A 72,089-nucleotide genomic window follows, 5' to 3' on the forward strand; every position below is an offset into this window, starting at 1 on the left:
AATACTGGAAATAAGCAAACTATTTCTGTCTAATTAAAAACTACCTTGCAAATTACTAGTTTCATGAAGTTCCACCACAAAGAATCCTATGACTCTTCACAAACTCTGGATAGCAGTACCCCTGTGCCAGACAGAAACCCATCCAGGATCTAAATTTTAAAGATAATGACACAAGCATGAGTAAAATTATTTTATTTATCATATTTCATGTGCTTACATGTAAAAGAACAGTAATGCCAAACTCTTTCAGAATGTTAAAATATTCCCTTATATTCTGTTTTAAGGATTCTCGCATGCTAATGATAAACTTGGTCCATATTAGTACTTTAAGATAAGCTTTAACACAAATTAAAAATAGACATGTATATTTAGACATGTATATTTTCAAATTTTAAACACAATACCTATTATTTTAAGTGATTATAAGCACAAAGAAAATAACGTGATCTCATTACAAGCTTTAAAATTTCTCTTCCCCTATATGACTGAACTAGATCACTGGAATCACTTGATAAAAACTGGTCTGGCAAACCTACATTGCTGAGGTCCAGCTTAAATATCACAAATTTCAGCTGCTGACAATATGCAAGATTGTGTGCTTCTTTTTGCAGATCTCTAAACAAAATTTACACATACATATGTCTTCAAAAAAGCAGTTACAGGTGACGTTTAATTGCATTTGTTTCAATGTTAAACATATATTTGCATGGGTGTCATTCATGTGATACATCTTTGCTGGTATAAGAAAAACTAGAGATATAATAAGAAGGGAATTTTTTTTCTTTCTCGTATCAAAAATATGCATTTCTACTTATTTTTACTTACCACAAGCAGTGAAATTTCCTTTAACACAATGTTGGGGGATAAGTTTTCCTGTGGAATTTTCCCGCCCCATACGTTGCTGGGAGACTAAATACTGATGCTTAAAGGACGCTTGACCCACACAGAAGAAGTAGATCACTTAGTTGGGGGGGGGGAGGGAAAGGCTCAGGGGCTCCAGGAGCTGTGGGTGGCCTCTTCTGCTCTCCGTTTTCCGGAGAGGACGGTCGGGCGACTGCTGGCTGTGTGAGGAGCCTACAGTTAACGGAGGGTCCAGTCCTGGGAATTCTATCATCTGCTGGAGTGCCCAGGAATTCAGAGCTCTTCGCCTGCCCTGCTGGAGCTGGGTCAGCACTACTCACTTTGCCTGCCGGGACAACCCACCGTTTCCAGCCATCAGCCCGGAGTTTCCACCGTTTCGGCTTAGTGCTCTTGGGGTCCCAAGAGATCAGACTGCCCGGGACTTATGAGATAAAGCCCGTCAGGGTCCTTGGTTCTGTTTATTATTATTATTATTATTATTATTATTATTATTATTATTATTGCTGTTGTTGTTTGTTTGTCCTGTTATATTTTTTAGTAAAGGACTGCTATTCCTCTCCCCATAGCTCTGACTGAAAAGTTTTTTTTTTTAATCTTCCAAATTATAATAACACAGAGGGATGGGATTGGAATTCCCCATTCCTGGAGAGGCCCGGCCTCTCCCTAGCAGATACCTGTCTTTTCAAACCAAGACAGAATTTGGTGCCCAATAGTGGGGCATGAGGGCATTAAGAGAAAAAGGAATAACAGTTCTTAAGTGCCTACATTGTTGTGTACTGGATATCATGTGGTCTGGCTTACGTTGGTTCGGGTGGAATGTGGTGGTGGTCGTGTTTCTCCCATTTCCAGGCTCTCACCTAAACATGGGCCCTATAACTAAGGCTACTGCGGCTGTCATCCAATTTTCTATTTGGGTTAACAAGGTGAGGAATTCGTGGATTTTTAATTTCCTCTGGAAGGCAGGCACATGGATTCAGGGCTATCATACACTAACTGTGTGTTATGGGGGTTACTATAACAACGGTACCTACTGTGAAGAAATGACACCGGGGGAAATTTTTTCCCAACCCTTCACCCAGCTCTTTGGGCCTACCCCACCAGTCTTTGAAGGGTTCAAATCTCTGAATGCTAATGATATCATACAGTGGCTGGTGTTGCTGGTATGCCTGTTCTGTTTAGCTTTTAAAGATAAGGGGAGACTGACCTGGATAACCACCCTTATACCTACCCTAAGGAATAAGGATACTGCCCCACAGCCTGACCCTGCCCCACAGCCTGCCTCAGAAATAAACCACCCAGATTGGGTGATGCTGAGGGAGCACATTTCTCCTGTAGAAGCCTCATTAGCCCCAGCTGCTGGGAAACCCTCCCCCTGCCCCGACAAAGGAGAGTCTGATGGTGCAGCAGCGGAACCCAGAGACGTTACAACCGTCCAGGTTCCAGCTGAACCACAGGGGCAGCCACAGCCAGCAGCAGTTGCCCCTGTGGAAACAAAGAAGTACAAGGTGAAATCAGAGCACCCAGGCAACAAGGATAAGAAAGGAGGGCTCTCACAACCCGGGGGGGAGTCAGAGGTTGAGATCATCACTGAGTCCCTGACATATGAAAGTCTCCGTAATCTGCAAAAAGATCTTGCACAACGGGGATGTGAGGCTTATACAACGTGATTACTTCAGGTCTGGGACGTTATAGGTATAGGTGTGCAACTAGATAGTAGTGAGGCAAGGAATTTGGGACCCTTGACCCAGGACTCAGGTGTGAATCAGGTATTCGTAAGGGAGCCAGGGCCCCTTTCCCTTTGGGAGTGGCTTTTAATGAGTGTACAGGAGAGGTTTGTCCACAGAGACAGAATGCAGAAGCACCATCATAGAATGCGCTGGAAGACCCTTGAGGAGGGGGTCCAAAAGCTGAGAGAAGTGGCAGTATTGGAGGAACTCTTTGGGAGGGGTAGACAGCATGGACCGACAAAGTCAGGTGCACAGGGCAAATGCTATGGAATCTGGGAGCTCTAGGACCATCTCCATATGCCACATTCATTGCAACATTTAATGCCAATAACAACCGAGAGACAGTGGGTTCTGTAGCCAACAAGCTCAGACATTACAAGAGTATAATCAGTCGCCTAATGCAGGCTCAGGTCTCTGCCATGGCTAAGGAATTCAGAGAGGAGATAAGGGAGAAGATGGAGGAGATGAGGGAGGAGATGAGGAGGAACAGTTCCCATGTGGCACTGGTGTGAGTTACAGGCCCGAGTCAGAGCTCGATGTCCCCCAGCTAGAGAGAGAGGGTATACCCTACGAGCTGACCTGTGGTTCTTTCTGTGTGACCATGGGGAAGATGTGGGAAGGTGGGATGGGAAACCCACTTCTGCCCTGGCAGCACGGGTGCGTAAGCTCAAGGAGAGAAACGCTAACCAAGGGGGTTCCACTAAGATGAAAGTAGCCTCAACATCCCATGACCAAGCTGCCAAGTATTATAGAAGTGAGGATGATATGTCAGATCCCTGTGAAGGAACCTCTACCATGTATGCCCAGGAAGGGAATAATGACTGGTGCTAGAGGGGCCCTGCCTCTAGCCAGGGAGAGGCACGAGAAAACTGAGTCTATTGGACGGTGTGGATCCAATGGCCTGGCACATCATTGCCACAGAAATATGAAGCTTTAGTTGATATTGGTTCGCAGTGTACCCTGATACCATCGGAATATGTGGGGACAGAACCCATTTCCATTACCAGGGTGACAGGAGGATCACAGGAATTGACTCTGTTGGAAGCCAAGGTGAGCCTGACTGGAAAGGAGTGGCAGAAACATCCAATTGTGACTAGCCCAGGGGTCCTGCATATTTTAGGAGTAGAGTTCCTCCGGAATGGCTATTACAAAGACTTTAAGGAGCTCAGGTGGGCCTTTGGAATAGCTGCTGTGGAGGCAGAGGGCATTAAGAAATTGAATAGCTCGCCTGGACTGTCGGAGAACCCATCTGCAGTAGGACTTCAAAGGTAGAAGAGCAACGAGTTCCAGTTGCCACCTCGACAGTGCACCGCCGACAGTATCGGACAAATCGAGATGCCATGATTCCCATCCACAAGATGATCCGTGAGCTGGAGAGCCAAGGGGTGGTCAGCAAAACCCACTCACCCTTCAACAGCCCCATGTGGCCTGTGCACAAGTCTGATGGAGAATGGAGATTGACTGTGGACTACCGTGCCTTGAACGAAGTGACTCCACCATTGAGCGCTGCTGTGCCGGACATGCTGGAACTCCAGTACGAGCTGGAGTCCAAGGCAGCAAAATGGTATGCCACAACTGACATTGCAAATGCATTTTTCTCCATTCCTCTGGCTGCAGAATGCAGGCTTCACTTTGCTTTCACCTGGAGGGGCATCCACCGACTGCCCCAGGGGTGGAAACACAGCCACACCATCTGCTATGGACTAATCCAGGCTGCACTGGAAAAGGGTGAGGCTCCGGAGCACCTACAGTATATCGATGACATCATTGTGTGGGGGAACACGGCAATGGAAGTGTTTGAGAAGAGTGAAGATCATCCAAATTCTCCTGGAAGCCGGTTTTGCCATCAAGCAGAGCAAGGTCAAGGGACCTGCCCAAGAGATCCAGTTCCTGGGAGTAAAGTGGCAAGTTGGACGGTGTCAGATTCCCACTGAGGTCATCAATAAGATCACCACAATGTCCCTACTGACCAGCAAGAAGGAAACACAAGCTTTCCTAGGCGCCATAGGTTTCTGGAGGATGCATATTCCTGAGTACAGCCAGAATGAGAGCCCTCTCTGCCTGGTTACCCGCAAGAAGAATGATTTCCACTGGGGCCCTGAACAGCAAGAAGCCTTTGCCCAGATCAAACAGGAGATTGCTCATGCAGTAGCCCTTGGCCCAGTGAGGACGGGACCAGATGTGAAGAACGTGCTCTACTCTGCAGCCGGGCACAATGGCCTGTCCTGGAGCCTTAGGCAGAAGGTGCCTGGGGAGACTTGAGGCCGACCACTGGGATTCTGGAGCTGAAGCTACAGAGGGTCCGAAGCCAACTACACTCCAACAGAAAAGGAAATCTTGGCCACCTGTGAAGGAGTTCAAGCTGCCTCAGAGGTGATTGGCACAGAAGCACAACTCCTGCTGGCACCTCGACTACCGGTGCTGGAGGTTCCCTCCACCCATCACACCACCGACGCCACATGGAGCAAATGGATTGCCCTCATCCCGCAGCACGCCCGCATTTGAAACGCAAATCACCCTGGGATTTTGGAGATATTTACAAACTGGCCGAAAGGTGAGAACTTTGGTCTCACAGATGAAGAGGAGCAGGAACAAGTGACACATGGTGAAGAAGGTCCACCATACAACCAACTGCCAGCAGAAGAAACACGCTATGCTCCTTTCACTGACGGTTCCTGCCGCATCGTAAGGATGAACCGGAAGTGGAAAGCAGCTGTATGGAGCCCCACACGACAGGTTGCACAAGCCACTGAAGGAGAAGGTGGGTCAAGCCAACTTGCTGAACTCAAAGCTGTTCACCTGGCCCTGGACATTGCTGAAAGAGAGAAGTGGCCAAAGCTCTGCCTCTACACTGATTCATAGATGGTAGCCAGTGGGTTTAGCTGGACAGGTGGAAAAAGGCCAGCTGGCAGCGTAGGGGAAAGTCAATCTGGGCTGCGGATGAGTAGAAGGACATTGCCACTCATGTAGAGAAGCTACCTGTAAAAGTCTGTCATGTAGATGCCCATATCCCCAAGAGCTGGGCTAATGAGGAGCACCGAAACAACAAGCAGGTAGATCAAGCTGCGAAGATAGAGGTGTCAAAGATAGACTTAGATCGGCAACACAAGGGAGAGTTGTTCCTAGCTCGATGGACCCATGATTCCTCAGGTCATCAGGGCAGAAATGCACGAGACCGAGGGGTGGATCTAACCATGGACAGTATTTCTCAGGTTATCCATGACTGTGAAACGTGTGCTGCCAACAAGCAGGCCAAGCGGGTGAAGCCCCTATGGTATGGCGGGCGATGGTCCAAGTACAAGTACGGGGAGGCCTGGCAGATTGACTACATCACCCTTCCCCAAACCCGCCAAGGCAAGCGCTATGTGCTGACCATGGTGGAAGCCACCACTGGGTGGTTAGAGACCTACCCTGTGCCCCATGCTACTGCCCGGAACACCATCCTGGACCTTGAAAAGCAAATCCTGTGGAGACATGGTACCCCGGAGTGGATTGAGTCTGACAACGGGACGCATTTCAATAAAAGCCTTATAAACACCTGGGCTAGAGAACATGGCATTGAGTGGGTGTACCATATTCCTTATCATGCGCCAGCAGCCAGGAAACTGTTGAATGGTGCAATGGCCTGCTTAAAACCACTTTGAGGGCACTGGGTGGGGGGACTTTCAAGAACTGGGAGATTAATTTAGCAAAGGCCACCTGGTTAGTGAACACTCGAGGTTCTACCAACCGAGCAGGCCCCGCCCAATCTGAGCCCCTGAGAACAAGAGATGGAGATAAAGTTCCAGTAGTACACATGAGAGGTATGCTGGGAAAAACTGTTTGGATTAATTCTGCCTCCAGCAAAGACAATCCCGGTCCTGGGGTTGTTTTTGCTCAGGGACCTGGCTGCACCTGGTGGGTGATGCAAAAGAATGGAGAGACCCACTGCATACCTCAAGGGGACCTTGCTTTTCCGTGAACACTGTGACTGTGTCTGTATCCATATTCACATGTATATATGTATATTATTTAAAGGTTTAAATTCAATATAATGTGTTTTTATGGGGGTAAAAACAGGGTGGATAATGTTGGGGGTTAAGTTTTCCTGTGGAATTTTTCCCCCCCCATATGTTGCTAGGAGACTAAATACTGATGCTTAAAGGGCGCTTGGCTCGAACAAAAGAAGTAGATCACTTAGTTGGGGAGGGGGAAGGAAAGGCTCAGGGGCTCCAGGAGCCGTGGGTGGCCTCTTCTGCTCTCCGGAGTTTTCCGGAGAGGACGGTCGGGCGACTGTTGTCTGTGTGAGGAGTCCATTGTTAACGGAGGGTCCAGTCCTGGGAATTCTATCATCTGCTGGAGTGCCCAGGAATTCAGAGCTTTTTGCCTGCCCTGCTGGAGCTGGGTCAGCCCCTGTCCAGCCGTCACGGCTTCTTCAGCACTACTTTGCCTGCCGAGACTCCCCTTCTGCCTGCCGGGACAACCCACCGTTTCGGCTTAGTGCTCTTGGGGTCCCAAGAGATCAGATTGCCCAGGACTTGTGAGACAAAGCCCCTCGGGGTTCTTAGTTCTGTTTATTATTAATATTATTGCTGTTTTTGTTTGTTTGTCCTGTTATATTTACTAGTAAAGAACTATTATTCCTCTCCCCATAGCTCTGACTGAAAAGCCTCTTTAATCATCCAAATTATAATAACTTGGAGGGACGGGATTGGAATTCCCCATTCCTAGAGAGGCCCCACTTCTCCTGGCAAATACCTGTCTTTTAAAACCTAGACAGACAAAACCCATATTCTTAGTGCTGCAGAGCACTCTTCCTAATATGCTGTGGTATGGGAAGGATAACAATTGTCACTTCAAAGTAATAATACATATTTCCATTCTAGTCACCTCTATGTAGCTGAGACATTTCAAGTAGAGGCAGAATTTATAAAAATTAGCAAATTTAACTGACCAAAATATCTATACTTGCTGATGAGCATAATGCTTAGACATTTGAGTGCAGACAAGTAGGAAACATCAACATGATCATACTGCAGCCAAAAAACCAAGTTTGTTTATTTAAATACTTCTCTGTGAATTCATGTAGCCTCTCCTGATGAGATTTTGTCCACTCATGGGAGCATGTCCTCATTATGTCCAATTCTTCCAATTGTGTCCTCAAATCCATCAATACTCCCTTTAAGGGATGATAGACAAACACACAACATTGTGTACTAGCAGTCTAAGATTCTTCTGAGACTACTTTTGTTCATGGAAAGTGATGGGCTGTGTCAGTTAGTCCCTTCAGTCGCCAAGAAAGATATTCAAATGGTAAACAGTTTGGGCACTGTGCGAGTTTCATGCTGCTCAAGAACTGTTCCACAGTAAACTACAGCAAAGGCAAATGCTTTGTTGCCATTTTATCACCTGTTACAACAAAAACTCCTTCATCCATGAGTTAGGTCATGGAAATATTTCTTCTCTCTTGCTGGCTGCACAAATAATCTCTTTGGCTGAAGTAGTGCCCACATGCTGAACTGTTGGGGAGGATGAAGCAATTTCTACACTGACCATTTAGGGTTCTTCCATTTTAAGGCTTGAAGTTGCCAAAACTTGTTCAAACCCTGCCATTTGATGTACCTTTATCTCTGGTCAAAACTATTAGGAGAGGTATTTTGTCTAGCTGTTTTCAACACCTTTTGTGGGGTTACACCAGCCTGACGACTGGTTGCTACTGGGGTTCCTCAACATTCCACCTTAGGCCCAGCTCTCTTCAGTATCTCCGTAAAGGACTTGCATTCAGGACTTGAAGACACCACTAAGCCCACCAGGGGGAGGAGCTGTCAACTTCCTCAAAGGCAGAGAAGCCCAGCAGAGACCTTGACAAATCAGAGGACTGGGCAATCACCAACTGTGTGGTATTTAACAAGGAAAGGGGCTGGATTCTGCTTCAGGGACAGGTCAACCCTGGATGTACAAACTGGGGAACAAAATGCTAGAAAATACTGCCATGGAAAGGGACCTGGGGGTCCTTGTTGAGGGCAAGTTGAATGTAAGTCAGCAGTCCCCCGGCAGCCTGGAGGGCCACCCATATCCTGCAGGGCATCAGGCACAGCACCACCAGCCAGGCAATGGAGGGGATTGTCCCACTCTGCTCTGTTCTGCCTCATCTTGGGTGCTGGGGGGAGTTTTGGGTATCACAATATAAAAAGCATACAAAGCTATTAGAGAATGTCCACAGGAGAAGGTGATGAGTCTAGAGCAGAAGCCATACAAAGAGCAGCTGAGGTCACTTGGTCTGTTCAGCCTGGAGGAGACTGAGGGGAGACCTCATTGCAGTCTACAGCTTCCTTGTAAATGGAAGAGCAGGGACAGGCTCTCTTCTCTGTAGCAGTGACAGGACTCAAGAGAGTGGCCTGAAGCTGTCTCAGGGGAAGTTTAGGGTGGGTATTAGAAAAAGGTTCTTCCCTGAGAGGGTGGCTGGGGAACACGCTTCCCAGGGAAGTGGTTACAACACCAATCTGACGAGTTCAAAAAGTATTTGGGCAATGCTCTCAGGCATATGGTATGATTCTTGGGGCTGTCCTGTGAAGGGCAAAGAGTTGGACTTAGATGATCTTTGCTGGTCTTGTCCAACTCAGAATATTCTCTGATTCTGTGATCTCTTTTATTAGCCCAGCATAAAAAATGTATTTATAGAAATATATATGAATACTTAATAAATTCCCCTTGATATCACACACCAAATTCTTCCCCTGGGTTGCAAAACATATATGTAACTTAGCTCATTTGCTAGTTTCTTTCTGATGCAGTTGCATCTCATTTTGCTGTGAGGTAAAACAGCATTTTATCCTGCAAACAATTTCTGATTATGTGCCAATTCACAGTACAAGCTCACCATTCTCCAGTGTACTTTGTTACTACCTCGACTTTGAAAGGACCAACAACAGGTGAGCAACAGTTCTGGAGACAGAACTGTTAGCTTCTAACAATTAGTCTCTTTACTAATGATAACAAGGATTCTGCTAGTTCCTTCACTGCAGCTCTACTGCAGCACCTTGCAGTCAACTTACTACTCTTAACCAGTATCTAATGAGCACTTGCGTTTTGTGCAAGAATTGAAGGCTCCTCAAATACGACCAAATACTGCCTTTGTGAGAAATATCATCTTCCACCATCTTCACCTCACAGTATTCAAAAAATGTTTCCATTTTTGACCTGTAACTCCAGCATATCTGACAATGCAGCTGTGATATTTTACCCACACTTAATCTCTGTGATTTCAAACTGTAAAAAATATTAAAATGGAAAAACTGGCCTTCTGTACCTAGAGGTGATCACTGACACCTTGAGTATTTGTTTCCACAGACCTCAACTTACACTTAGCATTCACCAGCACTATGCACCATGGAAACAGGACATTTTATTTTCATCAGTATCATCAAATAAATAAAATTATTTTGTACCATCATATTAAAGCAAATACACATTACTTGTGTAATATCAAACATCTAGCAATGCATTTAGTGTTGGTGTCTGTCCTGAAAAATGAAAGAAAAAAAGCAGGAAGATGACTGGAAAACAAAATGCAGGAAATAGCAAAAGCTTCAAAAAACAAGAAAGCAACCTACTCAAAAGTTCTAATATTTTAAAATTCTTAAACATTTTTAAATTCTCATTCTCAAAACAGCAATCAAGGTTAAACAGCTTTTAAAGTTGAGCAGTTAATGTATTTCAAAATTTTTTATTAAAAAATTAATACGCAAATTTTAGTAAAACTATCATGCCTAGTTCTTTTATCCATAAGGAAGTCAGGAAATTGGTTCTTGTAAATGCAGATTCTTTGTATGTAGCCTGTCTTTGAAAATCTAAAGATGGATAAAAAAATAGACCTACAGTATTTCACCAATAAAATATTCTTTCAGAACTGTCATAGGAATCTTATTATCACTGAATATTCCTTACTCTCAACTACTTTAAAGGCCACTTAAATACTCCCACATTTTACACCTAAAGGTTGCATTACGAAGGTAAAAGAGTATTGTTGCCTGTTTAGATTCCATAATTAAAGTCCACTTTCACTATTAAGGCAAAACTTTATTCTGTACAAACATGATACACAGAAGGCTAGGTTTTTTTGTTGTTTTGTTGTTGTTGTTGTTTTGGGTTTTTTGTTGTTATTTGGTTGGTTTTTTTTTTTTTTTTTTTTAAAATACCATCCAGGACAAAGTTAAAACAACAACAAAAAATCATATTTCTTCTTTCATCAATTAACTCTTGAGAACAGCCATTTCTTTACCTCATTTTGTAAAAGGACAGAAAAAGTCCAAACTGCTAGAACTAATGAGAGGACTTCAACATCACCACTCAGGTTATCATGGAGTGCTGGTGTTCCATTACCTTATTTTATCCTCTCAGTCATTAGCCTAACTTGTACTTCCAGTAATGCAGAGATTTTAATTCTTGCTCATGCACTCTCTCAACACCTGCCATGACATTGGTAACCAAAAATGGGCTTGTTCCAAACAAAACCCAATTTCAATTAGATCAAGTGTGAAAAATTATTTCCACTTCCTGTTCTGAGTTACAGTCACAGAACTCCAGAATCCCAGAACACACCAAGGTGGAAGGAGCCTCAAAAGATCATCTGGTACAACTTTTTGTGAGAAGGGAAGCCTAGATGAAATTATTCAGCACCCTGTCCACCCACATCTTGAAAATCTCCCATAATCCATGACGAAGTTGTTTTCCAGTGATTGACCATTCTCATCATAAAGAAGTTATGTTAAGATGAAACCTTTTCCCTTGCAACTTGTACATATCATGTTCCATGCAACACACCTTGAGAAACCAGGTCTGCTGGGGGTTGGTGGAGTCCATCTGTCAGACAAGAAGAGCATCTTTGCTTATTAACTTGCCAAGCTGGTAAAGAGCTGTACCAAGGGTTCAGCTGCTCAGGCTGAGTATCAGCAAGAATTTCTTCATGAAAAGGGTTGCCAAACATTGGAACAGACGGCTCAGGGAGGTGGTGGAGTCACCATCCCTAGAGGCATTCAAGAAATGATTGGACATGGCTCTTAATGACATGGTCTAGTTGACTTGGTGGTGTCTGGTCAAAGGATGTACTTGATCTCAGAGGTCCAACCTTAATGATTCTATTCTGTTATACTGCCCATATAATCTATGGATGCCCCATCCCTGGCACTGTTCAAGGCCAGGATCAATGGGGGCTGGAGCAACCTGCTCTAGTGGAAAGTACCCCTGCTCATGGCAGTTGGTACTAAATGATCTTCAAGGTCCCTTTCAAACCAACCTATTTTATGATTCTATTGCCCCTTCTATTCTTCACATGGTTTATTATGAATAGAGCTTCTGCCATCTTTGTAGACACTGTGTAAGAACTGGAAAATTGTCCTTCAGTTTTTCTTTCTTTGCAGGGCATGTTCTTCAGCTCCATGTCCATCTTCATGGTCCTCCTTTGGACCTTCTCCAAGTTCCTCCTTGAATTGTGGATACCAGAACAGAAGCATAGTCTGACAAATGCTGAGTAGAGTGAGACAATCACTTATTTTTGGCCTACTTAAAATGTAAGTTAAACAGTGGATTACACATTTCCAATTCTACTTAAGCTATTCCTTTGGCTCCAATACTTATTGTGTTTTCCCAGCTCTGAATCCTCTGCTGCAAAATGCAGCTTCGTTATACAAACAGCATACTGAATTAAGTGGTAACACCTATAATAGAAGGGGAAGATAGAGAAATCTTTTCCATAAAATATGGTAGGCAAAATTGCAGTATTTTATTCTGTAAAGGTGTCTCAAAGCTGGGGGACATGTCACCTGGACTCAAGTTTGTTGATACACCAGAAATTCTATTCTGAGTCACAACAAAACTGTATCTGGCCCAGTGTCTAGCTTCCTATAGTAGTGGTTTTCAGAAAGTGTGTACTACCGAAGTATTAGAAATTGGACATGTAGAAACTGTCCTTCCCTGATAGGCACTCTTCAGCAGATTTAGTAGCTTCTGTGACTTCTACTATACATATTTTGCAATTACCCAGTACACAATAGACAGGAACCTAAAATCTGGAAAATCTATCAACAGCAAGACAGAGTAACTCCATTACCTTATTACCATGAAAACTGCCAAAGAACATGAAAACACAGGAAGAAAAGTTATCCAGACATTTCCTTTTATTAGGACACTGAAACAGTTTAATGTACAAATGCTTTCTGTTAGTTGTAAATATTTCCTCTGTTTAGGCAGCACTTACAGCTCTGTACATTTACATGTGCACTTCTCTAGTCATCTTAAGATGCAAGACACTTTTGCAGTAGCAACTTCTTAGATCAGTGAATGCCAACACTCCACAACCCTGTTTAAAAAAATAAAGTCCAGATGGAGTGACAGAAAGGAGACAGTACACCATTCTGTGCATTGACAGGGTTCATATTTCAAAAGTGAAAAAAAAAAAAAAAAAAAAATCAAAGTTATTCAGCTATACGTCTCTTTCTTTCTTAATACCCTCCTTATGCGTTTCACCTCCTATCCAAAAATAATGATTACTATAAGAAACAGAAAAGGCATCTGTAGTTTTTCCTATAAAAACCACGAAACTACACCAATAGCAATCAAATGTTTTTAAATATTCAAGGAAAATAAATCTCTTTGTTTAAAATAGGAATGTATCTATCATGTAGACATGTTTCTTCAAGATAAAATATTTTTAAAGTATAAATTCTTTCCAGTCCACCCCAGTCCTCATATATTGCAAAAAATTAGTTTCATCAATTTCAACAAATGGACAGCTTCTTACAATTAAAATGCCCTCCTTCTCAACTACCAGATATTTAAAGTAATTTTTAAAAAAAATTAATAAAATTGATCACTATTTAAAATACTGGATTTATTATCCATTTAGCTGAAACTGTTCCAAGTATGTGGCAAAGCAAAATAAATTAATTGAAACAAAATTTATTTTCAAAAGATACTCTGAAATTTGGGATAAGGTCCTTGTGTTTGATTCATCTCACAGCATCCTACTTAATAGCTTTACACTGAACTCCAGTCTCATGCCCACATCTGAAGAAATGGGATGGAAAAATACCAATTCGTCCAAATGTAACTACAACGCAGCTAACAAAGATTTGTATATTATTTATCAGCCAAGAGCACTGAGCAGTTAAGCACCTTAACAGGCTTCTGATTTTTCAAATGTCAGAAGTTTAATCAGAATCACCTGCTCTCCCTAACCCAAATGAACGTTTTTCCCTAGAGCCACCCATTTCTTCATCTGCTTGCCATGACAGACATTTATCAAAAAAGTCAATATGAAGAGGAGCCAGACATGCTTCAACTGACCAGGGATATCCCACTCCACGAGTTACATCTCATAAGTGTCTTAATTTCTCACAGAGACCATGCATATAACCTGTCAGTAAAACACGTATTACAAGAGCACTTCAGCTGCTATCAACCAATGTATTCACTTTACTGTGATCTAAATCCTTCTTCTGGTGAACAGTTAAAAAGGACAAAGCCAGTTTTACCAATGTTTTAATGATGTGTATGTGTTTCTCAAATGAATCAGATTATGGCATCTCTTAGCAACATTTTTTTAACTTTTATTTTGTCAGAACCACCTAGCTTTGAAATTTCTAGAATTTTCACTCTCCTACTTCCTACCTTAGTTGTCATCACTTCATTTAAAAGCAAAAATACTCAACAAACCAAGAACAAAAATAACACAAATCCATGTATCTAAAAATTATTGCTAGTTCTCTAAGCACAACAAAAATTCCACCCCATCTACAGACAACCTAATATAAAATAAGAGAATTAAATATAGATTCTGCAACGTAGGATTTCAATGCCAATGGTTATTTGCTTACCTTCCCAGGTTTATCCAAACTCCAAACCCATTTAATATGCTGCACTGGAATCAAAGTACCTCATTTGTTCCAAGTTCATATATCAAAGGCTTGACTTCACTTGAATTAGCAGGTTTCAATTATCCAGCTAAAAATGGCTCAAAAGACCGAAATAGAGTGGTAACATTTAATTTCCATTTCTCACAGTCTCTGAAGGTCTTCAAGAAGACTATTCTGCACTTCAGTTTCAGTCTGTAAAATGGGAGTCTGTATCATTCTGCACATTTTTTTCTCTTTTAAGTTGCTAACGTCTCACTGGCTTTTACTCACAGTTAACACAGAAAACATACATGTCAGTGTAATAGGGATACTCTTTCACATTGGGATGAAGGTTTTACTACATTGCACAGATAATTATTTGACTTATTTCAAAATGTCAAGCAACAATCACAGAAGTGCCCTAACACAACTTTAGATGTTCCGTCTGAATGTACACAGATGAAAACTTTTCAAAGCCAGCATAGAAACAGTCTCTATGAACTGGAGGCAATACAGACTTTGCTCACCTAATGCAGAGTATTTAACAATGCATGGTTGATCATGCTACAAAATCCAATTTTTTAAGTAAAAATACGAATCAAACATGATTAACTTTATATTTACCAATTATGTTTCTCAAAAATAGTCCTGTAATCCTTGTAGTAGCAACCAAAAAGGCACATAAGCACAAAACAACTAAACACATACTAGGCAGAATAGAAATTTTTTAGATGGGCGTTCTTAAAGCAAAATCGTGAAATAAAAAGCTGCACTTTTTGTTTTATAAAAAGGTACATAGCTCCTTACCAGTTTCCTGATTGAAGTAAAGTGTCTGTAAATGTAATGTCCATCTGTGTTTACTTGAAATCCTGACAGCAAACCTCCAAATATTACTTTCAAGTTACTTGGGAATTTTATGTGCACAGATTGAGTTGTGTTTCGGCAGTATTTGTACCATCTAAATGCTTAGTAGCTATCTCTGAGTCTTCCCTTCTAAGGTATAGATGTTTACAGATAAATCTAAGCACACATCTTTTTTGAGCTCAAAAGTAGTTTGACTAAGCTGCTATTTACTTACTATTTCAAAACCTTGGCTCATTTTCCATGTTGCCTATTATTCTTCTTCAAGACTGGTACAAAGTTCCCTTATCTGAACATACTACACTGGAATGACATCAGTTCCACAATTCAGAAGTCTGATTTTAAATATTTCAAAGTTAATAATATGAAAAACCTCACCCATTGTATCAAACATGCATATAATTACATATGGAATGCAAAAAGCAAATAGTATTTAATGTGAATTTACTGTCTGGCTTTCTTAGAACCTGGCTTCCAAAAATGGTTAGAGAATGATAAATAAACAAAAAGAATTGAAGGTCCCCCCTCCTATAATTCAATAATAAATGACATCATGTAGCACAAAATTCTATCTTAATGTGTTACCCTTTTGGCAGTATTAGGAACAGTGTATTTTCATTTGGAAGGTTGGGAGGCGTAATTCCTTGAAATCTATTTGAAGTGAAGTTTCCATGTTCTGAGAAAGTGGAAAAAAACCAACACATTTCACATGGTTTGGGATAAAACTGAATGTTTATACATATTTCTGAGAAAGTTTAAGGGCTTGAGAAAATAAATGCAAAATTTTTTATACTAACTTATGAGAGAGTCCTGAGTGCAATAGTGATATCCCATTTTAAAGTAATGCTAGTAAATGGCAGAGCTTGAATTGGAACAACACTGTGCTATTCACCAACTCCAAAATTCAGCATTCTTCCCCTCACTGCATTTGTAGCACTCTAGAAAAATTTTATTAGTCGGGTTTCAATGTGGAAGAATCTGGAAGTCACTGTATAGTGTAAAACACTTCTCCTGATTAAGGTGGGAAAAGAGGAATCCAAAACCAGCAGCTTAGTTCAACAAAGACTGTGCAGCTTCCTTAAGAAGTGATGCAGCTTTGTCCAGTTCTTGTTCTGTTTGTTCCACTGTTATCACTACTCGAATACTAGAAAAAGAAAACCAGAACATACACAATAAACTTTACTCCTAGCCTTCAGCATTAGAATTGTTTTGTACTGATTTCAACACATCAAGATCACTTTCTGTAGGAAAATTATTACGAATTCAAATTCAAATTCAAATAGAAACAAGACATACGACTAAACAGATGTGGTCAAACTACTTTTTGCCCCTGCTCTGCCACTCTGCCATATACACTGCAGAAATATGTTATCTTTTTTACCTATTGGGGTGCAGCTCATGGAAATGTGCCTCCTAACAGGCTACATGCTGATCCTCAAGATACAGGTAGTTTTGATACAGTTATTTAACGGTACTAGCAACCTGGAACAGCCACTGAAAATATACCCCCAAAATTGAGCCATTTCAATCCAGTCTACTGAACAAAACTCCATCATTGTATGTAAAAGAGATGGAGAGCCATAGCCAAAAAAAACCCAAAAAATTCAAGCAACACATTAACTTTCTGCTAACCTGGGTGGAGGAAGGCATTTTTCTTCTTTCTCCAGATAGCGAGCCTGTGTTAATGCAATACCACTATTCATGCACTACAAATAAAGAAAATACAGCAGTGAACCTGGGAATTTCTGATAGCATATTCTTTTGGTCACCAAATACATATAACTAACTTTTATTAATCTGGTGTCAAGATAAATGCAAGTTGTCTCCCAAATGGCAGTTGCAAAGGTTGTGCAAAATCATCTCTAATTTCAATACAGCTTTAACACATAAAACAGTTTAGGGTGCGGGTCTTTAGTTTTTACCCCCATGTAATCAGGCAAACATAATGTATTTATCAGGCAATTAAATCATGTTTAAGCATATTTTCAAGGAAATTAACTTTGGAATTTCTTTTTGTTGTGTAGTCTTGTTTACTTGCCAGCTGGTAGATAAAGCTTTCCATCGACCCTCACATTTCATGTGGGACAAAAAGAACCAATGCGTACTGAAGAAGGGAAAAATACTACATGTAGAGTATTAGATTGCTCACACATAAAAAAGGAAATTCATGGATGCAAAAAAGCAAAGGTTGACCTTAAATGGTTAAAATGCACCTCCGGAATACTCTCCTTATTAACATTATAGAAGCTGTCCAAGCAACAGTTTTATATGCAGATTTGAGCACTGAAATAGGTAACAGGAATTAACTGCTTCCTGAAGTAAATAATCTAATGTATATTTTTAAATCCAGAGGTACAGACCTAACTACAGGCAGCAAGAAATGGTTAGAAGATAAACTTTATCGGAGCTGTATAATCAGCAAAGAAACTAAGTTTCTTGCAGCATTCCTACAAGATATTTCAACAAGTTACCTGACAAGCCTCTCTACGCATCCTTCATTATTAACATTCAAAGGCAACAAAATATATTAATGACTACGGGGACACTTACATAATCCACAACTCTTTTGAGTAACTTCACATCATTTTCACGAGATCCACAGCTCTCTTCCAACTGTAAGTGCAATGCTGGAGAAAAAGATTCTCCCACTACTTTTAAACCAGAAATCCTAAAACAAATAAAAAAACCTTTGATGTACATCCTACCTGAAGACATGTTGAAAGTCTAGATAACAAGTGTTTCTCCTTTCTAGGTGGTGAGTAAGAAAAGATGGATATTTCACTTTACTGATACTAATGCAGACAAAATGTGCATTTCAGTTTGCATTACATAAAGATAACAAATTTATCAAATAAATGTCTTTTCTAAGGAGTTTCAGTAAGTTTGTATAACAACAGTTACTCATCCTTTTGCAAAAAGGATTTATAATCCAGAAATTCTTAAAGAATCCTTATGAAGATGTATGAGAAATGTCTGTGTTAGGCATGTAAATTGCTGATAAAAACCCAGCTAGCTAGATCAAGTCACCTCTTTATCACTTAAGGGGTAAGAAAGAACAAAAGTCTTGCTGGGGGGTTTGTCAAGATTTTTCAAAATTTATGATTTTAAATTATTTCCTGTAGAAAGCCTTTACAGCATCATCTATCACTTAGTCAGAAGCTCCTCTAAAATTAGTTATATGACTATAATTATTCCCTCATCCGTACATAGAAACAGTTGTTAACTGGCTTTAACTGACTAAACTTTGACTGAAAAACTGACATTTGATTGCCATTTTCCTGATACATCACACACATTTAGGACTGAGTTATTCCCAACCAAAAATCTGCATTCAATATCCAAGCAAGACGTCTGCTCCGGTCCCCAAAATTAACAGGTCACATAAATGCGTATCAACTATCAGGTTTAATTTTGATTTCTAGACTTTAATAAGCTTGCCTAATAACATTTTAAGAAGATCAGACTCATTTGACAGTAGTATCATTCCAAAGAGACTAGTATAATCAACCACGTATTAGAGATTTGTATCAGTGTTTTTAAAGGTTATTAATTTCTGTAATATGCAACACAAAATTGGGGAAGAATTGTAAAATGCAATTGTACAATTACTGCACATTACTGCTTTTGAATATCACAGCAATTCCTGTATCTTTTTAGTAACAAAACCTGACAGATAAAAAAAGTCAGCCATCTTTTAAAACAGCGTAGTGTTACAAAATTTTAAACCTTATTTTTCAGATAAATTCTAGCAATTTTCTCTGTGCCTCCAGAACAACAGGTATTATTACTATTTCAACATTCAAGTCAAATATGTAGGACCAATATTGTTTTCAAGGTGATTGAAAGATGCACTGAGTTCTCCGAAAGAGTATCTGCACAGCTTCATCCCAAATGCTTTTATTTAGACAATTTTCAAAATGCTTATCAACACTGTGTCATTGAGAGCTATCACACTCTCCTAAAGATTTTAATGTGTAAGAGATTGCAGACTTCCTCAATAGCCTTAGGATACAATCTCATTTCAAAACCTGTAAAGGATTTAAAGAACTTGGACTGTTTTTAGTAGTATAACAGAAGACAGCGGGAAAGCATAATTTTTCTCCTTCAATACATATATAATTGAGTGTACATATCCCAGTCTAAGCATCTGTAAAACCAGAAACAGATTTGGGCAAGAAGATTTTAAAGCTGGCATTATAAAGGCATAGCCAAATAAAAGCCAAAAAGCCCCAAACCCCACACTTACCCCTGCAAAGCTTTGTGAATTCGTTCACATTTAGTCCGGAGAGTCTGAAAAATGTCTACACACAAAAAACAACAGCAAAACAAAACAACACAAAAAACCCCAAAACAAAACAGAAAAAGAAAATGCTTAGACTTCCTGCTTCTACTTTACATTTGTCTAAGATGTCAAATACAGCATTTGGAATCAAACTAAGGTATGTATATCCATTGAACTTATAGTAAGTCTCTTTACTCTTCTTAATGTTCCCGATTCCTATTTCTGCCAGGAAATGACAAGCTTTTAACCCTGACAAATGCACTACTTCCCTTTATCTCATTATTCCAGCTGCATATGGAGCTGCTGCTGCTCACAACCATATGGAAGGGATGACATAAACAATTTGCAATGGGACTGAAATGGCAGGTCCAATTTATAAATATCCATAACTATCTATTGCCATGCAGACTCTGCTCGTTGATCCTTTCCCCAGTTCACTGCAGATTCTTAGTGAGAAAACTGACTCCTGGATTTGCAAGGAATTTTTTTTTTTCCTTGGTGAAAGCTAACCCTCCACTACACCTAACAGTCCTGTAATTTACTCTTAATTTTTTTTTGATCCTGTTTCACTTCAGACAACTGGATATGGGCTACCGAGTAATTTTTATTTATTTGTCACAAATTAAAGACTGCATCTTTGCAGATGCCCTCCAATCTGTTGATGCAAATGAAGGTTAAAACCAAATTTACACAATTTCACAATTTGGCCAATTTTGTCCTCATGTGCCTCTCAGCCCCTCCACTTCCTTAAAAAAAAAAAAAAAATATATATATATATATATATATATATATGTATTTCCCAGGTGTTCTACTGGCTGGGATTTGGCACTGCTGTGCTCTGGGCTCAATTGCCGGACAGCAAAAAGATTTTTCAATCTTTTTGGATGGAGCTCCTGGTCTAGGTGTCCCTGCCAATGGCAAGGTTGTTGGAACTAGATGATCTTTATAAGGGCTTTTCTAGTTGACTCCCAGAGCAGAAACTTCTGTCTGCCAACTCTATATACATGCCCTGTATCTGGCCTTGCAAATTGCAGGCAGTTTGCATCCTGATCATTCCTCCGATTCTTACCTGAATGCTTAACTAGAGAAGGAAAAAATCCCTAATTATATAGTGCAAGTGGAAAGGAGAGGGTTGCTCTGTCCTGAGGCAATATATTAACATTTGTTTCTATTTAACTTTCTCTTTCTTCATTTGTGCTGAAGGAATATGTTTTTAAGGAAGAGGCATATCACAGATCTAAACAGCAGAATAAAAATTTATTTGCTTTTAAAAAACCATTTGTGTCCCTCTTAGCCTCAAATAACTTGCTTATTTTCAGCTGGAAGACAGAAAAGGATGGAAGCACTGAAGAAGAAAAGCAGAGTGGGAATGAAAAAAAAGAAAAAAGACAGAAAACCATGCATGTGAAATTAATTAGCAAAAAAATAAGAGGACATCCGAGTAAAAAGGTGAGGAATTAAAGTAGGGAGAAGCACAAATTATTAGTTTAGGGTGAAGAAAGGCTGAAGGATAACATTTTCCTGAATTAAGTACCTGGATTATCTTCCATAATATTCAGAGCTTCAATAGCAGCAGCAGCTAACAAAGGAGGTAGGGAGGCAGAAAAGCAATAGCCTTGACCAGACAATCGCTATGGGAGAAAAGGGAAAAAAAAAGTTTCTATAGTAATGTGGACAATGTTTTAAAAGTTAATTCATGTATATATTAAAACATCTCCTCCACACCTACAGGACCATCTAAGGATTTAAAAGTAGGTCTCCAATTCATCTACAATCTTTCATAGGAACCAGACAGTTTCGATATGAATCAAAGACTGCATAATCAACTATGTCATATTTGCAAATTTACATTAATAATTAATTCTTACATATAAGTAACTGATAGTGCCAGACTATTTAAAAAGAGATCTGTCTTACCTGATGGTCAATAATAAAAGATCTTCCACAGCAAAATCCACCAATAGAAGCCAGTGAATTTTCCATGTTTGCACTAATAAGATCTATATCATCAATCTGTCAGTTAAATTAACAAATTATTAAAAGATGTTCTGGATTGTATCAAGACTGTAAGATAATCTATTCAAGATACTTCTTATTTCATATTGCCATGAATACTAGAGAAAATCCATCAAAGAGTGACATAATAAAATGAAAATACAACTGAAATAATATTTTTAATATTAATATTTTAATATTAATATTTTTAAAAGTTGAGATTTATGGATAATAAATAAATTGCATATGATCTCCCTCTTCCAGGCATTGCAATGTGAAACACAAACAGATAAAAAAATTATTTAGATGCTGATGACAATTCCACAATGCACTCAGAGTGGCAGTGTCCTTTAAGAGTATAAGTAGCCCCACTGTAGTCAGTAGGAGATAGAATGTTTTAAAATTAAGCATAAACCTAATTAAAATAGTCTGAATATTAGAGACACAATTATCTTATTTCACTTGTAAGCTGCAAATATTTTCTTTTGCTGGGCTCAGAAAGATTTTGTCTGTGAAATAATTTAACGTAAAAGTCAATTAATTGGAAAGGAATTTAACATAAATGTCAGCTAATCAGGTAGCAGTTGGCATGTATCACAGTAACAATGTTTCCTTTCCTAAACTAATTTTATCTTTTCCGTGTTTGGTATTCAGTGAAAACAACAGGACAAATGGGAAGACAGAATGAATTCTCTGAATTTGTTATTTCACTTCAAAGCTGAATTCAGACATTGTCAGAATGCAGTGAGAGATGTTCCACACTGGAATACTAGCAGACAAAAAGCACTTCTTCCTTCCCCTCAGCCCAGAGGTTTGTGGTAGTAAGCAGCTGCAAGGATACAATTTTGTATTTCCAAAGTACTTCTCAGCTGCGTAAACACCACAAAAAGTAGACCCTTGGAAAAACAGTTCGGTAAAGTACTACAATAACACCTTTGAAAGAACCATCAGAAGTTTTATCTTATTTTCCCCACTGAAGTGAAAGGTAACAGAGCAAAATAGGATGGCTATATACTGCAAAGATTTTTCTTATTTACTCCAAGACCTCAAATATTTGTGCCAAGACTGACACTTTTAAGTGTATGTAGCTGAAAAAGACAGTATTCGTTATCACATTGAGTGTCAAAAAAAGGATAGAATTATGCATTGTAAAAACTCTTTTATTATCTTTGTCACTAAAGATAAGTAAAACTATTTCAAGTAAGCACATGAAAGACTGCCAAGACCTGAAAGCTCTAGGACTGCTAAGAAAATACTATATTTCAAAATACATATATATTTTAAAACCCCCTGTATTTAAATGTCTATTGTACACTACGAAACTATCTGTTAATGACACAGGTATCAGGAAACAATTGCACAACTTGTTCCTGTACAAATCTCTCATGCACAACAAAAAAGTACATACATTTATTCCAAAGTGTTCAGTAATTCCTCTTCCGTGTTCTCCAAGGACTCCAAATGAAAGGCTCTCCTCCAAAAATATTCTAACTTTGTACTTATACTTCAATTTTATCTAAAACAAAGAAAATTGTGTAAAGTACAAATCAGAATTTGGTGATAAAATGCATGAAGGAGATACACTAAAGAAAGACAAGGACAGCATTCTGAATACTGCATAAAAGTGAGTTCTGGAGTTGTGCTCTGCCATCAACACATTTTAAAAGCCTTCAAAATTATTCCACCATATAATAATGAAACAAATTTCATAAGCATTCATATATTAAAAATCCTCTTTTTTAAAATAGGTTCTCAAGTACTTTCAAGACAATGCATTTTCACACAATCATCTACAAGAATAGAGCCTACATAAACAGCCATTTTATGCTGAATAGCAAATATTTTCCTTGGAGTCACTATTTCTGTGAAGGTTTATTTGAAAGTTTTTTTTCTTTTTTTTTAATATAACCTAGTGTCCTAGGGTGACTTTATAATGCTTGCACCTACAGTCGTCTGTTCTATTTGTGCTGTATATTGAGTTCTGTGCTTTTAAGACTGGTTCCTAAGAACAAGGAGAAGCGCAGAGTTTGCTTTGAAAAAACTGCCTGACTCCTCCACACTCTTCTCCAGACTGGGTGTTCAGCAGAGGCTTGGAGAGACTGCAGGACAGAGATCTTTTTGCTTTTAGTTAGTTTCAGCCAGCTAGGACAGAGAAGTTCCCTGGACTGTATTTTTTTTTTTACTCAGGACTGTTTAAACCTGTTCTGGACTGAAAAAACCCAGGGGAGCACTGGGGGCTTGCTCCTGCAGCCCACTGGAGCCTGGACCTCAGAATTCTCCAGCAGCACCGGAGGGACTGGGACTGATAAAAGACTGAGAGAGAGACGAGCTACATCCACGGCAAGAACTTTCTCAATTTGCCATCTCACTCCAGAACGAGAGGTTTTATTGTTTCATATTATTCGTACTTTATACTTGTATGCACTTTGTTTGTTAATTAAAATAGTTTTTTCCACTTTTCTCTGAAGAAGTTTTTTACCGGACCGGTTGGAGGGAGGGGCCATTTGGGTTTGCTCCCCAGAGGGATCCCATTCAGGGGTTTTCTCTTGAAACTGCCCTAAACCAGGACACCTAGTTCAACTACCTAGTATCATACCGCATAGCAGAATATTGTACAGTATGTTTTACAGGATAAAAATTAAGACCTCAGCTGGACACTATTTCTAAGTCTCAATAGCTTCATGATCCTAATCAGAAGTTTCAAACAAGGTTAAGGTTTGGAATCGCCATGTCATGAACATGTGAAAAATCAGGAAGGTAAAAAAACCGCTGTATGCAGAGCTTTTCTGTGTAGGCTTATTTACACAGCACTATTATTTCATTGGCCACATGCTTTCCCATGCAGTTCAAAAGGCAAACTAAAACCACTTACCAATTCTGGAAGAGGGCAAATGTCTCCTGTGTTCATATACAATCCTTCCACTACAATAAATCTTCGAGTTACACGAGCCTTGCGAGGATTCTTCAGAGAGACATGGTGTTAGTTTACATCAATTGTTACTAAACAAGCAAAGCTCCAAGTATTCTTTTGATAGGGAAGCTTTTTCTGAAGGGAATGGACTCTTTTTCAAATAAGCTATTACTTAAGTTTAAACTTAGTACTTTTCATCTGTAACAAAAGTTGAAATGCCTCACTGGACTACTTTTCTTCTTTATTTTATTTATTTTGTAATAGTTTCAAAGCTTTTGACATCTACATATGATTTAAGAGGCCTTGTTTTGCAACAAATCATAACAAATCTATTTGAACTTAAGACAACCAATGTAACTACAGAACAAATACTACAAATCTTGTTCTCTTATTATATTCATCATTAGTCTAAGCATTTTGAAGACTTTTCAACAAGTGTTTGGAACACCAGGATTCACAATGCAGCACAAACTTCTTACTAGTAGGGCCTTTGTAAAACACAATGCAAAAGTATTTATAACACTCATGTTACAAAGTCCTTGTCTGATCTCTGGATACCACACAGATCATTAAAAGATCTTTCATTTGTTTCTGAAAAATTTCAATTGGTATTATTTCAGTTTTGCTGTTTTAAAATGTCATTCCTCTGTTATTTACTTTGAACCTTATTGGTATTTTCTGAACAAGGGTATTTAATCACACTTTTTTTATTTTTCAGATTTAGAAACATCTATTTAACTTTTCTATGTGGTAGGTACCAAACTAGTCACAGTAGGTTCTACCGGCTTTACCAACTCTAATGATACGACCTAACCTTTTCTAGTTCAGTATGTCTTAGTTATGGTCTACACATATGACCTGTATTAAGCTCTTGCCCACCAATTTTATGTTCACATTCAGCTAATTACAGTAAGAAACTTTAACCACGTAGCTAATTCAAAGCACTCTGCTCTATTAAACCAAGTGTGTTACACAAATTAGTCTGAAAACCACATCTAAAAACTCATGTAAAGATTATCTGATGAAATGTATTGTCCATGAAGGTACGCTAACTAATATGTTATATATAAATCTGCAATTAATCAGATCCATTACTGATTTACACTGATGTTAAGCTGATTGACAGTTTATCTATTTTACTTTTCTAAGTCTTCTCACAAAATCAGCCTTCTTTCAATTGTCTGTAACTTGCCAGCATTCTGCGAACAAACCATACAATTGCGATAGCTACTCAGTTAATTCTTTTAAAACTCCTTTAATCAAGTTATCTGTACTTTCTGATCCTGATCTTAGTAACTGCTTGTGGACATCCTTTCTGACATACTGTCAGATTGAGAAGCAAGCCATCAAACTGACACAAATTCTTCAAGAGAGAACATCTTAGTAGTTGAATGCATGACAGGGGAAAGCTGAGGAAAAAAAAATCAACCATACTGATTCTATGAAGGACTAGCCTTTTTTGTGCTAATTTTATAGTATTGCATTCAAAGTGATAGTTAACTTGCACGATGTATTAGGTAAGTACAGTTACATAAATTTCTCAGAGATCCAAAAAAAAGGTCTGGAAGTTTTTATAGAAAAGAAAAACATTATCTCATGTCAGTCATCTGCCTGTAAAGATATTCTCCTGCTGCTAATGCCCGTGAGCTCAGCTCTAAGGGTTAAGAAGACAAATGCAAATAAATACTTTTTTTTTTTTTAATCTTAATTAAATAAGCAACATTAACTGCTCAATAGAGAATTTTGAAAACCAAGTAACTGCCTTTAAGCACTGCATCCATTCAATTACACAACTCAGTAAAAATATGTGTGGGAGGTGGCACAAAAGAGTACAAATATTTCTTCAAAGGAATAGTACCTTTTGATCTTCAGTCTCCTGTTCTTTCAACAGTCGTTCAAGGTCAGCCATATCATTATGCTTAAATAACTTGATGTTACTACGAGATGCTTGTAATCCCTTCTGAATAGCAAAGCAGGCAGCTTCATCACTGTAAATATAGCAAACCCTGCTAAGTTTGTTAAACATAGTGCAATTATTCAAGGAAAGCTGGCTATTAGAACTTGTCCTTTTGAGCAGATATTTGTACTTAGGTGTAGACAAAACCAGATGTTTTAAAGCACTGTATATTTTATTTACATTTTGAAAACTCATTTCAAAGCTTCTCAGTTTTATATGTTTTACAGAGACTAAAAACAAGCCAGCAGTTGTTTTTTGTTTTTTTTTTTTTTAAATCTACACTCATCTTTTGTTTGTATGAGACAGCAGTTTGAGCACAGCATTCCATGGACCAGGTAGAATACCACAGTATTCATCCCAGAAACCTCTCACTTCATTTGCTCTGGGTCTTAGAAGAAAAGTGCAAAGATATCCTGTAACATTTACTGTGGTCCTCCAAATACACAAACCCTCCATTTTAATATCTTTTGAGAAATAATATGTATCTCCATGTCCAAAGAACTATCCTCCATTTTTAAGTGATGAAACAGCAAATTTTCAACCACAGTGGGGTATGCAATTTAACAGCTGCTTAGGTGTCTTGGTTTGAAAAGACAGGTATCTGCTAGAAACAGGCGGGGCCTCTCTAGGAATAGGGAATTCCAATTCCTTCCCTCCAAGTTATTATAATTTGGATGATTAAAAAAAAAACCTTTTCAGTCAGAGCTATGGGGAAAGGAATAACAGTCCTTTACTAGTAAATATAACAGGACAGACAAACAACAACAGCAATAATAATAATAATAATAAACAGAACCAAGACCCCAAGGGGGTTTGTCTCACAAGCCCCAGGCAGTCTGATCTCTTGGGACCCCAAGAGCACCAAGCCGAAACGGTGGAAAAACTCTGGCCTGATGGCTGGAAACGGTGGGTTGCCCCCAGCAGGCAGGGGGTGTCCCGGCAGGCAAAGTGAGCAGTGCTGAAGAAGCCGCAGTGGCTGGACAGGGGCTGACCCAGCTCCAGCAGGGCAGGCGAAAAGCTCTGAATTCCTGGGCACTCCAGCAGATGATAGAATTCCCAGGACTGGACCCTCCGTTAACAATGGACTCCTCACACAGCCAGCAGTCGCCCGACCGTCCTCTCCGGAAAACGGAGAGCAGAAGAGACCACCCACAGCTCCTGGAGCCCCTGAGCCTTTCCCTCCCCACCCCAACTAAGTGATCTACTTCTTTTGTGCGGGTCAAGCACCCTCCAAGCATCAGTATTTAGCCGCCTAGCAACATATGGGGGGGGGAAAATTCCACAGGAAACCTTAACCCACAACAGTATCCACCCCCAATTTTTTCCCCATAAAAACACATTATATTGAATTTAAACCTTTAAATAATATACATATATACATGAGAATATGAATACAGACACAGTCACAGTGTTCACCAAAAAACAAGGTCCCCTTGAGGTATGCAGTGGGTCTCTCCATCCTTTTGCATCACCCACCATGTGCAGCCAGGTCCCTGAGCAAAAACAACCCCAGGACCGGGATTGTCTTTGCTGGAGGCAGAATTAATCCAAACAGTTTTTCCCAGCATACCTCTCATGTATACCACTGGAACCTTATCTCCACCTCTTGTTCTCAGGGACTCAAACCGGGCGAGCCTGCTCGGTTGGTGGAACCTCGAGTGTTCACTAACCAGGTGGCCTTTGCTAAATTAATCTCCCAGTTCTTGAAAGTCCCCCCACCCAGTGCCTTCAAGGTGGTTTTAAGCAGGCCATTGCACCGTTCAACAGTTTCCTGGCTGCTGGCGCATGATAAGGAATAAGGTACACCCACTCAATGCCATGTTCTCTAGCCCAGGTGTTTATAAGGCTGTTCTTGAAATGAGTCCCGTTGTCAGACTCAATCCACTCCAGGGTACCATGTCTCCACAGGATTTGCTTTTCAAGGTCCAGGATGGTGTTTCGGGCAGTAGTATGGGGCACAGGGTAGGTCTCTAACCACCCAGTGGTGGCTTCCACCATGGTCAGCACATAGCGCTTGTCTTGGCAGGTTTGGGGAAGGGTGATGTAGTCAATCTGCCAGGCCTCCCCGTACTTGTACTTGGACCATCGCCCGCCATACCATAGGGACTTCACCCGCTTGGCCTGTTTGATGGCAGCACACATTTCACAGTCATGGATAACCTGAGAAATACTGTCCATGGTTAGATCCACCCCTCCGTCTCATGCATCTCTGCCCTGGTGACCTGAGGCATCATGGGTCCATAGAGCTAGGAACAACTCACCCTTGTGTTGCCGATCTAAGTCTATCTTTGACACCTCTATCTTCGCAGCTTGATCTACCTGCTTGTTGTTTCGGTGCTCCCCATTAGCCCAACTCTTGGGGACATGGGCATCTACACGACGGACTTTTACAGGTAGCTTCTCTACCCAAGTGGCAATGTCCTTCCACATCTGCAGCTCAGAATGGCTTTCCTCTATGCTGCCAGCTGGCCTTTTTCCACCTGTCCAGCCAACCCCACAGAGCATTGGCCAGAATCCACGAATCAGTGCAGAGGTAGAGCTTTGGCCACTTCTCTCTTTCAGCAATGTCCAGGGCCAGGTGAACAGCTTTGAGTTCAGCAAGTTGGCTTGACCCACCTTCTCCTTCAGTGGCTTGTGCAACCTGTCGTGTGGGGCTCCATACAGCTGCTTTCCACTTCCGGTTCATCCCTACCATGCGGCAGGAACCATCAGCGAAAAGAGCATAGCGTGTTTCTTCTGCTGGCAGTCGGTTGTATGGTGGACCTTCTTCACCATGTGTCACTTGTTCCTGCTCCTCTTCATCTGTGAGACCAAAGTTCTCACCTTTCGGCCAGTTTGTAAATATCTCCAAAATCCCAGGGTGATTTGGGTTTCAAATGCGGGTGCGCTGCACAATGAGGGCAATCCCTTTGCTCCACGTGGCATCGGTGGCGTGATGGGTGGAGGGAACCTTTCCTTTAAACATCCACCCCAGCACCGGTAGTCGAGGTGCCAGCAGGAGTTGTGCTTCTGTGCCAATCACCTCTGAGGCTCCTTCACAGGCAGCCAAGATTTCCTTTTCTGTTGGAGTGCAGTTGGCTCAGTGTAGCTTCAGCTCCAGAATCCCAGTGGTCGGCCTCAAGTCTCCCCAGGCACCTTCTGCCTAAGGCTCCAGGACAGGCCATTGTTCCCAGCTGCAGAGTAGAGCACGTTCTTCACATCTGGTCCCGTCCTCACTGGGCCAAGGGCTACTGCATGAGCGATCTCCTGTTTGATCTGGGCAAAGGCTTCTTGCTGTTCAGGGCCCCAGTGGAAATCATTCTTCTTGCGGGTAACCAGGCAGAGAGGGCTCTCATTCTGGCTGTACTCAGGAATATGCATCCTCCAGAAACCTATGGCGCCTAGGAAAGCTTGTGTTTCCTTCTTGCTGGTCAGTAGGGACATTGCGGTGATCTTATTGATGACCTCAGTGGGAATCTGACACCGTCCAACTTGCCACTTTACTCCCAGGAACTGGATCTCTTGGGCAGGTCCCTTGACCTTGCTCTGCTTGATGGCAAAACCGGCTTCCAGGAGAATTTGGATGATCTTCACTCTTCTCAAACACTTCCATTGCCGTGTTCCCCCACACAATGATGTCATCGATATACTGTAGGTGCTCCGGAGCCTCACCCTTTTCCAGTGCAGCCTGGATCAGTCCATGGCAGATGGTGCGGCTGTGTTTCCACCCCTGGGGCAGTTGGTTCCAGGTGTACTGCACACCCCTCCAGGTGAAAGCAAACTGAGGCCTGCATTCTGCAGCCAGAGGAATGGAGAAAAATGCATTTGCAATGTCAATTGTGGCATACCATTTTGCTGCCTTGGACTCCAGCTCGTACTGGAGTTCCAGCATGTCCGGCACAGCAGCGCTCAATGGTGGAGTCACTTCGTTCAAGGCACGGTAGTCCACAGTCAATCTCCGTTCTCCATCAGACTTGCGCACAGGCCACATGGGGCTGTTGAAGGGTGAGTGGGTTTTGCTGACCACCCCTTGGCTCTCCAGCTCACGGATCATCTTGTGGATGGGAATCATGGCATCTCGATTTGTCCGATACTGTCGGCGGTGCACTGTCGAGGTGGCAACTGGAACTCGTTGCTCTTCTACCTTTGAAGTCCTACTGCAGATGGGTCCTCTGACAGTCCAGGCAAGCTATTCAATTTCTTAATGCCCTCTGCCTCCACAGCAGCTATTCTAAAAGCCCACCTGAGCTCCTTAAAGTCTTTGTAATAGCCATTCCGGAGGAACTCTACTCCTAAAATATGCAGGACCCCTGGGCTAGTCACAATTGGATGTTTCTGCCACTCCTTTCCAGTCAGGCTCACCTTGGCTTCCAACAGAGTCAATTTCTGTGATCCTCCTGTCACCCTGGTAATGGAAATGGGTTCTGTCCCCACATATTCCGATGGTATCAGGGTACACTGCGAACCAGTATCAACTAAAGCTTCATATTTCTGTGGCAATGATGTGCCAGGCCATTGGATCCACACCGTCCAATAGACTCAGTTTTCTCGTGCCTCTCCCTGGCTAGAGGCAGGGCCTCTCTAGCACTGGTCATTATTCCCTTCCTGGGCATACATGGTAGAGGTTCCTTCACAGGGATCTGACATATCATCCTCACTTCTATAATACTTGGCAGCTTGGTCATGGGATGTTGAGGCTACTTTCATCTTAGTGGAACCCCCTTGGTTAGCGTTTCTCTCCTTGAGCTTACGCACCCGTGCTGCCAGGGCAGAAGTGGGTTTCCCATCCCACCTTCCCATGTCTTCCCCATGGTCACACAGAAAGAACCACAGGTCAGCTCGCGGGGTGTACCCTCTCTCTCTAGCTGGGGGACGTTAAGCTCTGACTCTGGGGCCTGTAACTTGCACTGGTGCCACATGGGAACTGTTCCTCCTCATCTCCTCCCTCATCTCCTCCTTCATCTCCTCCATCTTCTCTCCCTTATCTCCTCTCTGAGTTCCTCAGCCATGGCAGAGACCTGAGCCTGCATTGTGCCACTGATGATACTCTCGTAATTTCTGAGCTTGTTGGCTACAGAATCCACTGTCTCTCGGTTGTTATCAGGATTAATTGTTGCAATGAATGTGGCATATGGAGATGGTCCTAGAGCTCCCAGATTCCACAGCATTTGCCCTTGCACCTGACTTTGTCGGGGTCATTATCATGCTGTTCACCCCTCCCAAAGGGTTCCTCCAATACTGCCACTTCTCTCAGCTGTTGGATCCCCTCCTCAAGGGTCTTCCAGCACATTCTATGATGGTGCTTCTGCATTCTGTCTCTGTGGACAAACCTCTCCTGTACACTCATTAAAAGCCACTCCCAAAGGGAAAGGGGCCCTGGCTCCCTTACCTGATTCACACCTGAGTCCTGGGTCAAGGGTCCCAAATTCCTTGTCTCACTACTATCTAGTTGCACACCTATACCTATAACGTCCCAGACCTGAAGTAACCACGTTGTATAAGCCTCACGTCCCCGTTGTGCAAGATATTTTTGCAGATTACGGAGACTTTCATATGTCAGGGACTCAGTGATGATCTCAACCTCTGACTCCCCCCCCGGGTTGTGAGAGCCCTCCTTTCTTATCCTTGTTGCCTGGGTGCTCTAATTTCACCTTGTACTTCTTTGTTTCCACAGGGGCAACTGCTGCTGGCTGTGGCTGCCCCTGTGGTTCAGCTGGAACCCGGACGGTTGTAACGTCTCTGGGTTCCGCTGCTGCACCATCAGACTCTCCTTTGTCGGGGCAGGGGGAGGGTTTCCCAGCAGCTGGGGCTAATGAGGCTACTACAGGAGAAATGTGCTCCCTCAGCATCACCCAATCTGGGTGGTTTATTTCTGAGGCAGGCTGTGGGGCAGGGTCAGGCTGTGGGGCAGTATCCTTATTCCTTAGGGTAGGTATCAGGGTGGTTATCCAGGCCAGTCTCCCCTTATCTTTAAAAGCTAAACAGAACAGGCATACCAGCAACACCAGCCACTGTATGATATCATTAGCATTCAGAGATTTGAACCCTTCAAAAACTGGTGGGGTAGACCAAAAGAGCTGGGTGAAGGGTTGGGAAAAAATTTCCCCCGGTGTCATTTCTTCACAGTAGGTACCATTGTTATAGTAACCCCCATAACACACAGTTAGTGTATGATAGCCCTGAATCCATGTGCCTGCCTTCCAGAGGAAATTAAAAATCCACGAATTCCTCACCTTGTTAACCCAAATAGAAAACTGGATGACAGCCGCAGTAGCCTTAGTTACAGGACCCATGTTTAGATGAGGGCCTGGAAATGGGAGAAACACGACCACCACCACATTCCACCCGAACCAGCGTAAGCCAGACCACATGATATCCAGTACACAACAATGTAGGCACTTAAGAAATGTTATTCCTTTTTCTCTCAATGCCCTCATGCCCCACTATTGGGCACCAAATTCTGTCTAGGTTTGAAAAGACAGGTATCTGCTAGAAACAGGCGGGGCCTCTCTAGGAATGGGGAATTCCAATCCCGTCCCTCTGTGTCATTATAATTCGGATGATTAAAAAAACTTTTCAGTCAGAGCTATGGGGAAAGGAATAACAGTCCTTTACTAGTAAATATAACAGGACAGACAAACAACAACAGCAATAATAATAATAATAATAAACAGAACCAAGAACCCTGAGAGGCTTTGTCTCACAAGTCCTGGGCAGTCTGATCTCTTGGGACCCCAAGAGCACCAAGGCGAAATGGTGGAAACTCCGGTGCTGATGGCTGGAAACGGTGAGTTGTCCCGGCAGGCAGGGGGCTGCCCTGGCAGGCAAAGTGAGCAGTGCGGAAGAAGCCGCAGCGGCTGGACAGGGACTGACCCAAAATCCAGCGGGCAGGCGAAGAGCTCTGAATTCCTGGGCGCTTCAGCAGATGATAGAATTCCCAGGACTGGACCCCTCCGTTAACAGTGCACCCTCATGCAGCCAGCAGTTGCCAGACTGTCCTCTCCGGAAAACCGGAAAACTGAGAGCAGCGAAACCACCACCCTTGGGAGCTTTTCCCTCCCCCCTAAACTAAGTGATCTACTTCATTTGTGCGGGTCAGGCACCCTTTAAGCATCAGTATTTAGTTTCCTAGCAACTAATGGGGGGGGAAATTCCACAGGAAAACTTAACCCCCAACATTAGGTCAACTAATCTTGTAAAAGTGGCAACTAAACCAAACCCGCATATGACAAATGCAGTAATTTCAAACACGCTGCTTTCAAGTACAGTGAGATCTTTTGGCAATGAGAAGCTGAAACAGTATGAGATAACTAAAGCCAGGGTACACTGGCATCCTTGGGTAGTGTGTGCGCAATCCTGGTCATTTGTCTCAAAAACTATGATCCAGAAGATAATCAAAGACAATCAAAAACACTATTAATTTATGAAAGAACTTCTGTAAAGAGGTCAAACAGGCTGCAAGCCTTACACTTAGAAAAGAGAGCACCAAAGAGATTTTGGCAGATAAATATCAAAAGCACCACTGTGTTGTATTTTAACCACAGCAGGCAGCTGAGCCCCATGTGGACACTCACTCCATACTCCCAGGGGAAAATCCGTATCTAAAAGTCAAACGCATGAATAGAAACTCGTAGGTATTGTATCTGAAACAGGTATTGCTTCATATTTTTCTTAAAATATTAAAGTTAACCATTTGCATGTGATAGAAACACTGAGGATACTAAAGATCTAAGCTACTGAAAGAATCAGAAGACAAGAAAAACCCATCAACTCTTACTAAATCCAAACCCTCTTCTATGGCACAGTAAATTGAGCACTGTTACATTGTTTCTCCTAGTTCTTGACTCCTCCCCGACAAATCATGACAGGCTGTTCTTAGGTACCACACACTGGGCCTGACAAATCATTTATTTGATTCTGCATAGCTATTCTTCTGTTACTTTAATATGCACCAATATTTATCCAACTAATCCACGGCAAACAGGCATGAGGAGAACAACTCTCCTAGAAGAAAGGTGAAAAGCCAGAAGTAGACAGGAGAAAAGCAAGTATACCCATATCATTTAAGAAAAAAATTTGTTGTTAGAATTACATTAGTATTTGAATGCACAAGTTATTTTGCTATTTTTGCATCTGAGTGCTCACCTCTGGGCTCTCACAATGAAAGCATAACTGATTTGTATTATTTGGCAAAGAAAAAAGATTTGAATTTTGTACTACATAACACTTGATCAAATCCAGGAATATTTTTAAATGTTCAACAATATATTATTTATATGCAACAACTGTTCAACTTATATGATTTAGCAATCATTAAAAACAGGAAGAAAACAATTAGAAAACAATACTTACACAAACACTATGTCCCCTCTCTTTGAATATGCAGGGATAGCACTGGCAATTGTTGCAAATCCATATGAGTATATAATAGCTTCCTCTGTCCTCATGAATTTTGCTAGCCGTTCTTCTAATTCTAAGTGCACATCTATTTGAGAGAAAAATCAAAAATATATTAGATACATAGCTTGTTTTCATATCAAAAAGTCTATCATTACTTTTAGAAATCATCTAATTGAAGCAAACAGAACATTTATTTGTAGGAAGAGTATTAAAACAAGTAACTTCCCAAAACCCAGTTGCAACCAATCCAGCTTCACTTAAACTGACAAGTAACCTGTTATTAATCACAAGTTTTGACAGACCTGAAAATATTTATGCAACATGTTTCTCTAATGTTCTTACAACAAAGTTGTTAAAATCTACCTGTGATTAGACCACAAATGATGCCGTATTCTTGGACTGGAACAACAGAGCACAGTTACTACAATCGGAAAACAAATTATGTAATTTATAGCAATTAATTAGGTCCTGTTGACCGACTGTCAGTTCTTCCAAGCTGATGCTTCCACTACATAAGCACAGCTATCATTAGAACAGAACACTGGTCTTGTCAGAATACGTTACAAACTATCTCCTGAACACACCTTAGCCCATTGAAAAGGTCACACCTCTAAGACAGAGATTATTCACCCTCGAAATATATTGACCCAGCTGCACACACAGCATTTCCCAGACCAGTTTGGTCAAAGTGACTGTCCTGGGGTGACTGTGTATCCCCAATCGTCTGTTGGGTGCAGGGGGGAGGGCAAGCGCGGTTTGTTTTTCCCCAGGAAAACTCTGCTCATCGGAGTGACTTTGAAGCGGGGGAGCTGGAACACGGCAAGACGAAAGAAGCTCTGTTGTTTTTTCCCCGGCAGTTAGTTAGTTTAGTGCTAGCGTAGTTAGACGCTGTAGAACAGCTGAAGCTTTTTGCTTTTTTTTCTTTTTCTTTTTTGTCCTTTTTTTCCTTCCTTTTTGCTTTTTTTGCCCTCTCCTCGGAACTGTTCCAACCTCTCCGGACTAAGGACCTGGGGAAGCACCGGGGGCCTCCACAGGGGACCCACCCCACCAAGACCAGTCCTGTACATCTCCTTTTCTCCCAACGTCAGTGGAGACGGAGCGGTGGAGCACAGTGACGACCCTCAAGAGGAGACTTTCTTTAAGTTTGTTATCCCTCCGTAAGCGGCATGAAGCTCTTGTCATCGGGTATTGTGCTGGGAGTGCTTTGCCTGTTTAATAAACAGGTTTTTTCCACTTCTCTCTGAGGAAATCTTTTTCCCGAACCAGTTGGAGGAGGAGAGGGGGGCCCCGTGGGAGGGTTTCTCCCAAAATCTGCCTGAAACCACCACAGTGACCCATGTCAAAAATCAAAATATTAAAAATTGTAATACCACATGGTGAGTGGATTGTTGCTCCAGAAAGGCAACCACAGCATTAAGTATTCTGCCTAAGCAAAATAAATTTTATCAGACAAACTGTTATTTTGATTGTCTAACTCTTGCCACTATCTGCTTCTGCTAGCAATAGACAGATAATGATGTCTTTTATCAACTGAAAATAAATAAGTCTAAAATGCAAATAGAGATCATTACTGTGTGACTTGAAAGACAACCACTGGCCAAGTGTTACCTTTTTGCAATTACTGGAAGTTTATTGAAACTAAAATCAAATAAAGCAACATCAGTAATATGTACAGATTCTTCCAATAGAATGTAGGGCATGGGTATGTCAGTGTTGCTCCTTCTGACCAGACATCAACAGGGCGCCAAAAGAAAGGATATCATAAAAATCCCAACTTTGCCATACTAAACATATCTAGTATAATCTTTCCCCAAAAAGACACAGCCATCTGATTATTTATTAATAAAAGCAAAGGGTATTTATTCAAACAACAGCCTCCCAATCACAGTAAAGAACAATTTTATCCATAGCATACAAAATAGAAATCCAGAACAATCCTTTCCTTATGTTTACCTGGGCATCAAAAAATAGATCAGAAAGAAATTGGTTTTACTATTGCTTTTAAATGAAAACAGTTAATCACTCATGATTTGGAAGTCTTCTTTTGCACCTTATTGTTTTGATCCAGCTGCATCATATATACCAAATGTTCAGAGATATCTAGAACAGCCTTTCCTCTCAAATGACTTCAGAAGGAAGGATATTGACTAGAATTATCTCATCTAATTTCTGATTGAGATTGTAAATAGTCAATTTCCAGAATCTTTGTGTTTTTCTCTTGTGTCATTGCTACATGGATTTTGGGATCAATAAACAATCTTCAATCTGGCTTCCAAACAGGTGGGATGACATTTGATTTACTGAACTGCTGAAAAGCCCAACAAAGATTAACAGTAACAAAATTAAAAAAAACTGACTGGCCACATAGCATTTAAAACATGCAATATAAACAACATTCAGTCCAAAATATTTTCTTTTGAAGCCCCATCAGTAGAGAGTAACAAATAAGGGGAAAAAAGAACTGAACTACTACTTTTGAGTTTTGAGCTATTGATACCCAATGAGGAAAAATGTTTTGAGTGACGACTTACACAATTTAACTGAAAAATATGACAAGACCATCACTGTTCAAAATCAGAACTTGCATTCTTCTCACCGAGCCTTATTCAGAAATAACCACCATTACACTAAGCAAGTTCTAGGTAAAAAACAGTGGGCAAAACAAGTACTGTCAGCAAAGGCAGCTAATGAATATATTCAGATTTGTGCTATGGAAAAAGTTTTGCAAGCCTAAGTAAATTTTGCCAAGGGCAAGAACACGTAAGTTCAAAATTACACACAGCTGGTATATCATTACATAAGGGTATAAATGCTTTGTTTAAGCAAGAGGTCGAAAAGTGCTAAGGCAATATGAAGGTTGCACTGCAATAAAATCCAAATACTATATGGCTTTCCTTTATTGCAGTGATTTGCTTTAGTCTGGTTACACCACTCGGATTAGCCTAGCTTAACTGAAATCTGCAAACACCACCTGAAGTACATTTGCACAAAGGAAGACAACATTGAAACAGCTTTCTATGAAATTATAAAATGTTAATAAAGCTAATATTGATAGTAACTGTACTGAAATGCCTGTTTAGTGCCTACTATATGTTCACATGGAAGTCAAAAAAGAAGAAATGAGAATTATGGAGAAAATACCCACATATATTCAGGTATATGTAAATATACAATTATTTCATGCTCTTTATAGGATAAAGGCACAGATACATATTTCAGGAGTACAACATAAAGTAAAAATGTCTTGAAAGGGATTCACTAAATCTATTAATTACCCTCCAAGTGCCATAGATACAAAGAACCAAATCTCCATACAAAGTAAATTATAACACAATATCTACATTTTAAATAGAGATCTCTAATATTGATATGAAATATCAGCTCCTAAGAGGGGATAAATCTGAACAGTAATAATCAACAATCATCAGCTAAATTCTACATAGGAATGAAAGAGGAAACTGTGTTTAGTTCTGCACAGAATATGGCCCATTTACTGAAGTCACAGTATGTGAAAAATTCTGTGAAAAGTTTAAGGCATACAGTGGTGCAAAAAGTGTTTTTTCTCACAGATTCATAATCCTGCCATACTCAAATGTTTAAAGTTAGGTGAAAATTGGAATACAATTTCAGATTGAACAAGCAGAGCAGGAGTATGCCTACTGCTTAAAATGAAGCCTCCATTACTTTATGTGTAAAAGATGATACCTCAAATGGGTGAATATACTATCACTTCTTCTCTACTGATGTCAAGTAGCAATGACACAGATTAGATTCCTTGCTCTGCGGAGTCCTTACCAAAAAAAATCAGGAGCCAATGAATAGCAGAAGCTCTAGTTTATATTTTAGGATTAGCCCTCCAAAGCGGGCAGGAAACAATCCAAAGAATCTTTCCCTTACCAGGAAAAAAAACCAACAAACTTCACCCGTTTGTTTCAAACAACTACTAGAAACACACCAAGTAAAAGACTTCAAAAATATTTAAATCAGCTTGGATTCAAAAGGTTATTATAATTCCGTAAGTGTTTTTGAGCACTTCACTGTTTTGGAAGGAAGGGGAAAGCCAATATGAATTCGAATACACAGTTCACTGCTGAACTGTGATCACTGAGGGTATCCTATAAGCTCTCTCTGTACTAATCAATGGGCCACCAGTACATTCCTCAGAAACAAATTATGGTTGTAAGCTAATGAACAATTTCTAAGATTGATATCAAGACTCAATCCTGTTCTGATAGGCCTCTATCACATCAAATTAGATACAGCAACTAGCTGATCACTTATAGGACTAGTTTGATTAACCAAGAAAAGTTCAAGTTTGTCCTGAATTCAAGTTTGCCTTGAAGGCTACAGGAAGCTATCTCTGTGAAATAATTCGAGTATAGACGCTCTTAGAATTCCATCATCTCTGGGTAGAGACTGGAAAGTTCACAAAATGAGTTGATAGTTTTAGCCTGTAACCGTGCAGCTATTCATATATAACTCTTTGGTTTATATGCAATATTTCAACATATAAATGCCTGTAAAGAACTATGTCCAGAGCCCAATATTTAACAACTTACTACTTCTTAAAAAGAATGCAAAAAACCTCTTACCTTAAAAACACCTGCTCAAGTCATAAAATCTCTCAATAACAACATTAAAGCTACCAGTACTGGAAAACTTTATTCTGGCTACAGCATTAGTAGTCACAGAAGTAGCCACGCTAGTTATCACAAAAATCAGACTGCCCCCTTGTGGTGCCCGTAGAAAGTTTAATTAGCACTTTACACTTCCAGTCACTGCGCATTATTAAATTCTAATAGGTTTATTTTCTCTTTCTGCTATGGTTACCAAAACTAAAACAGATTATATACTTTGCAATTGTCCTCAAAGACCAACATGAGAAAAAGTAAGAAAATTGATAAAATAACAAGAAACAAAGCCAGGAAGAATAAGTGCTACTAATCCTCAACAACTACAGTAAAATGCACATTAGAGGATAACTGTTCTTCAGAGCAACAGAAATAATTTTTTGCTTACATATTGGACTATACTGCCTGGTTTACCAAACTAGTCTGAACACCTTTAAAGGCAGATCAAAGAAAGTTACTCACCAAAAGTACCATAGAATCCTCTGGGTCCACAGGTGCCAACACCATATTTCTTCAAAGAAGCCTGGGCTGCACTCTTTAATAGGAAAGAATCATGTGAAATATTCCTACATTAGCTTTCCGATACACTTCACACTGACAATTTCACACCAATGTACACAGATTACTTTTTCTATCATGCAACATGACCTGCTTCACAGAAAGTATAATAATGTACTGAATTCTATAACTAATTTCACCTCAAAACTATTTTAGACAAGGGTTTAGGCATCACCCATTTTATTCTAATACTTAAGGACATTAAATACTAATCTAACTTGATAATCAACTAGGTATGCAGTAAGTACACCAGATTAAACTTCAGTAAAAATACAAACTTGAACAGCACATTACGAGACTTAAAATCTTACTTCCTGCTTTAGCAGTATATGCTGCTGATGAAGTTCATGCTTTCTGTATTCTTTATCCCGGGACAATATACAAAGTAAAAGTGGAATAATCACATAAATAAAGTAACTGGAAGAACTCACCTTAACTTTTCCATTATTCAAAAGTCCAAGGAAGTTAAATGATGCGAAGTTTATACATTCCTTGCCATTAACAGTGATTATATGGGTGGGAGGACTGAAAAAAAATTACAGACCTATTGTTATGAATGAACAGTTGTCATTTTGATAAACACATAATGCAGGAGTTCTGTTTTTCAATAATAAAAGGAACTAATGTCTCTCAAGATTCCTTCTTTCTCCTTATTATGTTGCAGCTGCCAATCAGTATTTCAGTGTCAAGTCACAAATATCCTCAACAAAACCTATATTCCTGTAATTTAATAAAGAAACTGTAAATAGTTTCTTGAGATATTTAATGATTCCTTGTTGAAAACTTAATTCATAGAAAGATGAGCCCTGAAGAGATAAATGGAACTTCTCCTTTAAAAGCAACGTGGTATCTATTTTCAAGAAGAGATACTAAAAATGAAAATGATATCTCATTGCTCTTACTTCCAATCAAAATCAAAATTCATGTTTCTGTCATAAAGCAGCCCCAGAATACCTATCTTGTACTGATACGGCTATTAAAATATAGGTAGTAGCTGTCAGTGGACATAACTACTGCATTCACTATCACCTCAAGTTTCCAATTCAGTTTGATCTGCAATGGTTTGAGTAATTTATGTAATCAGTAAACAGAGAAAGTCTGAAAACATACACTACTAGCAAATTAACAAGAACATAATATACATGAAGCAAAGGGCAATATTATCCCTTTAAAGTCTGTCTGTATACTCTGTTCTACACAAAGACCTGTTTTGGCAATTATACATATCAATACAACAAGTTCAAAAATTTCCATTAATCACTTGGAGAGTTAAAAAGTTTCAAATCTAAGCCAAATACAAAACCCTATGTCTGCCCATTTCTGTATCTGCTGTCAAATATTACAGCTGAGATTCTATCCTATTCCTCAGATACAGTAATTTCCACAAGCTTTTCCCATATGAAAAACTAGCACTGGACAATTTTCTTGACCAAAATTAAACAGGGCTGCTCAAATGTCAAATGCCTGTGCACAACTGTTCCAAATCAGGTGGCTGACAATATTTCAATGGGTAAATTTGGTGTGCAAAGCAAATAACTTTTAAGTCCAAGCTAGTCACTCCAAGTTAAGAAAAACATTGAACTGCCTGAACTTCACTTAAAAAAAACTCCATGATTTCGTGTTATATCTGTCCACTTGGGAGTCCTGTATACACATATATACATTTTGTCACTAACATGAGATTCAGTATATTCCCAGCATACTATCAAATCTGGTAAATTTACAACACTTTGCCTCACAGCTTCACCTCTCAAACCTAGAAAATATTCACCAACAACTTGACCCTTTTATAAAGTTGTAGCCTTCATGGAAACTTGGCCATCCTTTGCTATCAGAATTTCACCCAAACTTCTAAAGAAACAATAAGAAAAACACAAATAGAAAAGGTTATTTCAGTGAATAATTAAAACCAAAATGTGGATATTGACATTGCAAACTCTGCCTTGCAACAACAGTAAGCCTTTGCAAAAAGAAAACCCTGAAACATTCCATTTTTTAAAATCTTTTAATGTATCTCCCTTCCCCTACTATAACAGCACATTAGGTATCATGGTTAGGAATAACAGTTATGAAATACAAAGTGATCCAGCTTAAACAGTAAATAAAAATATGATTTCAAGCTATATTCAAAGAATTTGCAAGCAAATCCTTCAGAAACTGTCTTTTAAGAATTGATAGCATGCCCACTGTTCTTGGGCCTCTTAGTGATTGAAAAAATCAGTCACAGAGAAAACAAAGTTAAGAAGGTACTAATGATGTGACTTTTATTTTAAAGCAGAACAAGAATTAGCATGAAAATTTTTCATATGTACTGTTTTAGGAAATAGATTTACATTTTCTGTGTGACATCTCGTACAACTAAGCTATCTTGCATAGAATAGTCCTCAGAAAGGCGACCACAAGAAGTAACTAATTTCTGAACTGTGAAAGCTGTTGTGGGTACCTTCTTCATAATTGGTTCAAGATGGGTCATTTTTTTGGTTAGGACATGTCTGAGTATTTGTATTTTCTCATCATTTGGCAATGTTACTTGATTATGAAGAAAAGAGAATACAAACACAGGGTACAAACAGCATGGCCTACTGAGGGAGGAGAAAATCTGCCTCACAAACATAGCAAGTCAAAATTTTTACTGAAATACTTAGTTTTCTGTAGTGGTTATGAGCTTTTATAATCCCCACATTATACCGTAAACATCCAGTATTATATAGGAGAGAGTGGTGAGGCATTGGAACAGGCTGTCCAGAGAAGCTGAGGATGGCTCCATCCCTGAAAGTGTTCAGGCAGGATGGGGCTCAGAGAAACCTGGTCGAGTGGAAGGTGTGCAAATGACAACAGTAGAAATGAGATAACCTTTAAAGGTTCCTTCAAATCCAAACTGGTTTATGATTACGATTTTTGTAAATCACCACTCATTACAGACATTGATACATGAAAACAATGCAAAGACTACCTCACTAGACAGGGTCTTGCTAAAATATTGGTTAAAAAGGGGAAATGCTCTTGAGCTGAAATCAGGATGCAGACATTTTTCTTCCTGTATTAATTCTGAAACATGTTTTAAGTTTACAGTCTAGAGCTGTTGAGCAACTTGCAGGGAAGTAGTCAGTCGGCAGCTTAAATGTTACAAGACAAATGTCAAGTTTTCCCCACAGCCACTATTAAGTTTAATAGCCACAACATATTAACATTCTGTCACAACACATCTCCTAGCTGTAAGCACTGGAAAGTTCTAATAATTTAAACATTTTCTGAATCACTCGAAAATACATATTTGTTCTGTTTTTTTTTTAAGCAGCAAACACCTCCTTTAACTCCACTAGTACTGCTTGTTTGAAAATTCTGAAGAATAACATAATTATTGTTCAAATCACAGTTAATTAAAACAGGCATCACTTTTATATGGCAGACTTTTCTGTGGTAGCAGAACCATCAAAATGAACCTCACTACTACAATAAATAATTATACTGTCACTAAATTATTTCAAATTATTAGTGTCAATAGAAGCATATTATGAAAGCTTACAAAGTAAAAGTTACTGACACGCAAACCTGAAGATTGTAAAAATTCAAATCAGTTTCTGAAATATTGTGACTCTTGCCCACTTCATCTGACATTTTAAAAGCCTTGTAGCACAATAAAGTTAACACTGAACCATAAATTTCCTCACAAAACAGCTTTACCACCCAGCACTTCCAATTCTGATTGTCCAGAGGAAAACAACTTTTCATGAAGCATGTGCTGGGTTTGGGGAAGAGTCAATTTTCTTAACAATGCTTAACAATGGCAATGTGTTTTGGATTTGTGCTGAATGCACATACAATATAGAGATGATTTTGTTATAGCTGACTAGAGCTCACACAGAGCCAAGACCTAGTCTACTTTTCACTCTGCCACACTGGCAAGGAAGTTAGAGGTGCATGGGAGGTTGGGAAGAGACACAGCTAGGACATGTGACCGAAACTGACCAAAAGGCCCAGACCTTATGGCATGCTCAGTATATAAAGTAGGGGAAAGGAGGAGGAAGGAGAACACGTTTGGAATGATGTCATTTGTGTTCCCAAGTAACTGTTACATGTGATGGGCCCTGCTCCCCTGGTAATGGCTGAACATCTACCTGCCCACGGGAAGCACTGAATGAATTCCTTGCTTAGCTTTGCTTGTTTGCATGGCTTTTGCTTTCCCTATAAAACTCTTCATCTCAACCCATGACCCTTCAAACTCTACCCAGTCCCATTGATGGGGGAGTGAATGGGGTTTGGCTGCCTAGCTGGGGTTAAATGACAGCAGAGTGTCAAGTGGCTACACAAAAAGTAAGGTTTTTTTAAAGTGATTAATGATGTAAGAAGCTGGTATCCACTTCTGGAGTCTAAGTCCATGTTTTCAGGAAATACGAAACAAATTAGTAACAAACAACAGAGAGCCATAATGACCAAACAATAGAGAGTCACAATGAAGGCAAAGATTCACCACTCCCTCTCCCATCCCCAGTGGGGGGGGGGGGGGGGGGGAAGAAAAAAGGATAACTTGTAAAGTAAGAAAGATTTTCTTAGTAACATAGTCTTGAAAATGTTACAAAACCAAGACCTTTTCAGAGGCAAATTCAGTCCTCTACAAAAATGCAGTGTAATTCATTTATGAAAGGTTTTAAGGATATGGAAATGCTTAATGAGCAATATGCTTTAAAATATCGGTATTAAGTATTTGAGTCAAAGTAAGTTTTACATTTACCCCGAAACAATGTTGTAATTGAGAGCTGGGTGATCTTTTGGCACAGAAGGTACAAGAGGCTCTGGCTGCCATTCTTCAATCAACTCTTCTTTTTCCTGATCAGGAGAAAAGAAATACTGTTTGAGAAGGGAATTCACCTAGAAAATACATTATGTACTAATAAACAGTTGATAACAATCATATTAGAAATCATGTACAGTAGTACATCACCTTTCTGAGACACTTAAAAATTGATACTATCTCAGGATCTTTGAATGAGATGCTTGCAATTATTAAATTGGGAAGGGAATAAGATATAAAGAAACATGGACCAAATGTGTGTGTGTATTAAAGATCTTCCACAATAATCAAGAGATGAGATACTAACAAGACATCCCTGCCAAATTTTAATCAGTGGTGTTCCATTCAACCTGTTAAATATGAAAATTCTCCTCTACAGTTTATGTGAATATGAATTACATAAAAATTTAATATATATTGCCTCAATTTACATTTTCAAGTCTTCAATAGTGCTGTTTCAGTAACACTGGCATTAAAATACTTAGCAAAATAACAAATACGTGAGAAGGATACACTGAAGAAAAACTGTCAAGCGCTCAGAATAGGTAACAACAACTACTAAGCCACATATCCTACACCTAACCATGGAGGAATACTGAACGCACGTTCATCTTCAAAGTAGTACCTAAATTCAGGTTAATCTCAAAGTGGAGCCACAACCCAAGAGAAAATTCCATCCTCGTCTCACAACACTAGTGGGAATCTCTAGATCCTATCTGGGTGGAAAATAAAAACATCAAAGATGTCGTTTTACGTCACACTGTAAGCCAGCAGCTGCTACTGTTCAGTCCTCTTCTATCCAAACATTCCTGATCCTTGTGCTGGCAGAAGCAGTTACAAAATCAGACAAAACCCTTATTCAGATCCAGATGAAAACTGGAGTCAGCACAAGCAGGATGGGATATATATCTAAATTAGAACCCACAACAAGAGTCCCAACCCCAACCTAGACTGGCTGATGCTTTTGGGAAACCATATCCTGAGTTGCGGTTGCCCAGCAGGATGTTACAACTTTCCACAAGAGTTCAAAAAGGAGTTCTGACAATCATAAAGCAGGACGTATGCTCATGCAACCTTCACTCTGCTGCTACAGTAGTTGTTGAAAGGCCCCAAATCCCTAATGTATAGTGTATCTAGAATCAAGAGCTTTTTGTTCATTTTGGAGCACAGCGCTGTTGGTAGGTGTTGTGCTTCATTTTGGTTTGGGGTTTTTGCAGAGGAGGGTTATTGGGTTTTGTTTTCATTAGGCAGCAGAATAAATGAGGCAAGAAGTGGGTGCAGCCTGTCAGTTATGGAAGGATAAACTGGAAAACTTCATTTGACATCAAATGCCGTAGAGGGAAGGGCTTCAGAAGCATGGTGTTTCTTCTGTTTGAGGTCTGAACACAGAATATTTGAACATTTTAAGGCAGACCAGGCAACATAAAATTAATTTTCTTCAAAGAAAGCAGAATTAAAACTGTCTAAGCATGTGTTTAGCTTTTACATTAAAGTCTAAGTTTTTTTTGCTAAGTGTGCAAAATATCATCAAACAGCTTAGCTACTGAGGACACAAGCTCAATTAAAATACCTCTGTCATAGAGTTTAGCCATAAGAAAGGAAGTATGTATAGATAAGACACTGTAACTACAGTAAATTGGCACATTCCAATTGCAGTTAAGATCTATGAACATAATGAACAATCCTAATCAGTATTTCTACCCCCCACTCACATTAATTCATAAGAACTTTCTACTCTTCCCTTTAAAATCTTTGTGGCACACAAACTTAACAGCACAGGTCACAAGCCACTGATGAAAGATAGCAACATCCTAATTTTTCTCTTAATACAACTTAGAATATACAGGAGAAGTGTAATCGTCCTTTCAAACAACCCCATTTCATTAATTCTAGCTCGCATTCATTCTCCCCATCTACTACACAGCATTTTGCTTTTTTGTGGACTTAGAAAAATATTTGTAGATTCACATCTTATGTCAACTGTTTCCACGAGTTCTTAGCAGAGGAGGGCACTGGAGATATTGACGATTAAAAAGAGCACCAATCTCAATCTAAACTAGCCACCCACCACTGCATATGAGACAGTGCAAACCCTTTCTTCCTTCCATTCACCAAATACTGCAGTACACTGGCCTGTCCTTCCGACTGCTCAGGGTAAACACGACCATCTGCCTCTGAACAAAAGGACAGGGCAGAAGCAGACTTTCACACAGTGACCCAACATTAGAGTACTTTTATCTTTTACCTCCTAGACAGGTAAAATTTCACACCAATATCAATAAAAAAGTTAATTTTCAAACGTACAGAGAAATCGTATTTTTAATTCACACTGTAACATCCTCAATATGTAGTTGATTTGCATATTTCTCCTTAGTTTGCAGCCCTGAAAACATCTACTTGATGAAGACAATGAACTCAAAACTCTCAGTTTCCACTTTCTTGGACTGCAGCTTACGTGAACTCATACCTCAACTTTTCCTCTTGCCCTTTTAAAATTACTTTTAATTTATATAGGTAATAAATAAAATATAAGTAACATTATAAAGTGTATATATTTTGTTTTATGACTAATACACAATAAACATAAATATAATCTATATTATATTAATATATATTATATATATTATATATAAAATATAATCTATAAAATGCTTATAACTATCTAACACAGAGTTTATAAATTACAATATACATAACTTTTTATACACTTAGCTTTAGACTTTCTGGTTCTCTGAACCCTAACCTTACATGTAGTAGAATCTTGAATTTGTTTGTGCATATTTATATATAAAAACATCTTAAATCTGTTTATCTAAATACACACAGACACCCACACATACATATACAATGATTTCGGTGGTTGTATTCTGTTGTGGATATCACTTTTTAATTGCTATGTACCTTGGGTGAGGAAAATACTCGGGTGTAAACACATTCAACACAAATTATTTAAAAAGTTGCCTTGTTTACCCAGGTTCTTAAGAAAAGGTAGCAATTTTGTTAATGAAGAGAGTCCTTAGTTAGCACTAGTTTTCAAAATGATGTCATACATGCATATTCTACATTAACATCAAAAGATTAATAAAACTTTTTATTATTATTATTTATTGCTCCTCAAGTCTTTAATTTCACAGTATTTCTAGACGCGTGTAAGATAATGGGATAAATTGGCGTAAATAATGGGCACGCCAGCTCTCTTTCAAAGAGAGAAGTATGAATGCTCAAACATATGAGAAATTTTACCTATCTAGGGAGTCGTGGCTCAGAATTACTGAAAACCTTTACAAGAACAGACTACCTCTGCTATTCCCTATAGAGCAGTATCTGATTAGTCTGTGAATGCTGTTCCTGCAAAACTGAGCTCTCAAGGTCTACGTATTTCTTAGCTGCACATAAAACATTGTCTCCAACAGGAACTTTCCAGCCTCCTGACTACTATCACTCAAATAAAATGCATCCCACTGTACTACTGCAGTGCAAATTCCAAAACCAAAGAAAAAAATGGGAAGATGTGACTCTTAGTAGTACTTCAGAGATTTTTAGAGGAAAAGTTCAGTATCATTATCATTTACTGCAGAGTAAAAGTCAAACAGACCCGCAAAGCACCATCCTTTCACACACAGTTAAATGCTGTGATGCAAACTTCCGCAGCCCTCTCCACTCCTCACTGTGACTTACATTTTCTACAGACTCTACTTTGTGTGAAAGCCAGTAAGAATCTATGTCTAGCACCCTGTATGGCCACAAACTTATTCATGTTTCCTAAAACACTGAGCTATCAAGAACTTACAGTATCAGATAAGCACTCCATCTTTCTAGTTAACCATTTGGGAGATACTATTTTCTAAAAGAAGCAGTAGGAATACTTACAAACACTATTACCAAAGCATAAGAGTTGAAAGGTGATTTCACAACTTGAAAGGTGATTTCTACACTGGATTTCGTAGTAGTCTTGCTACACATTTGACTGAACCTAAAATCCACCTCCAGGGTGGATTTCTTCACAGTTTTAGAAGCATGACTCCTAAGTGCACTAGGTTGCACAGCGTATCATCTGCTTCTTGTTCCCCAGGACTGACTTGTCCTAACAGATCACTAAGATGGCTGTGCAGCAATTGTATTCTTCATTAATATTTATTACTTGAGGCCAGGTCTACTCTGGCAGCAATCCCAACAATAATTAACAAAGAAACTTCAAGTTCCATTACATGAGTGGCTAGCATAAAGGCAGAGTGTGTTCTACCACCTGAGCAGGCCTGTCGCCAGTGGCTGTACCCGAGCAATCTAGTATTTCTTTCCAGTGTGGTAAAGACTGGACACCACAGCATGACTCCAACTAGAACAAGTCAGAAAGCAAATCAGCAGCAGTCTCCTTGTTGAACAGCTAGCATGTTTCTACATGTAGATGAACACACACATGCACACAGAAGCCTGGCTGTAGACAATCCTGTACTGTATGAAACAGACTGTACTGGGTCTGGCTGTGATGGTGGGAATTTTCTGGTCACAGCTGACACAGTGCTGTGACCAAAACAGTGTTGGTAAAACAATAAAGTTGTATCTCTTGCTGAACAGCCTTTGTACAGTGCTAGCACCGTCTGTTTGACACTCTGTTCCCACAGTGAATAGATTGGTGCATGCCTGAGAGACTGGGGAAGGACACAATCAGGCTTGAACTAACCAAACATAGATTTCATACTGTATGATGTCACACAGCAATAAAAGGCAGAAAAAGGGTTTTAAGAAATTTAGTCACCTCTTGCTCGAGAACTGTCTGATATTGGTCCATCCATGAGAGGTGGTGAGTGAGACATCACTTGTCTTGTTTTCTGTCTTCTTCCACTTTGCTTATTAAATAATTTTACATTCACTCAAGTTTTCTTACTTTTACTCCTCCTTTGCTTTCTGAGCAGTTGTGAGATGTTCAAGCCTACTGGGGTTAATCCAGAACACAGTCTAGTGCCAATCAGGGGCAGATTTTTCATGAAGTTTAAGAAGGCACGTCTCTCTGTGTTCGCAGCTATTCCCCTACACAAAATACATGAGCTCTCTTCACAAGAAATATCTACACTGTAGAAAAAGAAATTGAATCATTCCATGATTCCAATGTATCAGTTTGCTTAAGTCCTCCAACTGCAGAAGACGTATTCACACTAATTTCACTGCTGCATTTATGCTTACTTTCAGTTAACTATATGTAGACAAGACATTCCCTTCCAAATACAGTTCTTCCTAAAGCAACCACTAGTCTCATATTCAAAAGTCAATGATACAGTCAGCTACTCTAACTTGCACCGCCTTCATGGCTAGCCAACTTGAACATAGGATCAGAACAAAGAGCATTCACCCATGCTATTTTTTATTGCCATAAAGATAAAGGCAATAAGCCAGTAGCGTCTTTAACAGTCAGACTCTTTGCTGCAACAGGGCTCACAGCACTCTAACTTTTTGGGTCTGTAATGTGCAATGTGAATCAATGTATCTAGTCTATGAAAAAGGCAATTCATGATCCCTGGCTGGATTTTTGCTAGTATTCACATTCCCTTTCACCCTTCAACCCCAGAAAAGTCTGTATAAATCTCAACAAAAGTATCACAGCAATAACTTATTTGCATGCTTCTATTTTTCAGAAAGCTTGTTAACTGCTGTTCTGACAGTGAATTTTAATACTGTCATCCTGCAAAAGTAAGGTTACTTAAGCCTAAGCCATTTCCACAGGTTTTTCCTCCTGACACCCTTCTAAACCCTTGCTTCCAGTGACCTGTAGAAGCTACATGGCTACATGGCTACATATGCAATCTCCCAGTTGTTTATTGTCCCCAGTTAAACAGACACAGAACAATTTTCTTCCCCACAGAGCATTATTAGAGATTTGCCTGCATACTTTTTCCTCAGCTTCAGCAAAATGGTCAGTCACAGATTTAAGATGATGACCTGCAACTGCATGGTAAAATCCAAGATGCATATAGACACATATGAGTGAATTTCTTACTTCATAAGGAAAAGACAGGTTTCATCTTTTTGGGGTCATCAATAATCCAAGAGTTGCAAAGAGCTTGCCTTCTACTGCAGAGAGAATGACTCTTTAAAACGAAAAAAAATGTATCCTCCAAAATACTAGAGATGAAAACTATCTGATGCAGGAAAACTCTAGTGATGAACTGTAATACTTTCTGGATGGACAATCAGGGCCCACTTTAATGCTGCAGCATGTCTTCCTAGATGATATGAACACTCAGTGTTTCACTACACTGGAGCTCCCTTTGCATTGATTCCTCTGTATTCTTACCAAAGATGGCAAACTTCAAGTATCCCACAATCAATTTAGATTCTCCCAAGCATGAAACCGAAACAGCCATTCCTGATTCCTCACTTCCTGATTCCAGTCAGAGAAGCATTTGGGTTGGAAGGGTCATTTAAGTCCATGTGATTCCATTCCTGCCATTCCATTGGCAGGGACAACTTCCACTAGACCAGGTAGCCCAGAGCCCCATGTAATCTGGCTTTAAACACTTCCAAGGATAGGGCATTCAAAACTTCTTTGGGCAACCTGAGGCCAGTGCCTCACCACGCCCACAGTAAAGAATTTCTTCCTAGTATCTAGTTTAAACCTGCCACTTTGAAACCATTCCCCCTTGTCCTGTCACTACACGCTCTTGTAAATAGTCTCCTCCCATCCATTTTGTATGCTCCCTTCAGGTGCTCAAAGGCTGTACCTGGGTCACCCCTAAGTCTTCTCTTTTCCAGGCTAATCAATCCCAATTAATTCCCTCAGCCTTTTCTCACAGCAGAGGTACTCCATCACTCTAGTCATCTTTGCAGCCCCTTCTGGACTCACTCCATTCCTTCCCCATGGGACTCCAGAGCTGGATGCAGGGTTCCAGGTGGGATCTCATCAGAGCAGAGCAGAGGGGCAGAATCCCCTCCCTCTCCTGCTGCCCACGCTGCTTTGGATGCAGCCCAGGACATTTAGCTTTCTGGGTTGGGAGTGCCCATGGCTGGGACATGTCCAGCCTCTCACCCACCAGCACTCCCAAGTCCTCCTCCCTAGGGCTGCTCTCCATCTGTTCATCCCCAGCCTCTGCTGGTACCAGAGGTTGCTCTGACCCAAGTACAGTAACTCGCACCTCACGTTGTTAAAACTCATGAGATTCCCATGGACCCACTTTTTTGTCTTGTTCCCTCAGGTGTGTCAGTGTTGGGGGTTAGCTTTAGTTTTGGTTTTTTTTCTTTCCCTAGAGAATTCCCCCCTCCATAAGTTGCTAAGAGACAAAATACTGATGCTTAAAGGGTACTTGACCCACACAAAAGAAGTGTAGAGGGTGGGGGAAGATCACTTAAATTTGCGAGGAGGGAAAGGCTTGAGGGCTCGGGGAGTTGAGAGAGCCTTCTTCCTGCTCTCAGCATCGGAGAGGACGGTCGGGCGACTGCTGGCTGCATGGAGTCCACTGTTGACGGAGGGTCCGGTCCTGGGAATTCTATCATCTGCTGAAGCGCCCAGGAATTTGGAACTCCTCGCCTGCCCTGCTGGAGGGGGGTCAGCCCCTGTCCAATTGTCGCGGCTTCTTCAGCACTGCTCACTTTGCCCACCACGACACACCCCTGCCTGCTGGGGACAGCCCACCGTTTCCAGTCATCAGCCCCAGAGTTTCCACCGTTTCAGCTTAGTGCTCTCGGGGTCCCAAGAGATCGGACTGCCCGGGGCTTGTGAGACAAAGCCCCTTGGGGTTCTTGGTTCTGTTTATTATTATTGTTATTGCTGTAGTTGTCGTTGTTTGTTTGTCCTGTTATATTTACTAGTAAAGGACTGTTATTCCTTTTCCCATAGTTCTGACTGAAAAGCCTCTTTCATCTTCTAAATTATAGTAACTTGGAGGGAAGGAATTGGAATTCCCCCTTCCTCCCCCTAGCAGATACCTGTCTTTTTAAACCAAGACAGTCAGCCACAGCACTCAGCTTGGTGTCATGTGCAAATTTGCTGAGGGTGCACTTGATCCCATAATTGAAGCCATTAATTAAGATATTAAATTAGTTAATATATTAATTGAGATATTAAATAATAGTGATTCCAGTACAGATTCCTGAGGGTTATCAACTGTCATGGATGTCCATTGGGACTTAGCGACAATACCACTACCCTTTGGGTGAGACCATTCAACCACTTTCTTAAGTACCTACAAGTCCACCCAACATATCCACTTCTCTCCTGTTTAGAGAGAAGGATGTTGAGGGAGACCATGTCAAAGGCTTTACACAAGACCAGGTAAATGATACCTGTAGCCTTTCCCTTGTCCACCAATGGAGTCACTCCAACACAGAAGGCTATTAGGTTGGTCAGGCAGGACTTGCCCTTTGTGAAGCCATGCTGGCTGTTCTCAATAAATACCTGCTGAAGTGTTCTCGAGAACACTCTAAGCTCATTTAGTAAGTGCTCCTCAAATGAGGACACGGCCTGCAGTTTTGCTCACAACTGTAGACTTGTGCCTACACGACAGTCCCTGCATCCTGTTAACTGACAAATTACACTAAACACGCACCCTCAGTGTGCATCCTTAGTGAGAATAAGATCAAAGAGTATGGAAACATACATAAACACAGATGGGAATTACATATACCCATTACAAATGCCCATAAACCTCTTTCACAAACTTTCTTTAGTACTATGAAGAAATTTCAGTATTTTATGCTACTTATAAGGGACATCACTACTCTGAAGCTCAAATAAACTAGTCCAGGGACATCTTCAAAACAAACTTCACTCATTTCTGATAGTCTACAGCCAGAAGTCAGAAAGAAATTCCAGTCTGCACAGGTACGGCTTTTTTATCTTCTCGGGATGACATTGCAAAAGAAGAACTGCCGCTAAACTACAATTTTTTTATGGAACCCACTCTAAACTCTCAGAGTTATTACTCATAGACACCACATATACAGACTGACCATTTTCCCACCACCTACAATCTTACAGTTCATTTTGCTTGGTGGGTGTTTCTAACACAGCTTCCATCTTTAAAATATACCCTCCATTGAGTAGAGCTAATGTCAGCTTTTCATAGCTTAACAGTCACTATCATATCAGGTTTTTTATTTCTCAGACTCTCAAACACAGTGCTACTTTAAAAGCACAAACGGACACATTTAAGCAATAAGCAGCTCCTGAGTCCAAAGTAAGCTCACCCTCTGAAGTTAAAGAAAAAAAAGTAGAAACATTTATAATGCAGCAGTGGTTCAACACCCAATACATCAATTGCTATACACCGTTTCTCTAAAGAGGAATACTTTTTCATCATACCTTAAGTGTTAGATCAGATCGCTCTTGAAGCTTATATGTCTTGGAGAAAAGAAGTCTGATTATCCACAGTATTAGAATTCCTTCTAAAATGAGATGGTAAGCAGGAGCCTGAAAACAAAAGTACAAAAATTAGTCTAAAGAGAATTCTATTTTAAGCAGTGTGATGCAACACAACCATTCTGTCCCTACTAGCACACTCAGGAAAAAACCCGAAGCTGATCATCAGCTGACCTATTTCTAAATCAGTAAAAATTTTAACTATATGAAAGTGGAATGTTTTGAGGCTATTACTTGTAGCTGTTAACTTGAGTTTGAATTCATTTGGTCTGTTGTTCATAAACAAGGCACATTCTAAACTGATAATTTATTTCAGTCCCACACATAATTTGACTACTGAGAGTAAAGGCGGTTAAGTTAATACCGGTTGCACCAGTCAGCACGCATGAAGGCAGGCAGCTTTCAAAACAAGCAGAAGTATCCCGAAAGCCTGAAGGTCTGTGTCTTCTTTACAAAGTCATGTCAACTCTCCATTTCTGTAACTTACAGTCCACCAGCAGGGACAGCCAGTATTTACAAAGAAAGCCAATTCTGTTCTTACAGCCAGGTTCTGTCAGTTTTACAGGCACTTTGATCAGATAGAAGCCAACTCAGTCAGCTCAAGTAGTTTTGTCATTGTGTCCTTTATTCTTCTGTGTGGACACCAAGTATGGGAATACACAAAGCAAACCAGAGTTGATCCAAGTTAAAGTTAGCTTCTTTGGGTGCTTGGGGGACAAAAATCAGTTTGTTCTGGCACCACAGCTAATTTGAAGTAGATGTGAAGTTATGGCATCAGCACTGGACACCTAGTATTAATGTTTAGTTATTCCATTTCAAAAAGGTTCCTGTCTATTATTTTTAAAATACTAAAAGTGCACACAAATGAGCACACTCCCTATTTGAACTGCTCCCATAGATCAACATTTTTGGCAGTATCTGATCTGCTGACAAAGTGGAACTTACCATACATCTGGAAACCAAAGTAAAACTCAAGCTTTTAAAACCAGTAAAGCGTCCTATGGCATATCAAACTGCAAATAACAAATGTTACCTATTGCAGAGTAGCTTTCAGTTTACCAAACATATTAAGGATATATGCACAACATGTACGACACGACATCTAAAGAACACACAGTACACTTCCACAGAGGTCTCTGTGCTTTTTAGAGCCTACAATTATCCTGGACTCAGTGCTACCGCTTCATTAGCTAAGCATGTCTGTATTTGGACTGCAAACCTCGCATACATTCTTAAAATCCTTTGCCAAAGGAAGGGACACAAAAAGACCGCCTATCATCAGGACATCCTTTTTAACACCACGAAACAAAGCCTGGGTACAAACATGCACAGCTGATCTCCACCAGGAGGGAATTCAACCCTAAACATTTAAACGTCGTTTCTTCCTTTGCAAACGACATTTTTAAGTTACGAACCTTGACTCCAGTAAAATACTGTGAATCTTAAGGCTTAATGTTCCTGCCACACGCCTTAAATGTCGCTTTATAAACCTGGAAAAATAGGACGTGCGTGTATATTTTCAATATACAGCCGTGGTGCACTCACACGTCCTGACGATTCAGCGAGTGCAGCCCGATCCCCGCAGCACCGACCCGCACCCAGCTCCCGATTCACCACCCAGCACCGCCCGCCGCCACCGCCCTCGGGGCAGCTCCGGCGATACCTCCCCGCTCCATGAGCCCCTAGCCGCCCTCACGCCGCCCTGCCACGCTCGGGACTCCCGCCCGGCCGCACCTCGTAGAAGGCCTGGACCATCTCCACCAGCACCCACTGCTGCCCCACGCCCGCCGCCGCCATGGCCGCGCCGCCGCTTCCGCCTCTCCGCCCACGAGCGCCGGGGCAGGCGCGGCGCCGCACTGAGCGCCCCCTGCGGGCCCTCCGACGGCCTGCAGCGGAGCGGCGTCGCTGTGCTTCGTGCGTCGCCTTCCCTTGGGCGCCCCGGGCTCTCGTCAGTCCGGCCTGCTGTGTCGTGCGGCGAGCTTAGTCAGGGAGCGGGGCTAGGCTGGGAAGATCACAGAATCACTGACTCTCAGAATCGGTCAGACTGGAAGGGACCGCAGCGAGTCATCTGGTGCAACCTCCCTGTTCGAGCTGTGCCATCCCAGAGCACATGGCATGGGGCTGTGTCCAGACAGTTCTTGGATCTCTCTGATAAGGGATGCTACACTGCTTCTTTAGGCAACCTGTTCCAGTGTGCAGTCACCTCGGCAGTAAAGTTTTCTTGTCCAAGTGGAACTTCTGTGCTTTCGTTTCCACCCATGGCCTCTTGTCCTACTGCACAGCGTCCCTGAGAACAGCCTGGCTCCGTTCTCTTGGCGTCACCTCTTTAAATGCTTATATACATAGATGCGCCCTTCAGTGTTGACTAATGAAATTAGCTACAAACTGAATTTGCCTTAGAAGATACATATGGATGTGTTAATGTGTGTGTACTTCCTCACCAAATTTCAAATCTGGTCCCGTTTGCTGAATTTACTGGAGTTAGCTTGATGTTGTTTTCTCCACACTCACAGGCTTCTTCAGCCCCATGCTGCCTTAGGTGGAATGGGGCGAGGGACAGATCCTATGCTTTTGTGCCTCATCCATACGTGTTACACTAAACACCTCTGTATCTGTAACTGGTGAATTCATTGCTGGAAGGAACAATTGCTCAGATGCTTAGCTAATGAAAGGAGAAGAAAAAGTAAAACCTGAGTATGGTGGAAATAATGGGTAAGTAAGAGCAGAAATTGTTGCCTTAAGAGTCTTGCCAAGGTGAGTGGCCCTAAAAGCCAAAGATTGCTGGGGAGAGATAAATGCCATGATGAAAGAGAGTAGTGTTGAAACCCTCTCCCCAGAGACGCACCTGGGTGTGGGGAGGTGGCTGAGTTGCTGTGTGTAGCTGTACAGGACCTGAGCAAAAGTCAGTCATTCCTAAAAGTCAGTGGAGGAGAGAGGCAACTGTAAAGAAGTCTGCTTGGGGAGTGAGGTAGCTGTTAAAGGCAATGTTTGAGAATGGTTTTCCTGGAGCTCCACAACTGTGGATTCTTTCTGATGGTCTCCTTGGACAACACAATGGAAACACACCCCTTGGGGTTTCACTTAGTAGTCTTCATCATGGGTTGGGTGAGAGAAACCTGGGACAACAGTTGATGAAATAATGGCTAGCAAAAACCTTGTGGCTGTTGGTAACTACAGACAAACAGTAGCTTACAATTTTACAGTAGTGGATAGTTAAAATCAGTGAACTTCACTTTCAGACTAGTTGAAATGCACAGTAGTTAATCTCCCTGAGTTTCTGAACTTGATATCCAATCTCTGCATGGTAAAGTGAAATATGTGGTTTGAGGCTATCTGAAAAGTCAAGAGACACTAAATATCTCATTTGGCTTTTAGCTGCATGAAGTCTCTTGTCTTCACTTTTAAGTACTTCTGTGGCCATTGTGTCATGCTGGAGTCTTGGACTCTTGGGAGATGGCTGCTACTACTAGCCTCAAAGAATGTGTCTGGTATGCAGTTCCAAACTGCCCACAGAAGAGTGGGCCACATGAGTTATCCTCACAGGCAGTAGATTGAGTCACATCTCTGCTCTTATCAGATTGTGACTTTAAATATTTTATATATATGTGTGTGTGTGTGTGTGTGTGTGTGTGTGTGTGTGTGTGTGTGCATGTGTGTGTGATTGGGAGACTAAGAAACTGATTTTTTGAGACACTGGAAGGATTGTTTCCAGCATGAGATGCAGTGAAGTTAATAACATACTAACCAGTAATTCTTCTGGCAGTGGATTCAGAGTTCCTGGTCTGGATTATCATAGTGCAGGGTCTGTCATAATAATGAGCCTATCCCTATTGCTCAGCAGTTTCATTGTTTCAACACGAGGCAGCTGCTGCTGATTGCTTAAGGCTGCTTTAATTCTGACAGTAATAAAGCAAGGGAGGTAAAGGCGTAAGTCCTTCTCAATGTCAGTTATGACTGGAAGGAAAGGGGAGAGGAAAAATACCTCAGAAATTAAAGACCTGATGAAAGTTATTGAGATAGTGCCCTACAGGAATTCCTGGTCTGTGTGTTTCAAATTCTGCATTCCCCTCACATTCTCCATTTCCACAGTATTTTTAAACCACTCTTATTCTGGATCTTCCTCACCAGCCCACTCATTTCTCACACCCTGATTTGAATCCCCAGCTCAGTTCCCCTGGGTCAACCCTGGCATTCCAGCTATCTGCTATAATTCTCTGATCAATCCAGAAACTGAAAAATAGGACTTGGTATGGCTAGGAATTTTATTTTTTCCTGAATATCATAGATGTGGCCAGTGCCAGTTATTTTTCTGTCCTCTTTTCTGTATTAGTTATTCCTCTGGCTTCTTCATTTTTGCTTTGTCAGGTATGAGACAGACAGTCAGAACTTCTGTTGACCTGGTATCAGCTGAGAAGGGGAGAAATGGCATTGGGAAGTGGCACAAAACTGTGAAGGGGTGGTGGTACTTGCTGCCATGCTAGTTGTATTGCTGTTTTGAAGGTATGTGTGTGGTAGGCAGAGAAATCTGGAAACTGGTGGAAAAAGTTCCTGAGGTTCATTTACTTCTCCCCTGCCTTCTCCAACCACACACACAGAAGGGGGATGATGGTGTTGGAGATTAAGGGCATCAAGGGAGTGTTGGCAGCTATTCTCACACATTCTAGGCGATGAAAGCTTAGTTTAGAATATTGTGGTTTTAGTGTACCTAGTTGTAATGCGTTGGCTTTGTGGCTACCCTGAAAAATAAAATATATTAAAAAAAGTGTTGGGAAAGCAATCCCAAAATGGCAAGGGGAATAGCAGGATAATACTAGTTAGTCTTTTTTATTCTATGAAACTTGGTGCTCCACTGAGATGATGCTGGCAGCAAGCAGAGAAAACTTTCAAAGTCAGTTGAAAGCTCTCTGTTAATCTGAAAATTGTGTCTCAACTCCTAGTGGGAAGCCCAAAGATGTTGCAAGAGTACTGTGCAAGTGCCAAGAAGAACTGGAATATCAAGTTCTGTAGTTTACCCGGTGTGTGGAGGAGTAATTGTGCAGAAGGCAAGGGGAGCACAGGATAAACTTAATGTTATCTAAATCTGTGCACAGTTGCATCTCAGAAATGTGCTAAATCCAAGTTCTGTAGTGAATTAGCTGTGAATTATTAAATTAGACAGCAGAAACCTGTCTCAAGTCTGCGTGGGAAACATCTGGAGATCTCTAGCTTTGACACAAGATTTGTGAAAGAATAAGAATACCTAGTGGTTGAAGTGTGGTGCATTCTAACTATTCTTAACCCTTCCATGGCACCTTGAACAACTGTAGTGACTGAGTGGCATAAAGTGGAACTGCTGTAATATTTTCCTGGCATGCCATGAGGACCAAATTTAATCTCAACTGTTTGGACTTAATGACTGCTGCAACCACGTAAGAATGACCAGAATCTTCTTTTTAAAGTATTTTCAGCCAAAGGTGGACCTTTGGAATGAAAAGCTAACTTATCAGAGAGATGGATATAGGCATAACAGTCTGCCTCCTGTCTATACCTCTTTTTAATGCTTGCTCCCCATGTGGGCTTGGCAGCACTGGACTAAGCACTTTAATTTCCAGTACATGGCTGAACTAACCATCTTAAAATGGAATTGACACCAGATAGGCCTACTTCTATGATAACTGAAGAAAACTTGTATTAGAAACTTGTAAGAGCTGTGGGGACCACTGACAGAACCTACACTATTTAAATGAGAATGCTTGCTTTGCAGAGAACTGGTTACCATATGTGGTGTTGCAATATTTCTGTTGCGGTGTTAGGTTTTGTATCCTGTGTGGTTAAATCTCACATATCTCTCATTCAAAACTTCAGACATATTCAGATTGGGGATTTTCAGCCCAGAACTTCCACCTGGGTTGTTTGTCCCTGCTGCAGAACAAAGTAGATGTATGACTCATCTGTTTCTCTCCCTCATCTCAATATGCAACTGAACTGCTGTCCACTCTGCTTCAAAATATTAATCCAAACAGCACACTATTTATTCCAAATTGTGTCAGTTTAAATCTCTTTTACTTTAGAATCATAAGCACTGTATTAATAGAACATTTCAAATTTCTGTTTGCTTCTTACTGTCCCACTTTTTTGCTTATATTGAATTGACTAATTGCTGTTTATCTTAGCATATTTGAATTAGAAACAGCAGACTATATGAGCAGACTTGTACTCAAGATACTTTTGATGGAGTTAAAACTGGTTGACCATAATGAAATCAAGATCACCATTCAGCCAAAATAAATAATGCAGCATGTTTTGAAATGCTGTCATCTCATCACATACAAAATGTCCAAACTGACTAGAATCAATATACAGAGTGATAAGTAATAACATCATTTGTCAGGATGAGACTGAGTTTTTCTAGGCTGAAAAATAATTTTCATATGCTGTTTCTAAGAAGTGGTCTAATGGACTAATCTGGTATAAATTTTAGGTAACACATATGACATGCACTGTATGCAAGGTAGAGCTTGAGACCTGCAAGATGAGAAATAAAAATACAATTGGCGTGAATTTTAACTGTCAGTAAGGTGCCCAGCAGAAGCTCAGGAGATTTGCCTCCAAAGGTTCACATTCCCCATCTCCTTTAGCTATTGCACTGCAGGCCTCCTCTCTTAAGAGTGAAACCAGAAGAGGAGCAAAGAGATATCAATCCTGCGTCAATCCTGCATTTATTTACATGAAGAACTGGACTCCTGTCTCATACGAAGTGTCTTAGAAACACTCTTGCCATCAATATTTTTCATACTTACTGTTTTGATGTAGAAATTTCAAAGGAGTTTTTCATCTGCTGATGCTCTGACTAGGTAAAAGCCATGTGCTTATGGAACTCAAACAGACCTTTAACCTCTGTGTGGTTATGTGAAGGTTGCGCTGGTTCGTACAAATCGCGCTACTTTTACAGCACTGCTATCCACTACTTGTCTTGTTTAAAACTGGGGCCTCTAATGACTTCTTCTGGAACAACTAGCAGTGAAACCATTACTTGAAGGTTTTTCTGAGGCACAGAGTCTTAGAGATTTCTGTACTGAGAAACATGAAAATGTGATGTATGCAGTCTTCACATAGTCGCAACTAGATGCCTCAGAGAAGGCTACGCTAAAAAATGAAGTGAGATTAAGTGAGAATTTGGTCGTTCTTGTTAGATACAGGTATTTTTTCACGCAAGAATTAATTTTTTTTCAAAAATGCTGCAGTGTGTATTGAAGATTTCATTTGCCTGCAAATGATAGGAAGATGAATAGTCAACTACACAATCATAAGATTATAGTTAGTGTCTATGTCCTACTACAGTTACAAGAGAACCTACAGAGTCTGTGAAAGGTGGTATCCATATCAGAGACAAGCTGTTTCCTGTGCTGGACTCTGTAAGTGTTCCCCAAATCAGGTTTTGAGCGTGGTTCAGATGTAGCAAATCTCATGGGCACAGTGTGTGAATTTAAAGCTGAATTTATAAGATTAAAGTGGCAATTTTGTCCTCTTGATATGCAGAAATGCAATACACTCCTATCTTCCAGGACCGGTCTTAATGAATCGGTTTGGTTCAGAAACCACAGACGGTTCCTAGTCCTAAATTTGAATGCATGTTAAATTCATTCAGTTATCTGATCATATTTAAATATTAACAGATTTAGCCTTCTCATTCTATCACAGTTAGTTGGCAACAAATCTTTGTGATGAAAAATAGAAAAGAACTATTGAACTTCTTGAGGCCTACAATGTTGCAGGACTCAGATCCAAGCCGAGGTTGTACTTTGTGCAGTGGCTATTTTTGTCAGACGTAGGGAAAATCAAAACAAACAAAACAAAACAAAAGGCAGATATTTGCAGATTTTGCTGAAACTACAATTAGCTTTTGGTCATACCTTCATTGTGGCTCACATGGCTCAATATCTGGTAGCTTCTTACATCCATATGATACTGTGAGGCATTGAAGCATTTTGATTCCCATTCTTTTTTAACCACCTCAGTCTAAATGTTTGTTTCAAGTTAAGCATATAAGCAAGCTGTAAGTCCTTGCAAACCATTTCCAAGGCTTTGAGGGTAGATTAAGCTGTCTATGATAACACAATCTTTTTGTCCATAATGACTGAGGTTTGAGGCAGGCTGAACGACGTGCTCCCAGTAATGCCATTGTGCTGACTAAAGCAAGCATTGATTACTAATACATTCCCTGACACCTTCCACAGATGGTGGAACTTTTTGTCTTTGTGTTTTCTTCAGCGCTTTTGCTGTTTAGGTGGCTCTGCATTTTAATGGTAACGGTGGTGTCTGCAGTGTGTGATTATAAAACTCTTACTGGCATAGTTGATTTTAGAAATAAGATAATTCAGGTGATTTATCAGAGTAGAGAGAAGTTTGAAAAGTCACAGAAACTTCGACTTTTTAATGCACAGTGTTCACCATGGTGTTTGCTTCCCTGAAGATACATATGCAATATGCCTGTGAAAGAAGCAACGAAGTTTCCAGAAAAATTCAAAATATTCCTTTGCCAGGTCATTATTCTTGCCAATCTACTGAAGCGCAGAAAAGCACTGTATTGTTTGCAGATCCATGTAATGCATACCAGAGCACTAGTTGAAATTCTTAGTGGTTTTAGGTAAAATATATGTGTGTGTGTTGGCAGAGGTAGTCTAGTCTGGCAGGCAACACCTTGCAAATATTTTTTACTCAGAGTTGCCACATATCTTCTACAAATTCAAACCAGATGTGGATAAAACATTTTTTAATTGGTAGACCAATGCCCTTTCAAGCATTGAAATTCTTACCTGGCTTTTAAACCATATGATTTTACCTGAGCAAGGCCTAAATAAAAGCACAGTTCTGCATTCAACTGCTGTTTCATAGCAAGTTAGTGGAATATGATTTCTGTTCTCCATAATCACCCCAGGTATTTCATAAGACTAAACAGTAAGCTGATAACATCTAAAAAATAAAATAAACTAGGTAAAATTATAATGTTGGGAAATAAAGTGACTGAGAACTCCTCCACACACTTTCCGAACATAGAGTAATTGTTGAAATACACCTTTCAGAGAGACCTGACAGGGTATTGAAACAACAATGCAGTCCTTGTTAATGGGTGAATGTTGATGCCTCTGTAAGACAGAATCTTACCTTGCTGACACCTCTGAAAATCTAAGTCTGCTGAAATCAAAGAAAATAGCTTGGTTTTTTTAAGCTTTTCAGAAATTCACAGTGCATCACAAAACAGTGGGTTTACAGCTTCACTTCTGCAAGATATTTGTGCTGGAAAACCATTTGCAGTATGCAATTATGCTAGCAGCTGAAGTTAGTAAGCAGTTTCAAATGAAAAAATTGTCACAACATAGCTTGTGCTCTATCTGAATATTCTCCTGGTTATTCCTGAATTACCCTAACAGATTTTTTTCCCTGTTCTCTTTAAGAAAATGGCTTCAATTTTGTTGTTCCAATAGTAGGGTATTTTAAATAAAAATTCCTATTTATACCATTGTTTCAATTTAAAATTCACATTAAAAATAGGACTGTTGATGTCTTAGAATTGTCCTCAGAGAAACACAGTGGGTTAGGGCTCACATAGCTTGGGCCTTTTGGTCTTGAAAACAAGCAAGGCTTTCAGTTCCTAATTCTTCTTTGCAAGTTTTATTTCTATACTGCTAAGTTAGATTCTAAGTGATTATTTTAAAAGACGACAGTAGTCTTAATGAATGTGTAAGATGAAAAAGCAGCTTATATTTAGTTGGTCTTTGCTTAAACATAGTAAATGGAACAACTCCAAATATAATGACTGATTTTTCCAGAAGACAGGAAAGGACAAACATGTTCACTATTGGGTCAGTTCACAAGTAGAAAAGAGTGTGAGATAAGAGCCTATTTTCTTCAACTAGTATTAATAACAAAGACCACTGACTGATCCAAATGCAATTAGTTGATTATTTAGGGAGGCAAAAAAAACTTGGAGAAAAGTCTGGTAAATTTTTCACCCTTGGAAAAGATACTTTTTAGCTAAATTTCTATACGAAAAAGCTGATCAACTCTATGAGCTCTATTGATTGCTATCAAAATCAGGAAGTAAAGTAACCTAAAGTTTTCTGTACTCCTAGGCTTGCCATGTTTTTCCAATTATAAAACATTTACGTTTCATCAAAACCAGAAAATAATTGATAACATTTAGAGGTACTTCTAAGCAAATCTTAGTTTCCTCTGTACCCAATAGGTAAAAAGTCTTGGCATGACTCATTGGAATGTGTTTGTAGTTATGTAGAAAGAAAAGAAAGCCACTTGTTAAATTCTGTGGCATTTAAATAGTGCCTGTCTTCAGTTTTGAGATGCTGTAACATTACCCATGTTTCTTTCTGCTCTAAGTACAGCTGGTGAAAGAAGAATAACACACTGTTTAATTGTCAATAGTCTTATCATTAAATGGGTGATTTTTACAATAGGTGTTTTTACAGTCATTTCATATTTCAAGGCTTTTCGTATATGGATCTCATCAGGAAGCAAGCGAGACAATAAGAATGTGGAATTGTGGCACCAGCATTCCCAGACACATTTCTTTATTTCATATGGAGAAAAAAAAGCTTAAAAAACATTTGCAAAATTACAGTACATTTTCCTAAGTGATTTTTCTTAAATATTTTAACCAAAATTGGACATATTTGGCTAGCTACAGAAACGAAGCTGCATGCTTCCCCCCTTCTCTGCCCTTAACCACACATATATTTACTCATAGAGAAATTTGAGCAAAACTCCTGTACCAGATTTTTGTCTCTAAGACTGCAAAAATACATAGCAGAGTTTGAAAGAATATCATGGTTGGGTAGATCCTGAGATCTCACCAACAAAGCAATTCTTGATGAGTATACTGTAGACTTGTATAACCTCTGTGAAGTAGCTCTAGCAGCTAACATTGGTTGTGTGCAATCACTGATTCAGGAGAATTATTCTTGCTCCCACTATCTTAGAAAATCTGTAGTGTCCTGGTATCCAAAGTAGCAAACTTACACTTACTTGAGTAGTGCATCCTTGGAAATTTAGCTACTGTTGAAAATGCAGGGTCAAGTAAAAGACATGAAATCCAAACTTTTCCAATTTTTGTACTTGCTTTCTGATTTGGATCCCTAATATGCCAAAGCCAGGATGTGAGAATGGATATTTAGGGGACCAACTACAAAAATTCAGGTTCTGTGTTAGAGAGAATCTGATATATAATCTTTAAATACCAACCAAGGAATCCCAGAGAAGATTTACTCATTGTTTTTGTGGCAATTTGGAAAACTTACCTAAGAATAATCCTCCTCCTTTTATTTTTGCTTGTTTGTTTGCTTGTTTGCTTGTTTGTTTATTTGAAAGCACAAAGTAAAAACTGAATTGAGATTCACAGAATTTTTATATTTTTTCCTGATCCTTCAGTCTTACATTTAGACAAACATAGAAGCAACACATTTTGTCTATTCCTGGACCTTTGTGGAAATGAGTGAAGTAATAATATTATGCTGCTCAGCAGATGGAAACTGTTCATACAATTTCACAACTAGCCTTTTTAACAAATGCGAAGTGTTGGTCACAAGGTGACATCTGCTGCCCGGAAGAGGCAGTGCACTGAAGGCATTTGAACATGGAAGAAAAGTAAAAGTTATAGATGTCATCAACCATTGCAACTCAATTATTTTTAAATTATATGGAACTTGTGTGGAACTGGTTAGCAGACTTGATCTAGTACCTAGAAAATACATCAATGGATAAAAAGCAACAGTAATACTAACATACTTCTTAAAAATCTACTCAATATGGAAAGTGTGTCAGAGTGATTGTCAGGGGAATTTTAGATTGGAGCACAGTGATATTTCTCTGGAAAAAAAGTTGAGATCATGTTTATTTTAGTTGTGTAATTTTCATAAAACACTATTATGCTAGTTTTCCATTTGGAAAATCTGTACCACACTGTCTATCATTAGACAGCTGCTGAAGCTTCTTTCAGACATTTCTCTATTTTTGTGGTGTTTATCCTTTAGGAGGCTAAGAAAACGCATTTCTTATCAGTAAGAGTATTCCTATAAATTTGGGGCATTTAACTTAAAAGTCAAGAAACAAACAATGTACTGTAAAGACAAAATTGAAATGTTGAATATAATTGTATGGCTCATATATTTCATATGGCTCATATCTTTCATTTTACAAATCATCAATGTGTTCACTATCACAATTATCACCATCTCATGTGCTTTGTTGATGAAAATATTGTGGCAGTTGGGAACTGCTCAAGCTCAACTAGTTAAAGCATTTTCAGAGAAAACAAATCAAAATAATCACAGGGATCAGAAAAAAATATGAAAAAATATATCAGAGCTCTGAACTTTATGGGCTGGCTCTGTTTAAAGAAGTCCAACAAAACAAAAGCCAACCAACCAAGCAAAAAAACCCACAAAACACAAAGGATTGTAGAAGAAGGTTCAGGACAGCACATATGACCTATTTTCTAGACTGCATCTATGATTTGGTGTATTAATGTCAGAAAAAAATGTGCATACACCGCAAATTTAGGCTACCATACACGTTATACATAGATCTTAGCCTTAATAGTACTCAGAAATTGAACATTTCCCTGCTTGGTGCCTTGCACCAAGTCCATGGGTAGTTGTGTCTCCTGACCCGTGTGTTTCCACCTGAAACTCTGGCTATTGGATCTTTGTCTCTGACTCCTAGACTCCTGTGGATGGAAAAGACTATTTCTCACCTACAAGCCAATACTGAAGCTGCGCCTGGAGGGCCCTTGAGTTGTGCTCTGCCACCCACCAAGGGAACATTGCTGACTCAGTTTGTCAGGATGAGTTTGAACAAATTTCCCTTTTTTGAACCAAATTTCTGATAAGATAATTTTCCACCTGGGCCACGAAAAAAACCCCACCCCAACAATAAAAGCAAACCACCTTGAAAACAGACGTCTTTACAGAACATTTCCTCCCTGAGGGCAGGATGAGAGTACAAACAACATACAGTTGATGTTAGCCATGCTCTTTCAATCCCCAGACAGCATGGGAATAGGTGATGAGTGAGAATGCACAAGCGGTAGAAAAGTGGTCTTTAGGTAATTTGTGGGGGGCATTGCAAAGTTCTGAAATGGAAAGACACACTGATGTTGCAGAAAACATTTTTGCTGGGATCGCAGGGAAGTAGACTGTTGAAGGGGGGAGCTTACCATGTGGTGAATAATCCATTACCTGTTTTTTATTATTCAGGTTACAGCAGTTGGCCTTCAAACATTTATTAGCTGTTTAATGCACTTAAATTTAATATAATTAAAAGGTTTTTCTTGGTTTTCATTACTAGGCTTTTTGAGGGAGGAGTCTGTGGTTTTTGCAGGAGCAAGAGAGGTTGGATGTTTTTGCTTTTAGCACTATTGATCTGTATTTAAGTCAAGGGATTAGTTGTGATGTTTCTTTATGAGACCAAACGACCGCTGATGGCAAAAGGAAAGAGCCTGCTCTCTCTCACCAGGTGGGATATAACACCTTTATTCTCAAGTCCTGCCCTGCCTGGCTGGAGCTCTTTCCCGGTGGCTCACTGGTGCCAGAGAGAGCGAGGCCCGCGCCCACCCCGTGCCGGGGCTTTTTCCCCAGGGGGCAGGGCCTAGAGGCAGGGACAAGCCACTACCCAATCAGGGATAAAGTGGGAGTGGAACAGAGTTGGGTTACATTCCAGTCATTCCAGTGTGGGGGATGAGCACAGCCGATCAGGGACAAACCATGTGATACAGAGGAAAAAACATTACAAATCTGATGAAACACAATATAAACCCAATTAGTGCATTACAACGATTAGTAAAGATTTAAGTTGGTGAGGAAAAAATTGCAGTTGTCAAATTTCATTTTTAACGTTGAGTGGAGACCAGGTGAAAAACCAACTGTAATTGTGGGCCCTGTTTTGGGGGGTTAGACAGTCAAGACAATTTTCCATTCTTATGAAATATGCTTTATATTTTCTTACAAGTCAGTAAACATTAAAGTCCTAATGCAATGAAAATCCCCAAAATCATTATCTCTTATTACTGCTCAAACTACCAATTATATTATGCTGTTCAGGAATTTTTCTATCACAGTTTAAAAATAAAAACCAACTAATTTATGAAAAAAGATCATGCCAGGAAGGTTTGAATGCTATTACACTGGAAAAAATATAATTCCTCTATCTGATACACTGTCCTACATGCTTCCTGTGGCTGGTCACTCATTCTGCTGTGAAGAATGTTGTCTTAACCATCGAGTCTTCCCTCGCTTCTCCACTAGTCAGTGTTCAGTGTTTCTACTTTTTGTGATCACCGCTCATCCTCTCACGTTTAATACAAATGTCTTACTACAGTTTTACCCCCACATGAAAATCCTAGTTTGCCTATATGTACGTCTTCCAGCTTCTTTCTCGTTGACCTCCTGCAAAACTTTTTTGAAATTGCCCAGGATGTTTTGAAAAATTTCTGCACTTATACTGCGAGCAACACTGCTGTGACTATTTTTTCAAGTCCTTTAGAAGTGCTGCAAGTATGTCTGACCCAATGCTTTCTAAAAGCATCAAGTTATATTACTACTAATCTTACAGTCATGGGATACTACATATGCGAAGCAGTGACTTTGGACAGGTTAGCTAAGAACAGTCTTTTATGCTTAATGCAAATCTTTTATCTTTTGTTGTGCAAGTACTTTTAAACAATACTGTGCAAAAGAAAAATTACGAAGTGGTAATATCCCATTCAGAGAGTGTGAGTAGAAGTGGAAATCTTTGGTTAATTACAAAAGGTGATGTGTATAACTCAGATCTGAGCTACATTGTCATCTTATGAAGGCAGAGCATGAGGTTTCCTTGTACACTTACCATGTGTATGTGCACGGATCAGCCAGGAAACTGCAGATACATGTGTTTCTTTACCACTTAACTGTCCTGGGTAGTCCAACAGGAAAATTCAGGTAACTTTTCTGAACTGTAGCAGTGATTCCATAGGAAATAATCTCCTGATTTTTTTTTTTTAATTTCAAGTCTCAAACGGTATTAAAAATTTGTGTATTTGAATTTAGCATCCATCTTGATGTAAATATTTCTGTATTTAAGTTTAATTGGTATCCTTTGACATTACAGTATGACTTTGAGCCAAGACATATTTAAATTTAGTACTGTTGGTTTGGGTTTTTTTCATGCTGTAATATAATATTGTGGGAAATAGCATCAGATGCTTGAACAGTGGCCACCTAAGATCTGGGACAGAACAGCAAGGTGTCCTGTTCTTACACAGTTGAACGGCTTGCTTCCCCAGGAACCAGTTTGCCACAATTTTTTTTTTTCCTTTACACAGAACAAAATACCTGTGTCTACTTCACACAGGCCTTTGATTAGCTTTGTACAGCAGCCTTGTCATAGCAGAAATATGCAAGTACTGCAAAATACAAAGAGTTTTATGCAAACATGTGTGGGAGATTAGGGACAGGCGGTCGGAAGATATCGTGTTGTACAGGCAGACAGAACCCCTCCCTCAAATCTTAGTTGGTTAGTGTCCTTGATAAGGTAAGCAACACCTAACTTGTAACATAAGCAGACGGAAGTGATGTAGGAAATAGAGGTTTTATAACTCCATGTAACCAGTTAATAAACGCCATTAGCCGTCCACCACACTGGTGTCTGTGAGCTGGTGGTCCGAGCAGCCTGGGTGTGGCTGCCGTGTTGTTCCTGAACCAGGTCGCTATGCCTCAGTGGAGGTAACAAGTGGTGCCAAAACCCGGGAGTCGCCCGGGAGAACGGGAGTCGCCTGGACGGGTGAACGACGGCCGAGCGGCTGGTCCAGCTCAGCGGGAGGGACGCCTCCGGACCCACGCAGAGGATGGAAGCTCTTGCGAAGGTCGTTTCTCAGATTCATAAGCAGTGGGGAATTGATTGTAAAGCAAAAGATTTTACCCTCGCAGTGACGAGGCTTTTGCAACTTAGTATTATTGATAGACCGGTGGATATCCTCCACCCAGATGTTTGGGATCAATGTATTAAGGCTCTTGCCGAAGACACAATGTCTTCCAGCTCGGGGAAAAATCTTAAAGCATGGGGAAGGGTCGTAAAATCTTTACAGAAGGCTTTGCAGGAACAGGACACCTGGAGAGCTGCCCGAAATTGTTTAAAGGTTTCCCCCCAATTAGGTATCGCAGCAGCGACGCAAACTTTCTCAGAGGGAACTGTTGTTGAGAATTTTCAGACTGTAAAAGAATGTAGTCTGAATGTTAGTGATAATGCTCAGAGTGTTAATGAAGTCAATTCGGCCGAATGCATAGGCTCAGGCTCGGAAAATCAAGAGCTCGCTTCAAAGCCTCCAAGCTCAAAGGTCGCTCACTGATAGCGCTGAAAACAAAGATAGCTCGTTTGCTAACGCAGGGGCGCGCGAGCAGAAAAAGGGAGGAGAGCGCAAAGAGAGAGCTGAAGCTAATCTTTGCCAAAAAGTACATTTTTCTAAGGCAAGAAGCTCCCACAGTAGGAGGCGGGGGCAGCGCAGGTGCAGGGGGCGGCTCAGCCCCGAGAGAAAGGGGCGGGGGCCGAGGGAGAAAGAGTGGCCCAGCCCTGAGGGAAAGGGGTGGGGCCAAGAGGGAAAGAGTGGCTCAGCCCTGAGGGAAAGGGGCGGGGTCAGAGTCCAGCCAAAAGGCTCCAGAGCCCGGAAGCAGCCAGTCAGTCGACTTCCGGCTCTGAACCGGACTCTAGCTGGGACTGGGACAGCCGGTCCTCTGCTGCCAGCTCTGACTCCAGCTCTGACAAAGAAGAAGTAACAGTATATAAAATCAGTAACAGCAATGTTTCTACTTGGGCTGAGGGGAAGTCAGAACAAACTCCCCTCACAGACTGGAAGAAGATAAAAATGGCATGCTTTAAATGCAGCCAGGCATTTAAATTGGGCAAACGTGCAAATTATCAGACTCCCACCTTCAGTGCCCCAGTCATTCAAACCCTATCAGAATCTCGCAGCACGCAGACACAAGAGGGAAGCCACATCTGGCACCTCCTCCTCATCCCGTCCTTTAGCTATCTACCAAAAACCTAAGTCAGATCCTTACAATCTGTTTCTTAGTGTGTTAAATGCTACCTTTTTGTCATTGAACCAATCCAATCCGAACTTTACAAAATCATGCTGGTTATGTTATAATGCAGAACCTCCTTTTTATGAGGGTGTCGCCCTTGATGCTCCTTTTGAATACTCTGCAGCAAACAATCCACACAACTGTAAGTGGGACACACCCCGGAGAGAAATTACCCTGAGTCAAGTCACAGGCCGAGGCAAATGCTTTGGCAGTGTAACCGTAGCAAAGCAGATGGGAAATATCTGTACTGAGTTCATCCAACCTAGCCAAAAGACTGATAAGTGGGCAGTTCCGTTCCTATCAGGAATGTGGGTCTGTCAACAAATCAGAATAACCCCCTGTGTGTACCTTAGCAAACTCAATAACCTTGCCGACTTTTGTGTCCAATTTCTGATTGTTCCTAGAGTCCTGTATCACCAAGAAGAAGAAATGTATCGCTTTTTAGAAGAAACCATCCTGCTCCGCAAAAGGGAAGTAATAACAGGTATAACCATTGCAATGCTCCTTGGCCTAGGAGCCACTGGCACAGCCACAGGTGTTTCAGCTCTCGTGACCCAACATCAAAGACTTTCTCAGCTGCAAATGACAATTGACGAAGACTTACTGAGAATTGAAAAATCCATCTCCTTTCTGGAAAGATCTATCTCCTCGCTTTCGGAAGTCGTCCTGCAGAACAGGCGAGGACTGGACCTCTTGCTCATGCAGCAAGGAGGCCTGTGTGCCGCCTTGAGAGAAGAATGCTGTTTTTATGCAGACCACACCGGAGTTGTGCGAGACTCCATGGCCGAACTGAGAGGAAGACTAGCCCAGA

At 40.4% G+C, this 72,089-nt stretch overlaps 1 protein-coding gene across 4 annotated transcripts; it reads right to left on the bottom strand.

Moving 5' to 3' along the window:
* Positions 1-12,719: 12,719 nt before the first annotated feature.
* SPTLC1 (serine palmitoyltransferase long chain base subunit 1) lies at positions 12,720-56,005 on the bottom strand. 4 transcript variants are annotated; one of them, XR_005704448.1, is made up of 16 exons: positions 55,908-56,005; positions 54,117-54,224; positions 44,765-44,859; positions 40,464-40,557; positions 39,937-40,009; positions 34,796-34,928; positions 26,366-26,495; positions 24,469-24,558; positions 23,005-23,112; positions 21,519-21,614; positions 21,136-21,232; positions 19,566-19,620; positions 17,870-17,987; positions 16,952-17,025; positions 14,441-16,463; positions 12,728-12,924 (listed from the first exon to the last, which is right to left on the bottom strand). XR_005704448.1 is itself a non-coding variant. In XM_040090472.1 (15 exons), exons 1-15 carry the CDS (start codon positions 55,968-55,970, stop codon positions 16,370-16,372), a joined length of 1,428 nt encoding a protein of 475 aa, XP_039946406.1. In that variant the 5' UTR covers positions 55,971-56,005; the 3' UTR covers positions 12,720-16,369. The 4 variants fall into 4 exon arrangements, 3 of the variants coding, with proteins under 3 accessions (XP_039946406.1, XP_039946407.1, XP_058280165.1); XM_040090472.1 differs by having other exon boundaries at positions 12,720-16,463; XM_040090473.1 differs by lacking the exon at positions 55,908-56,005 and adding an exon at positions 55,837-55,850 and having other exon boundaries at positions 12,730-16,463.
* Positions 56,006-72,089: the final 16,084 nt, after the last annotated feature.

This window comes from Hirundo rustica, chromosome Z (assembly GCF_015227805.2).
Source record: "Hirundo rustica isolate bHirRus1 chromosome Z, bHirRus1.pri.v3, whole genome shotgun sequence".
NCBI classification, from domain to species: Eukaryota; Metazoa; Chordata; class Aves; order Passeriformes; family Hirundinidae; genus Hirundo; species Hirundo rustica.

Excerpts from the sequence above, each read along its gene's own strand:
- SPTLC1 (XM_040090472.1), bottom strand. The coding sequence starts at position 55,970 with ATGGCGGCGGCGGGCGTGGGGCAGCAGTGGGTGCTGGTGGAGATGGTC. Across the intron at positions 44,860-54,116 it reads GATCTGATCTAACACTTAAG|GAAAAAGAAGAGTTGATTGA; the intron begins GTATGATGAAAA and ends TCTCCTGATCAG. Across the intron at positions 19,621-21,135 it reads TATTATGGAAGATAATCCAG|ACATTTTTCAGACTCTCCGG; the intron begins GTACTTAATTCA and ends TTTTGTGTGTAG.